This window comes from Hippichthys cyanospilos, chromosome 13, assembly GCF_059441005.1.
Source record: "Hippichthys cyanospilos isolate Australia breed blue-spotted pipefish chromosome 13, RoL_Hcya_1.0, whole genome shotgun sequence".
In the NCBI taxonomy this organism is placed as follows: Eukaryota; Metazoa; Chordata; class Actinopteri; order Syngnathiformes; family Syngnathidae; genus Hippichthys; species Hippichthys cyanospilos.
In genome coordinates this window covers 15,119,329-15,190,621 of record NC_142381.1, presented here as the reverse complement: position 1 = coordinate 15,190,621, position 71,293 = coordinate 15,119,329, and the positions used below count along the sequence as shown (strand labels likewise).

Genomic DNA, 71,293 nt, shown 5'->3' with positions numbered 1-71,293 from the left:
ATTTCAGGCCCTTTGAAGCACTTGGTTCTATCTTTCTGTTTTAGACTAAGCTGTAAGTAGCTATAAGTGCTGTAAAAAATGATTAACAGTTGCGGAAAGTTAATATTACTGCTTTTTTTTAATGTTAAAAAGGATACAGGTTTAGGTATACGTATACAATTTTTACAGAAAATAATGTTTTTTATGCGTTGAGTGGGGGAGGGGGGGTTCTCTTTCCTGGGGGTGGCTTGGCAAAATTAAATTGAGAAACACTGATTTAAAGTGAGGAAAATGATATTCACATTTGAATGACTGAAGAAGATTTGGACTTTTCATATTTGTGAGATTTTTTTTCACTTATTTATCTATTTTGTGTGCAGTTAACTCATCGGCAAGACTCAAGTTTCACCGGATTTTTATGTTGAGTCTCGCTATTGGACATGTTATCGTCATTGTGTTTTTCCTCAACTGCACTTTAGACAGTTTGGTTATTAATTCTTTGGCAACTATAGAGAATCGCAATTAAATGTGAGAATGATGGTCTTTTAGTCATAAAAACTGACTCCTGAACAAATGCACCCCCTCCCCTTCTGAAATGATTTCTTAGCCCCTGCTTGTAAGGATAACGACCCTTTTTCTTCAACAGTTTGAAAGCAGTTATATTTTACCACTGCGCAAACATAAAACTCATTAGAAAAGTCATTGTGATTCATTGTTGCACCAGCACCTCTCATAAGAGTCGCTTGAGGCTAACTCAACAGTGTAAACAGCCTGGAGACTTTGCCCTTATTTGCGTAATGTAGTCTTTCAAATAATTTAAGCTAAAATGATAACGAGGATTCTGCATGTATTGCTTTTACGCCATACATTTCTTTATAATAAACTTCCTATAAGTCAGTAACACATTCAGGATATGGAGAAAGAAGGAGAAACAGGAGGAATTCTAGGAGATTTTCAGTCAACACCTGAGTTGTCAGATGCATTAGTGACACCCTCCCCTTTACGGATGAGATCAGCTTCACACGAGGCAAATGTGAGATAGGAGATTCTAGAGATGCTATGGAGAATATTCTGCTCGAAGCAACATCACAACTGACTGAAGGCCAAATCCCTCCAGGTTCATTTGGAGATCCCTCAGGAGATTATTTAACATTCATTAAAACATTCACAACTGTATAGAAATTACACACACAACCAGGGATGCATTATTTTAACATTCGGATATTTTAAGGGGTGTCCCGAGCCGCTACCGACATTAGATATTTGATCCGATATCAGCCAAAATAACAATATCTGATTATATTGGACTACATTCAAAATGTACGGTTTTAGCACTCATATACAACATTCATTTGAATATTCCATTGAATTTATGTGACCCAAATATTTGGAATAAATGAGTCATATTCTCGCATACCGTCACTGACTATTGTTCTTTGTTTGAATAGAACTAATTACGGACAAAACTTGACCACCGTGTTGATAAAATAAATAGCTAAAATTCAAAGAATTTATCGATGATAGAGTCCCGCATAGACGACTGGCTCCTTATCGGCCCTGCCTTAGAAAGAAAACACAGTGGGGGATGGAATCAAAGCTTCCCACGCAATTGTTTACCCAGCATCCAATTAGAAAACTTCACACACAGTCAGTCCCCTTTAATCAATTCTTTGTAATGAGTGAAGAACTAACGGCCCTCATCTGTCTTGGAAGTTGAGGCTACATCAAGGTCAAGTTTTCTTCTTCTTTTTTTGTTTTTTTTAAAAGTTGCATAAGCAGAAGCCTGATCGACATGTCTACATTTTCTTTCCCTGTCGTTATCCACAACAAATAGAAAGACGGTAAGAACTAACTGAGCTGTGTATGCACATGGTTTTTATGGCTATGTGAAGAGAAGACATTACAGAAGATTACTGCCGTGCACTCAAATCAGTCTCCCCAAGCCTGGACAGTCAGAAACCACGATTAGATGTTTAGTGCAGTGTTCAAGCTCAGTTTGGCTTTACAAGGATTTATACCACCTCTGATATAAAGTATGAGGCAGCCAAAGAAGATTAAAATCAACTTTGAGTGGATTGTTCCGCATGGGCACACTTTAAAACCGAACCGGTGCAATTTCGAGGACTGATAGAGATCACAAAGTTTCTCGCAAGGACATGCATCCTATATTGCAGGTCAAGCTAGGAAATCTGTCAGCTTTGACTGCAAATTCACTCAGTACACATACAGAGAGGTCGAGGGATGACTCCTATAATTGAAAGAATAAATTGAGGTGGAGAGTCATGGTGCCCCAATCAATACGAAGGGCAAATCATGTTGCTGAGACAATCATTACTGTATCATCAAACACCACTTGGATGACACAAAGATCAGCTGGGATGAGGAAAGGAAATGGCACCAGCTCAAATACAGTACAATGCTACCGGGTGACCTGGTTTTCCGCTATAACATTCTCAAGACATCATTTAAATGTTGACAGGCCTCTCAAGCTGGTCAAAGTCCTCCTTTTTCATGTCAAACTTCTATCAATCTATTAACCTCTCTGAATTATCATTGGTTAACGATCTACAGGTCTTGGGTCTCATAAAACCAAGCCACTGTGATTGAATGACTTTCTTTTTTGCATGTTAGGAATGTTAGCTCGTTGGATTCATTTCATTTGGTTTCATCCGTTTAACCCTTGTCCATTTTTTTCCTAATTTTGTAAATGCTTTTAAAGCCGTAATAATTAAAAATATTTAGGATTTTTGTTTTTCCTTCAACCATTCAAATTGTTCAAACATTCAAATTGTTCAGTGGCATCAGTTCTCTCCATACATATGTAGGTTCAATTTATGAACACCCACAAAAATTGAAAAATGCTGTAAAAAAATCTGTAATGATGACACTTTAAGACACAGATGTCAAAGTCAAGGCCTGGGGGCCAGATCCGGCCCGCCACCTCACTTTTTGTGGCCCTTGAAATGCTGATTTGACTTCAGGTTTCTGACTAAAATACCAAAATAGCAAGTTGTCTTTAACTTTTAAAAATTTGGGGGAAGAAAAACAAACATTTTCTTATTCTCTCATTTTTGCAGGCTTCTAATATCAAATCTTGGTAAATGTGTGATCAACACACTTAAAATGTATTTGAATTCACAGTCATTCCGGCCCTCTGACAGAAACTATCACTATAATGCAGCCCAAAATAAAAATTTGTTTGACGCCACTGCTTTAAGACATAGTCACTAACTGGTGTCTACTGCCACCTACTGTCTTGAAGTGAAACACAAGGCATCAAAAAATCTTCTGTTTGCTGACGTAGTTTGACTGTCGCTTAAGGGAATGTTGCAAAAATCGCAGGAAAATCAATGTCATAATTCTGTAAGAATGCATCTCAAAAATTGTAATTATAATGTTTTTATAAGGTCCAAAATTTGGACAATGATTGTTTATGTGCACAAAATCTTGCACGTGCAGCTGTAATCTCATAGAACTTTCAGAATCGTTGCATTTAAAAAATAAATAAATAAAAAAAAGACTTGAATCATGCCATTGACCCATTCATTAAACTTTCAAACAAACTTCATTTGTTTTGGTCCACACAAAAATAATAAACTAAAGTTTTGGATCATAGAAGAGATCTGTTATCAAAAAGAAGTTACTTAATTATCAATAAATATTTGTCCACAAAAATTATCAAAATAAAAGTGTCAAACCTGTTCTCAAAAATAAATAATTATAAATAAATATTTGTCCCTGAAAAAATATTACACTTAATGTGTTCTCTTTTGGGATCATAGTAGAGATGTGTTCGCAAAATTAAATTATTAACTTGACAGGTAACGAGAGGTGGCACATAAAAAGTTGGGTCAAACCATTTTAGTATGGGGGAGAATCTGGCTTTTTGAAATAATTTCATTGAATTACCTATTGAACATAACATTTGTTTTATGAACTTATATTTTTGTGAGACAATTAATTCAATAATTATTTTTTGAGGATTTTTACATGTTTGTTTGATTTATTTAAAATCTCGCATACCCTGTGGAGTTCCTTCAAGTAACCCCAGGGGTAACCATACCCACATTTGAGAACCACTGGTTTAAGGTATGAATACAATAGCCACAGCTCTGTAAATGTCAAAATGACCCCCAACCCCCATTAAAAAGCAATCACTCAGCTCAGTGTTGCTGAGTGTTACATATAAAGGAAATGCCCTCAAGCAAAAAATGTGTTATTATTTCTTCCCAAGTAATGTTGCTTCGCTCATATTTCAAACCCAAAATGTTAAAGTTGTATCTCATAATTCAAAACATAAAAACACATCAGCGTTGGTGAATTTAAACAAAAAGACACCGCATAAAGTTTTAAACAAGTTCACAAGTTTTTCCTGTACTAAAAATACCAATTTGTGTCAATATGTTAGTGATCAGATTTTCAAAGGTACTAAAAACTGGGACGTGACAAGTTTGATAAAAATGAAAAATGCAATGAATTCCTACAAAGAACGATTTAAAAGTAATTTAATCGCTTGTCAGACTTGTGAGTGGTTTTGTTATTATTTTAGTTTAGGGGTTATCAAATCTTTTGGGGTCAGGGACCCCTTTTAAGAAAGCATTTGTTTTTTCCAAGGACGCCAATTGCAAATGTTTGCAGAAATAATAATAAAAAAAAAAAGTAATTTAGGCTAAATATATTCAATTTGACAAAAAGTATATTTGTTACTTTTCGCCAATACAGAAGTTTACAAAATAAAAATTGCAAATCACACACCTTCTCATAACAAAGTGGGTCAATTTCCCGCGAAAAAGTTTGCTGCCAAATATTTACTGACTAAATAATCAAGCTTTGTGATAATGATGAGGACTATTAAATGATTTTCAAAATTATTGCATTTTCAAAAATATATTAAACTGGTTGAATGGATTACATTATTGAAGGCTCATGAATACATTTCCAATTTAAAATGAAATGATTGCAAAATATATCATTTTTCATGAATAACCCTGGCCCGCAGCCCAATCATACCACGGACACTTGGGGGCCCGCGGACCCCACTTTGAGAACCACTGCTTTAGCTAATGTTAAATGGCTGACAATTTGACAGTGTTAAACTGTTTAATGTAATCACCATGATCTAAAATGTTTCCAATACCCCCTGCAACGTGCTCACCGACTACACATTGCTGTTTGGTTCACCGACAGTATTTCTATTGACGTTTGCGATGTCGAACTGTGTTGGAGTTCATTGGATGCATCACCAGTCAACTGCGTAGGCAAGTATAATACAGTGGGCCCCCTGTTTACGAGGTTAATCAGTTCCTCGGTTGGGAACATAACGCGAATTCGCCATATGGTGGGCAATCCAAATCTATGTTAATTAGCTAACGCATGTAAAACCCTGGGTTAAACATAAAAATTGTGAATACATATTAAAAATTGGTGTCAAAATAGTATAGTAAGTACTACTTATATATAATATACATACATTCATAATATTCTACTGATCTATAATATACATGCATTCAATTAAATAACATCATGAATAAAGAATCATAGGGTACTCTCGTAAGGGCCTAGGCCCAGCTAGCTTAGCTTTCTTCGTATTTCTTGATTATTTCCAGCTTCGTTTCCATATAAATCATCTTCTTACTTCTCTCTTTAACATCACTAGCAATCTAGGGACTCATAGATAACCAATTCAAGTTTGAATTAAGCTCTAAAATGCATCATAAATTGGATATTGAAAGCACACTCACACGAGATCAATTCTTTTGGCAGCCATTTTATGACCCCATGCACCGACCAATAGCAGACCAGCATTGTAGTGACCTCATCACACTGACCAAAAGCAGATCAGTATCTTATGGGGAGTTGAGACACCGACCAATAGCAGACCAGTATTGTAGTGACGCGTTGCAGCGGCGGCTGTTTGATGCCAACAGAAAAAAAGGGCAATTACCTAAAAACGCTTCATGAGGGAGGCAAACCAACAAAACACAACCAACCCCACAGGTCATGACAGTTGTTGATGTTAATCGTAAAGCGGGAAAAATGCCTTAAAGAGTGGACGAAAAAGCTCAGTATTCCACATCGTAACTTAAAAAAAAATGTAAGCCAGGGACACCGTAAACTGGGGGTCCACTGTACTTGCTTTCTTTTGTTTCTCCATTTTGCTATGTTGAATGCAAGCCTTTTTGGGGTGAAATCGTGATCATAAAACTAAATAAATGTGTACAATATACCTCACTGTCTCACATTAGGAAGACTGAAGTCGCTGTGGTCTGACTTGCGCAATTCCAACAATAATCAGAATGCCATATTTATGCTTGTAGTGGAAAATATTGTAACTATATTTTTTTCTCTTCTGTTTCCTTCAGGTACGTTTTTGCTGGTTAAGGCTGGATTCAAATTAGCTATCTTCTTTTCCCTATTTATGGCTTTATTCCAGCCTGAACTTGTTATGTGACATCACATTTATGTAGAGGAACTTGAGTTATTTCTTATTTTTGTTTTAAGACCAAACATTGGCTCAAGGGAATTACAATTATTTTACAAAAAGTAATTTTTGGTTCGCCTATGGCATTGTGCACTTTCATTTTGTGAACAAAACAAATGTCTTGCTGGAGGCAGCTATGTTCCCTTTGAGACATTCCAAGTAACATTTTGATGATGACCTGATTACTGAGTTCAGTGTGAAACTGAAATGCATAATAAATATAATAATGAGAAACTATTTGGAATGACTGTTTCCTCTAAATGCGGGACTGTTTTCAGTTAAAAACAATTCAGTCAAGCTTGTCCTTGTTGCCATACGTAAAATGAAAACAGTCTGTATCAATCAATCAGGTATTTATCAAACAACACCAAAACAGTTAAAAAATAAGAATGATAACAAATGTAAAACAAAAATATAATATAAAAAATATGTAATACACATACATGTATTATATTTAACAAAAAATTATTTAAAAAAAAAAGAAAAAGAAAAAAAAAGAAAAAGATAAAAAAAAAAAACAAAGAGTTTCCAGGCCAAAGTTTGGGTTGTATTATTTAACCGAAAAGGCTGAATCAAAAAAATAATCACAAAACAACCCAATTTTTCTGCACAAAAAAAAGAAACAATTTGATGGATTATTTTGTTTGTTATTAATTTAACCAGAATTTTGAGGTTAAAAATATTTGAAAAACAAATAACTAATAAAATGAAATAACTCAAAAAAATTAGTCCTTTGGTCCCACTTTTAAAACTGCTGCGTCAAAAATTAGACTGACCTGCTTCATGGATCAAGTTAGTACTACTTGAATGTCTATCTGCAAGACTTTCTTATGATATTAAAAAAAAGAAAAAAAAATAACTAAATGATAGTATCTGAAATGTATGTATATATATATATATATATATATATATATATATATATATATATATATATATATATATATATATATATATATATATATATATATATATATATATATATATATATATATATATATATATGTGTGTGTGTGTGTGTGTGTGCCATCATAACTCTTTCTGGTCTTTATCCACAGATGAGTTGCTTAATTCTGCAGTAATTTTGAATTACCAATATTTTTTTAGAAAAAGCGGAGAGTAGAGCTTTTCAGTAATCAATGCAGCTTGAGATAAAAGCATGCATTAGCATCATTGGGTTTTCTCGGGAGAGCATGAGCGAGAGAGAATGGAGCAGACTCTGGCTGTGTTCTGAAAGCCAGTTTTCACAATGTTATTGAAGTATACATCACAGTATTTAAGCTTCGTCCAATGTAGTTAGAAAGAAATTTGACATAGATTTCTCCGAGCTCCAACACAATTTTGCGTGTATTTAAGTCTGTTTTGTTGGCAGGCGACTCATTCTGTAATTTTCACTTCATAAACCATATAATATTTCCTGGTATTGAATACAATTAAAAATCTCACTTGGCATCAAAATAATGTTATATGGTGCGTGAAATGTGGGTTTGCTTAAAAGTCTGGAAATAACTTACTTGGATTTAATGTTCTTTTGTAGCTGGAGGTGAAGAGAACAAATGATGTGTAACCTCCTAGCCAGTGACAAATTGTTTACTCTTCAGATAAGGCAGATGTAGAAAGGTTTGTAAAAGCTTTGGGCCCACGCGTCCACTCTTAGTAACCATTAAGAGAAATGTGTCAAGGTAAGGGTTGAAAGCCTGACCGGCTTACTAAACTATCTGCGACGGAAAAGTCCTTGTGAATGACTTAGAAATGCCTCAATAATTGACACGTCATTTATGACAGATGAGGATCAGGCCTTTTCACCATTATAAATTTACATATCATTGGGTTAGCTCAGGCGTCGGCAAACTATGATGGCACAGAATTAAAATTTGGTTTGAATGATTCCATTCATTTCATTTTGACTTGTTATGACAGACTACCAACACCAGGTGTCACAGTAGGCGCAATGACATGATTTCGTAGATCGTCAAGGAAGAATGGGAGCCAGTGAGAAAGAGACCGAATGCAATTATTGCTCAAAACCCATCTGCAGCAATGTCAAAAAAAAAAAAAAATGACTTTGAGTCCCGGGTATTTAAGAAAGAATGTCCGCATATATATATATATATATATATATATATATATATATATATATATATATATATATATATATATATATATATATATATATATATATATATATATATATATATATATATATATATACCATGTAGTCCAGTCCAAGGCTGTATGTCTTATTTGCCAAGAAATCGTTTTAAAAGAATATAATAGCAGCCTTCACTCGTCCACCAAGACATCTAATTATACCAGCAACTATTCCACACAAGAATGTGCAGCTACCACTGACAAAAGCCAGCAAGCCTTTCATCGAAGAGGAGTTACTTAAAGAATGCAAGGTAGAGACCTCAACAGGACAAATTTGACCAAAAAAAAAAAAACCAACTTATCATGCAGGTCATTGACTTGCCGTATTGACTTAACTGACGAGCACTTAACTAGCAAGCTAAACAATAAAGCAGCAGCATTTTCATCCTATTCTTTGGCACTGGAAAAAAGCAATGACTAATATAAAGGACTCTGCTCATTTCAAGACAATGGAGGAGTTTTTGGATATGGAAAAACACAGACCTATTTGACAGCGTATCAACGGTCATACAGAGGCGCAAGTTACCAGATGAATCGCCAAATCTGACAGGACAAACGTTGGGCTGCTCAAAAGGTGAGGTTCCGACACTGCAAAATTCACTAGGAGTGGACTTGGCCATCATCAGTTTATTCTTTTTCTCAAAGAAACTAACGCAGCACCCAATTTATCGTACCATTCTAATGTTTGCTGGTTAAGTTTAGGAAAAGTATGTCAACATGTCTGGGAGCTCAAACAGGAGATGATTTCATTTTTGGAGCTACTTGAAAATACTGACAATTTTCTAGAGCTGAATGACACGGATTGGCTTTGTGTGTTTTATGAGTGTTATGAGTGATAAACGCCTCAGATCTCTACTGAGAATTGCCACAACAAGATTACCTGTAAACTTTGATGCACTGGCTATAATGGGTGATCAACAACACTGTTTGCAATCAAAAGTCTATGTTATTACATTAATATTTTAGTTTATGTTTGATATGTAACTGTTTGAAGTCCATGCAACTGGTTATTTGTTGGTAGTCGTACAAAAATCCATTGGTGTTATGCATGTGATTCACAAGTCTTTCCTCCCTGGATTTAAAGTTAAAGATGAATTACCTTCAAGCTGATCCGGCATTTCATTTATATCCTGTACAATGATGAGGAGATGAGATGGAAAAGTCATCGCAAAAGTGCAATCGCTGCACAAATCTCCCCGTGATGGTTCCTGGAATGATGGAGAGTGCCTAGTAGTAGTAGACCAGATGGGCCTTTTCCATGCTTTATTGTGGACTCAACGTTTTTAACCCTTGTGCAGTATTTTGATCCTTTTTGGGTCCTTTTTTTCCCCACATCATTCTCGCAGTATTTTTGCCAATGGATGGCACACGCCTGGTAGTGTGATAACTAAGTGGTTGCACCATTTTGAAATTTGATATGTTATCACCATCTGGGTGAAATTTCAGCTCCTCAGTGTCTACTTTCAATGCTTTCCCTTTGATGTAAATATTAAAGTATAGGGCAAAAAACTGCACAAACGTTAAAGGGGAAGTTAACCCCTAAATTTTCAAAATAGTAGCCCCTCTAAACATGGCATTCTTATGAAGGGAATACTAAACCTCTTTAGCCATTTTCAGCAGTAAAAATAAAAAGTTATTCAATAGCGCTTTTTGAAATACAATGAATACCTCTAAAACACATTTGTTTTGCATTTCACATCACATGTACTCAAGGCTCACGTAACAACCAGTCACAGCTCAGCTTGTGAACATCACATGACTACCAAGCTGAACCGTGATTGGCCATTACCCAAGCCTTGAGCAAAACGCAGGCGGTTTTCAAATGTATTCATTGTACATGAAAAATAATAACTAGAGACAAAATATTAGCTTTTTACTGATGAATAAGGCTAAATAAATCACAAAATCCACCCATTTTCATCCATCCCACTTGACCGTTTTGCCAATTGCTGTTGACTGAAAGTGACATCACAGCTGGACTCAGGTAGGAACCAATCAGAGTTCACCTGTTTACCGAGTTTGGTTTTGTGGTGTTTGCTAGCTGAGCCATGATTGGTCCGTCAAATTTCTGTTGGCATTCCTGATACCAGTGATTATCTTTGTGTTGAATCAAAACATTTGTGTTTACTTTGTGTTTACTTACATTTTTGACAATCTTGGACTCTGTTACAACCCTAACCAGTAGCTCAAATTTAAAAAAAAAAATTCTGCACAGCTCATTTGAAATATACGTAATTATAAAGGGATTGAAATTAAAACAGTTGTTTGACTCTGACTTATTCATTAATCAAAAAAATAACTGAATTGAATTGTTAGCAAAATAACTCTTACCGCTTTAACTATGAGTGAATTTATGGTGGGACTCCATATAATATTGGAAAGACAATCTTTGAGTTGTCTCTGCTTTTAATTACCTGACTAAGACTGTATTTTATGACATGGATTAATTCAAAGCCTGAAATGACCCATTTGATTATTTCTGTTTTTGAGCTCATACCATTATATGACCTGCCTTACGCTTAATGGATCTTCATCATACTTGATGGTCTTGTCTAATCTACTTGCCTCGCACTTGATACTGAGTACTTGGCTCAAATGTGATGAAACTGTCTCATTCTTGATCATGAAGATAAGTCACATAACTAATAAACCTGCCTCATTATCACAATGCTTTATCACGGTCTCACATGATTTTTCTCTCATATATTTTTCCAACCTGCCTGATACATGACGTTGCATTATGATTTAATGTTTAATTTGGATTTTTAATTTATTATAGTCATTATATTCCCTCAAGGGGAAATTGGACTCACACGCCGAGGTATACTTTATGTAACACACCACACATGCAACCAGATCCCACACATGCAGGTACGCAAGGAGAATCATAGTATGAGAGTGTTGTTCCGCTTGAGCTCGGATAAGGCCTTCTACAGTACATCCTCATGGCAATGTTTAACAGTGTGGAAAATTGATTATGAGGGCCCGCCTTGCTCTTGATTAGGAGGACCTACCTAATACTACTGCATTGACCTGTGTCATGACTGATGGATCTGCCTCATTCTTGTTGGTGCTGACCTCATGCCAGCACTGGCTTGATGGCTCATAGTGGTCTTGATCGTCTTTTCTAATATATGCTTTGGACTAGCCTGATACAGTATACCTCCTGCAGGTAGTTTATAGACCAATCTCATGCGCGATTATATAGCCCAGCCTCATTCTTGATGTTCCAGGCCTCAAGACACTTGTTAAAATTCCTGTAAAGTAAAAATAAAACTGTCTTGTAAATGTGACACACCACAGAGAAGAGTCGTTAACAAGCCTGTCACATTTGAAGGAATAAATTGCCAAGTACATAAAATGAGGCTCCAAGATCTTGAAAAATGGCACCTCCATCCTAATTTTGGGGCGCTGTGGGCATGTCTGCTGAATGCATGAAGGGAAAGGAGAAAATATATCCAAGGAAACTGGGAACTTCAATGGTCCCAAACTGTGACTGCAATTTGGAGTTGTAAATTCAGCAATCGCCAATAGATGGCAGACATGTTTTAGCTGCACTCAGTCTAAGTCCTATCTGCCCTATCGCCTCAACAGCACTTCTCAAACGAGGGTCTGAGTACCCCTGGACCTTTCGAGGTGTACATGAGATTGTAACAGCCTTTGTGTGAGTATTAGCAATTCTAATTTAATGTTCTTTTAACACTATCACATGAACAGTATTTTTTTTTATTAAGAGCAAATGGATTGGAACATGAAATAACTTATTGTTACATTGCAATGTGGTGACTCTTTTGGAAAATGTTGTATTCTTTTATTTTTCAAGTATTATACAGCTGTGCACTGTTGTTAGTTACTCAAATTTCCAGCAGACAAGGCAGAAATTAAACATGGATGTTGCATGGCCAACTATTTCCAGTTTCTGAATAAATGAATGTCTAGGGATACCATTACCAATGTCAGTTACAGAGTTTAAAAAGTCTGATGATTTTAAGTCTCTTTTTCATCAAAAAAAAGTTTTGCACTGATTGGGAAGTACTTGAGTGAAAAATCTTTCACAGGATAAGAATAATTAAAAATGTTGAGAACTATTGGTCTTCAATTTTTGTTTTGTTTTGTACTTTTATTTTCAATCAATCAATCAATCAAATTTTATTTATATAGCCCTAAATCACCGAAGTCTCAAAGGGCTTCACAGAATGAAAAGAGGTCATACAGAGACATCTTTTCAATGTAAGGTACACAACAGCATCCCCTGTCAAAGCTCCCAGAAGGGGAAGGAAAAACTCAAAAACCCCAATTTGGGGAAAATCAGAAACCTCCAGAAGGGACCACAGGTGGGAGGAGCCCCCTTCCAGGCCCACAGGTTGAAGTGGATGCTGCATGTACCGAACACAGACAGAAAACATATTGTGCTATATAGTGCAGTGATGTCTTGACAGCAGGCAAAGCCATTGGGCAGGAACCATCCCGCATTCCAGCCAGGTGGACCGCAGACGGCTAGACTCCTAACCCGTGATGGTCGACCAGCGCAGGACCCAATGGAGGCGGTCAAGTCAACCCTCACCATCTAGCTAGCCCCCTCTCCCGGCCGGAAGAGGGGGGCAGGAAAAAAGAAGAAGGCTGCAGACAGGCTAATTTAACTAAATGCTTTTGAGTATAGATGTGTTTTTAGTCGGGATTTAAAGATTTCTACCGAGGTGGCTGCGCGAACTTCCATAGGTAGGGCATTCCATAGTACTGGCGCGCGAATGGAAAATGCCCTTGATCCCGCAGACTTCTTTTTAGCCCGTGGGGTCGATAGCAAACCGGCATTTTGTGATCGAAGTTGTCGGGACGGAACATAAGGTGATACTAAGTCGACGAGATAGGAAGGAGCTAAACCGTGTAAAATTTTATAAGTAATTAACAACACCTTAAAATCACATCTCACGTGTATTGGAAGCCAATGCAGGTCAGCTAGAATCGGAGTAATATGATCAAACTTTCTCGTCCTTGTCAATAGTCTCGCCGCTGCATTCTGTACACACTGCAGGCTTTTAATGTGAGACATGTGTATTTGTGTATTTGGAATGATATGCAAGACAAAAATGACTCAATGATTTAAAAATCTTGAGTCAGTGAAATGTGAGTGTGTGTGTGTGTGTGTGTGTGTGGGGGAGAGGGGGGTGCACAAAATGAGGTCTTATATTTAATTTTGGTTTCTTCTTCAGCAGTTTTGTTCCACCCTTGAGTGTTATGCAAGTGATCAGTATATGTTGTTGGTTGGTTGTTTGTTTCAAACCATTTGCCGTTGGCTTAGGATCTTTTATTCATGCATTGAAAAATGTATCATAAACAATAAAGTGTATTAAGCACATGTATCCACATAGGTTGTACATATTTAAAATGTCATTTCTGTCATGCATTTGGTTAGGAAGTAGCCTATGTGGTACAATGTGCCCCCCTCACACATACACACCCAGGTAGCACTGATGAAAATTTGTGCCCCGCAAGTCTGTTATAATAGTCTGCTCCTCTTTTATTTATATTGAACTTGCGATGCATATGATGATGAGGAGTACTCACCCCCTAAGTTCTCCTTCGAGATTCGCCCCTGGGTGTGTCTATTTGATTACGAGGACCTGCATCATACCTAATTATGCTGTTCGGTCAGGACTTGCTCCCCATTCGATGGCACGCACTTGACGATGAAGCCCTTTCTCGTTAAGTTCCAGCCAGCCTTATACTTAATGTCGCGGTTCCGCCTCGGGGACGCAGCGACGAGCCACCAAGATGCGCACCAGGCGCTCACAGCTTGGGAGGAGCTTGACATATCCCGGCTTGTTTCTTGCCACTGTCGGCTGAAGACACGCTTCGGAGAGGAGATATAACGCAAAACGTGAGTCCATCGCTCGTGTGCTTTTAAACTTTTGAATGACATCTAGTGGCACGGATCTGTCCGTTTAAAGCGGGGTAAGAAATGTATGGCTTGAATATACTGTCAAACCAATTGTTTGTTGAGGGAGTCCCCAAAAAAAGTCTAAATTAATCACAGGTTGTTACTGTAAATTATATACCTGTCGAAATCGCTCAAGTGGGAAGTAGCGATGATAATCACGTGCATTGAAGGAAATTACGCACGGTTAAATTTGGGATCATTTTAATATCGTTGCAATGAAATAACTGCTTTATTTAAGGGTTTCGCTGCAGCAGGTGCATTGGACAGATTGGCAGCTGTTTGGACATCAAGGTTGATCAGAGAGGGCTGTTTTAACACGTTGTCAGTGCTTTGGAAAGTACTCATCATGTCGCCTGCAGCTTGCACGCTTTGATAAAAGCATCGCAGAGGACACAGCCTGCTGAAGTTGTTATACGTTACAATTCACTGTTCGTTGCAGTACAATTCCTAATTGCCATAACTGAGGGTTGCGTTATGAGTTTTGTTATAAACATGGAGCTATAGTTCCAAATTTGAGACGCGCATGCATGCGTTAACCCAAATGGAAATAGCGGCGCAGTTTACCTTTGCATAACGACAAGGCTTATCAAAGTGTCAACAAAGCTGCATGTTTCTTTCTCTGAAAAAGAAAAAACAGAAATCCTAATGTGGCCTCATAAAAAGAAACTAATGGCAATGTGGCTAATACGTTATGTGGTGTTCATTTTGATAATATGAAATGGTATTTTAATGGCCAAAACGTGAGGGGGTCTAATGGTGTATTGAAATGACTGACATCATCATTATTTCCTGAGGCCAATAAACTAGCACAGGGGTTGGTGTCATAACAAATAAACATTTCAAGGGAGACAATATTACAGAAATTAACAAAGGTAGCACCAGTAAAATCATCAAATGGCGGTGTGAGCATACAAAAACAGCTCATTTACATCTAATTATATCCTGATGAGTACTTTTCACTTGGAGAGAAGTAAAGCTGAAAGAGGCAGGAAGAGCAGCTTTACTGTGAAAATCTAGCTGCTTTTAGGGTAAAAAAAAAAAAAAAAAAAAAAAACTTCAGAGATGGATTTGAACATTTGAAAGAAACTCAGTTTCATTTACTTCCCGTGACAGCTGAACTCTGCTAACTTTGCAGTCAAATTTAAAGGAGATTTACCAGCACAAAAAATACAAAGATGAAAATGTATATTGCCTCCAAAGGGCCATTCAAACGAGCTGCTTGAGTGTAGAGCTGATGGGCAGAATGCAACCTTGAAGAGAGAAGTTTAGAGAATTTACACAAGAAGAATCACATCAAAGGATCAGAGAAAACTTTAATAACAGCTTAAAGGCATTATTCTAATATTTTACTCAAATATGTGATACATTTTTTATATATAACATTTGTTAAAAAATGTGTGATCAAGATTAATTATGGCTCTGTATATATATATATATATATATATATATATATATATATGTGTGTGTGTGTGTGTGTGTGTGTGTGTGTGTGTGTGTGTGTGCGTGTGTGTGCGTGCGTGTGTTTGTGTATGTTAGAGATTCTCATGACATATTTAGGATTAAGTGGTTATGCAATAAAGGGGGTGGGGAGCGAGAAACTATCGTCCTTATTTACCTGGGCACGTCTGGGTCGGAATGCTTCGGGTTGCTTCCTTTTGTTGGTATTTTGCATAATGAAAGAAACAACAACGGGCTTCAATCAGACACAAATGACATGAGAGATGTTTGGGTGACCCAAATTCCAACAAACAGGGCTGCGGTTGACGTTCAGGTTGCAGAGTTGGAATGCGAAAGGCCACTGAGGGATCAGAACTAAAAATTGTCATTCTTTGCTTTACTGTATGTGCCCTGATGATTTGGGTTGCGTGCTGAACATGCGGAATAATGACATTCTGTATGTTGTCAGCTCAGTAAAAATGACGGTAATTGGTACGGAAAAACAAATATTCTTGCATTGACTTTCTTTGTTGCGCTTGACAGAAGCTTGGCGGGCCCGATTCCCTCTCAGGTGTTTGCACAACCTGGAGAAGAAATGAGCCCTCCAGATGCAGCCAACAGCACAGCAGAATGGGAGCCTTATGAAACCGACATGTGGATTCTGCCCAACCGAAGCACGGACTTCAACCATCATGGATTCCACACGGACATCACCAAGCACCTCGGGGTGCAGATCACCCTCATCACTGCCTATTCCCTCATCATTCTGCTGGGACTACTCGGCAACGCCCTGGTCATCTACATGATCATCCGCTACAGGAATATGCGAACGGTCACCAACTTTTTCATCGCCAACTTGGCGCTGGCGGACTTGCTGGTGGACACTTTGTGCCTCCCCTTCACACTGGTCTACACCCTGCTGGACGAGTGGAAGTTTGGGGCGGTGCTGTGCCACATGGTGCCCTTTGCCCAGGCGTTGAGCGTGCACGTGTCCATCCTGACCCTGACAGTCATCGCCCTGGAGCGCTACCGCTGCATTGTCTTCTACCTGGGCCAGCGCCTCACATGGCACTCTAGCTTCCTCATCATGGCTTTAACTTGGACGATCTCCGCCATCCTGGCTGCGCCCCTGGCCATCTTCCGAGAGTACCGCTATGAAGAGATCCCCTCCATTAATCTGCACATTTCCGTATGCTCCGAGAACTGGCCCAACGGGACCGGCAGGGACGGCGTCATCTACAGCCTCTCCATGCTGCTCCTACAGTACATTATACCTCTAGCGATCATCAGCTATGCTTATATTTGCATCTGGGTCAAGCTGAAGAATCACATCAGCCCGTCGACTCGCAACGATGCCATCATGCGCCGCAAAAAGACCACCAAGATGTTGGCTCTGGTGGTGGTGGTCTTCGCCATCTGCTGGCTGCCCTTCCACGTATTTCAGCTGGCGAGCGATCTGGACCTGGTTCTCAGGTTCAAGGAGTATAAACTGATATACACCGTGTTCCATATCGTGGCCATGTGTTCCACTTTTGCCAACCCGCTCCTCTACGGCTGGATGAATAAAAACTACAGAAATGGATTCTTAATGGTCTTCCGCTGCGAGGATAAGCCGGATTCTTTCCACCCCGAGGGCTCCTTCAGGACTCGCTCGATGAGGCGGCTTACGCTCAATGGCCGTAACGGCGGACACCCGCCGACTGCCGTGTGAGATGCCGCGAGACATTTCAATATGTTGCTATTTCGCGCCGCTTGTGGTACAAAGTAGGGATGGGCATTTAACCAAATTTCCTTGATCGTTTTTCAATGGGGCTGGAGTCTCCCTTTGTGAATGTTCTGAACTCCTATTTCCATGTCCATGTTGTACTGCTAAATCATGCTAAACGCAGGGGCAGATTTAGTCATTTGGGGGCCCTCCTTAAATAATTTCGGGGAATATTAGCTAACAAGAGAATCATCTAAATCAGTGCTTCTCAATTATATTTTGTCAAGCCCCCCCTAGAAAAGAGAAAAGTTCTTGCGCCCCCCCCCACTCGATTCGCTGATTATAGATAAGATTATCTTTAAAAATTGTATAAGTCTACTTAAAGCTGTATCCTTTTTAAAATTAGCAAAAGAGAAAAGCATTATAAAAAAAACTTTCAACAACTGTTAAGTTTTACAGCGTTTATACAGGTTGCAGCTTAGTCTAAAACAGACAAAAATAACCAGGTGCATCAAAGTGCTTGAAACTAAAAGCAAAAATTATGAAAATTGTTTTGGTTTTTTTTATTTTGCAAATACACTTCACATGACAAAAACAAAGCCTTTGCCCTGTGCCCCACTATTTCAGACGCACTGATCTAAATCACCATTTACGTAATATGCTGTACTCGTCAAAAGTTTGGAAACACCTTCAAATTCAAATGGCCTCACGCTCATTGAGAAAAAGTTCACACTATTTATTCTAAAACTACATAGGTGTTATCTTAAGCTCTTTCCAGGTAATGAAGAATCTGTAGTGGTATGGGGCAGATCTGGCCTTACTTCAAGGTATCCTACCCATGATGGCAGCCGATGCTATATCTCTAAGAGCAGTTTTACGATCGGAAAGTAGAAATTACATATTAGAAGGATAGAAGATTATCATTAATTTGATTACATTTCAAGGAAGATTAGAATATGTTCTTAACCTAACCCTAACCCGAAAATTTTGTTTGTCTTTTGTTTTATTTTATTTTGTTTTGTTTTGTTTTGTTTTGTTTTGTTTTGTTTTGTTTTGTTTTGTTTTGTTTTGTTTTGTTTTGTTTTGTTTTGTTTTGGGGTTATATATTAAAAACATAGTGGTGCTTAGTATTGATGACTAATCAAGAGATGAGTTCTGATACTGGTATCGATCTGAAAAAATATGGTCTTGAACATCCCTAGTGAATATTGAAAATTGTAGCTATATTTTATCAATAACCAAATATTTTTTTATGCACAACTTATCCCTTTAAAAACACATTCCTCCACTTGCTGTCAATTGAAGATTGACATCTTACGTTCGAAGATCAGATAACGATCAATACCAGCTCATCTTGTGAATTCACATGTTCAAACCCAGAAAACAGATGAGTCGTGATTGGTCATCACCTGAGCCTTGAGTGCATGTGAAGTCAATTTCCATCAACAGCAAGTGGAAAATATGTTTTTAAAGGTATGAATTGTACATCCAAAACAAAAACAAAAAAAAAAACATCTCTGTCAAATGAACTGCAGAAGCATATTAACTTTTACTTCTAAAAAAGAAGTAAATATATTATAAATCATCATAATTGTGAAACACTTTTGATTAACTTTTATTGTGAACCATATTACTCCATCCATATTTCCTCATAATATTGATTAGATAATGAAAAAAAAGCTGATTTAGAGGGTGTTATTCTCCACTTCATCAATCATCTATTCTGTATGCTCCTCAGCTGACACTGAAAACAGTGCTACTACTCCTAGCAAAAGCATATACTGCAGTTCTTGCTATTCATACATTTACTAGTTCTGTTAAAAACTGTTTTTCTCTCACTTATTTCTAAGATAATGACTCCATTTTATTTTCTCCACAATAAACCAGCTATAGATGCAATGCAATAATACAATGGAATAGTCCATCGTATGTGGAACAAGGCCTCCCTTGACGTAATAATATCTATCAATTCATTTCCGCTTATCCTCACAAGGGTCGCAGGCTTGCTGGCGCCTATCCCAGCTGATTATGGACAGTAGACGGGGGACACCCTCAACTGGTTGCCAGCCAATTGCAGGGCACAGAGAGGACAGAGGACGAACAACCCTTCACACACCTACACTGACACACACACACATACATCTGCCATGCAAGTTTTATGGAGTGTGAGATGAAGCCGGAGTGCCCGGAGAGAACATGCAAACTCCACACAGGAAGCCGGGTGCCAGGTCTATTTGAACTCGGGTCCCTTAACTGTGAGGCATATGTGCAAATCACTGCGCCACCAAGTGGCCTGAGTTAATGATAGATTAAGCATTTTAATGACATTCTTAGGCATGTAAATTAGTAGTAAAACAAACTCCTTCAAATTGAAGTTGACTTAATGAATTTCAATGAGATGTGTGAGGGCCCCTAGAAATTTCGGTAAGTCCGCCCCGACTCATGTCACAAATTGAGATTGCATCAAGAGCGCCTCTGCTGGTTGCAGCCAAGCAGTGCACACCATTATGCTTCAGTAATTGATTCCACGTAATAATCTCAAGTCATGACTTTATGATTAGATTAAAATGCCCATCCCTGGTACAACGGTAGCCTTTTGACCTCAACAATTTGGCCTTGAGCTTGCTTTATATAAAGCAATTATTTCATTTGTGAATGTTCATTGTGAATCCTGTGTATCAAATGATGCCTACTTGTGTGTTCATTATTTCTATAACCCGTACAATGTGTTCTGTATCAATGCAAATGGTTTGTCTGTAAATAACGTCCACTTAATTAGGAAGTCAGCTGCGTTTGTTGAATAATGTGTCCCTACTTCCTGGAGGAAGAAGCTGCATTCTTGTAATTACAAAGCCGATTTTATTTTTCTAAACAGTTTATTCGCTGACTTTATTGTGGTGGCGTTTATGGCAAATTGAATGACATTTGAATTGGAGGCGTCCACTAAATGCTGCTGCTGCCGCTTCTCTGCCTCCACAGGAAGTTAATTATGTCGACCTGAGGGCGCTCCAGATCAGATGCAACAGCGTGATTCCTTTTAACGGAAGTGAGAAAAAGGGTCATGTGAATGAAGTGCAATGAGGTGTCTACGAGAAGACAAGAGAGGGCTCTTAAAAAGGGATTTTAATTAAGATTCTTTCTTTGTTTTTCTTTTTTTCTAAACCATCAGCTGCTGAACTGCATGTGCTTTGCCAGTTGTGTTTTATCAATTACGCACCTTAGACTCATGAACTAAACTGGCACTCGGAAAATGTGACACCATGTCAAACAGACGCCTCTTCCCACAACTGTCTCAAGGTACTCAAGAATTGTGTTGGTAAGTAGTGAATACAATAATGGCAATGCCTTGCAGAACCAGGCATTTGTAGAAAAGAGGGTTGTTTGCCCAGCTAAACAACTCCACCCATAAACTTCGAGACTGCTTTCTTAACAATGCAACAAGACTGAACAGCAAATAAAGCATTTGAAAAACAAACAGATTGTTGGCTTATACTAAGTGTGTTTTTATTTTCCTGCAAAGAAAAATGCCTGTAGCCAAAGAAGGGATAGCTAATACACCCACAGGATGGATTTCATGGCTTAGCCTACATATTCCTTTATGTTCCAGAGAGTCACATATACATAGAAGATGCAGTCTTTGACCTAGTATATCATCTGGGGAAAAAAAAAAAAAACTGCCTTGCATTTGATGTTTTATTTGATGCTTTGAGAAATACGGTGAGTATGCAAAATTAATTAGACATATGTTCCCTTGTGGGAAGCACTTAAAGGTGATTATGATTTACATTCCCACTTTTAAATGAACCATGATGCTGCTTTGAGTTTTTTTTCCAGTTACACAACATTTGTCTTGCTGTCCACACTAAACAATCCTTCAATGGGGTAATGTGTGGTTAATTATTAATTAAGAATAAGAGAGCTATTTAATTCCCTAATTTGGTCCATATTCATAATTGTGTTTTTCATATTTGTTCTCATTTGGGCCAGGGGTACAACTACTCACAGTAATATTCACGCCTACTGATTTTATTGGATAATTGGGAGCAAATGTTGACCAATACCAATTCGACCATCCATTCTCTTCAATAACCTAATCAAACATGTACTATGACTTTGTGTTATATAAAAGGTGTATAGTATATGTCAAGCACATTTATTTATAACAACTCAATTTAATTGATAAATATTGTTTTCTTTTTTTTCCAGGTACACTATATACATGAACTAAAATTACTGATACATTTCAATTAACCAAACTCAGTTAGGAACAGTTTCATCTAAATAAATGTATTTAATTTTATTTATTTACCGGTTTCTATTTCTTGTTTACTGAAAGGATATGCTTTACATAAAATATGGTCATAAATATAGTATGTGAAATACAGTCACAACATTTTACGGTTATTATAATAATTTTAAAAAAGCACATTCATCATATCCTGACAAATAAGAAGAACGCATTCTTGCAAAGCTTGTCTAGTTTGTACAGTATAAAGACCAAGTGATATAACGTCAAGACGTTGAAGCGACATAAAATACAGCATAGTGGAGTCTTTTACTCCCCTCAAGTGTTTAAATGAAGATATTACAGTTTCGCATTGGCCGGAATTGACGTCACAGTGTGACCTTCCATTTCGTCCGTGTCTTTTGACAGCAACCGTCACACAAACAACTAAAACCTGGTGGGATTTCGAACAAAATCTGAAAAATGAAAATACGCTTCTTATGAAGATTTCGGCTGTACAGGTAATTGTTTTCACCCCTGAAGCCATTTACTGGTTATGGGACATCAGGTAGTTCCCGAGCCGTTCATTCATCGTCATTTTCCGCATGCTAGGCTAGCACGTGCTAACTATGCTAGTAGAAGAGTGCGGACGTGACACATCACAGCTAGGATGTTCTACTAAATTGATCTAAATAATTGGATGACCATGTCCTTGTGTGGATAACCAGACGTTGTACTCGCTTTAAATTAAAATATTTTGAAGCGAGTGAACAGAGGTGTAATACAGCCTGTTGATTAATTCAAATCGCAGCATAGATGCTCATTGAAACATTTTTTTGAGTTCACGTTTTTTCTCCTCAGGTTGTTTCCATACCAACTGGAGGAAACAATGGTCAAGTATTTCTGCTGCGCAGGTTTGCTGAAAAGCTCCTGGGACCAAGTCTGCGTTGCTTTTTGGCAACGTTATCCAAACCCCTACAGGTGAGGTCAAAGTCAAGGCTCTTGTCCAAATCGATTTTTAGCATTGAAACAACCTACCCCAACAAATAAAGCAACACAAAGCATGCTTTTTAATGCGGTGACAGAAAAAATTTTCATGTTCAAGTTAAGAGCAAATTTATTGAAACTTGGTCGAATTTATTCCTAAATTGTGTTATAGTGACTTTTTGCAAAGCTTTTTATGTTTTTTTTTCTCAAGTTATGTTGATGACCATTGCCATTCATGATTCAGTTTCCCACTAGACAATCCATGAATAAATCTGATGACGTTACACCTCTTTGTTGCTGAATAAATTCTGCTAAGGGGACTTCAACGTTTATTCAAACGGACATGTATGGGACAGCAATCTTTTTGAAGTGCTTTTTTTTTTCCCCACCCCAAACTGCTTTGTGCTTGTTTGAGGGTACTTGGCTAAAAAAAACAAACAAAAAAAAACATTTCACAGCGGGGTACGCCATTGAAAAAAAAAAGTTGAGAACCACTGACTTAAATGTTTAATTATCCAATCAATGAGATTGTTTGTGTTTGCCTTTCAGTAACCATGTCCTAACTGAAGACATCATTTTCCGAGAAGTGACTCCTGGCAACTGCCTCATTTCCAGACGTCTTTTGACCAAAACAAGCCGAGCTCCGCGCTGGATGGAACGCTACCTTCCAAAGCAAATGGCTAGCTGCGCTTACATCGTGGAGGACTCCGTTGTGGACCCTCAGAAAAGAACAATGACCACGCTGACCTGGAACATCAGCCACGCTCGTCTCATGGTATGTTACAATATAAGAAAAAGATTCATATCACTGATGTATGAAGGGACTAAAAACATTGATGTTATCTTATTTATAATATAACTTTCAATAATTTTATTCTGTGAATTATCAGAATCTAAATTGTTCTCAAAAATTCCAAAATGTTATTTTTCTTTGTATTAAATGCACTTAATACAAATTTTTTTTGAAGTTCTGATTTCTGTTGAAATATTAGAAAGAAAAAAAAAACTTGAATCCATTGGCTGTAACATCCTAAAAAGTTGGGGAAAATTGCTGTCATGTATCACTGAATCACAAATGAGGGCTTTTTTACTTGCCAGAAATCGCTGCAACTCTTGTAAAGTTGCTGCAATCCTCTTGCCATTCTCCCTGAGTGATTTTTTTTCGTCAACTTTGTTTTTAAACTATTTTTGCACACTAGATAACCTCAAGTTGTGTATGCTAATTCTGTTTGTCTTCAGTCTGTGAAAGAGCGGTGTGAATACCAAATCAATCCTGAGAATGGCAGCTGGACAGAGATAAAGAGAGAGGCTTGGATCTCGTCCAACGTTTATGGACTTTCGAGGGCTGTTCAGGTCAGTAAAGCAAACCATACCGAGCAAAGAACAAGAGAACAAGTTGTTTTGGGTTCTGAATAAATTAGCACTAATATTGTGTGATGGAGTATGCCAAGATTAGAATGACAAAAATGGAAGACTTCTCTGTTTTCAGTATTTGCTTGTTTCTTTGCAGGAATTCGGCCTGGCGAGGTTTAAGAAGAGTGTTACTAAAACCATGAAGGGTTTTGAATATGTGCTGGCCAAAATGCAAGGTATGATTCACATTTCATGTGCTGCTCAATTACTTGGTTGTTATTCATTGAGGAGAGATGAAGAAAAATGTACTCACAATTCACCATTTAGTCACTGCGCTTCAGTTAGTGCTAAAGTCAAAATGTATTCTCCGAAGTTCTCTCGGTTACCTACCTGTCATTGACTTCTTTTATCTAATAGTGAATGTAAAACATTTGCACAAAGCTCGAGTTGTGTAACAGTGCTCCAAAGTGGGGCATTTTGGTGAGAGGATTTTGAATCGTGTCCGCTGAGTACAGGGGCCTTGCCAATTTTTTTTCCCTGGGGTGGCCATAGACGGCATGCACAGTCCTGGTTTTATGACATTTATTGTATAAATGCATTTATAAACTTGCAGTTAAAACGTTAAACTGACAAAATAAATAGGATAGGATCCAAATAGGATAAATTTGTGTTTTTGATCAAAACAAAGCACTTACGTTTGCCTTTTTTGAAGTTGCATTTTAAGAGCCGTCCAATTATCTCAAATAAGTGGGCGACGTCATCCAAATTCACCATATTTATTGGTTTAGACGCACACAAACATGTCATGTCTTCCAACGTGATGCTTCGGTCCAAAGGGATCAAGACAAAGGCCTCCTCCTTATCCTCCGTGCATGCCAAGAAGATATGTTTATTCCAAAAAAAAACAGTGATTGCCATGTCATATTTTGAGAGTGGCGGCTTGTTGAATCAACTCTGCAAGCAGCCAATCGCATTCTGCTGAATGCTCCTTGGTTAGAATAAGCAAAAAATGAATAGCGCTCATTACCGGTTATAGACGGTATTAGCGGTTATTGAAACCTTGACTTTTTAACACCACGACAAACTGTCAACCTAGTTGTCGGGCCATGCCTATATACAACTATGCTAATTATTTTATATTGTGGCTTAAAAGCATGTTTCAAACATGATGGGACCTTTACAAAGCGAGATCACCCCCGGTCCCCACGCTATATCAAAACTGACAGGAAGTGATGATACTGCCCATTCTCTCGTTTGTTTTGCAGGTGAAACACCGTCAAAGAGTTTAGCAGTAGCAGCCACAGAGCGTGCAAGAGAGACAGCGCTGGCCGCCAAAGAGAAAGCCAAAGACTTGGCCTCACAGGCTCAGAAGAAACAATACGTGTGATGATTCCTTTGCCTCAGATTTCGAGGATACTTTTGTCTTTAATCCCTCCTCAGTGCAGTGATGAGCTTTGCGGAGACTTTACTGATATGCCTCTGTGAGGAAGATACCAGCTGATGTGGCGGGCAGAGCATGCTAAAGCCCCACCCGAGAATATTCCAGCCCGCTCGTACCTGCGTCAGTCATCCCAATCATGTTTTTCTCCACATCAGCTCACAGATACCGGAATGTGATCAAAAACCCGTCCTGTCGCCTTCACGCAACCTCCGTTGTTTGTGTTTACTGTTTTGTACTATGCAGCTTGCTTTGATCAACATTTCAAAATTCTAAGTTGAATGCAGATTTTTACCTCGTCTTTTTTTTTTCTAATGATGTAATTAGCTGGACAGCTAACAGATTGCTCCTGCAAAGACTGATTGTAACGGTGGCTTAGTTATATAATTGAAGTATTGACTGAAAACAAAACTGAAGATTACATTGTGTAAAAAAACAAATGGAATATGCTTTGTGACAGTAAACGGACACCATGTTTTTGCATATCTGTTCCTTTGTGTCAAATAAATGAAGCCAACTTTAAATATAGAAAATATTTATTCATAAAAAGCTTACATCATTAAAAAAATTGCTACATAATTTTACTGGGCAGAGAGAGTCTGAATGCATATGTAAAACAGCTTTAAAAGGTAATAAGGCATTTTGCATATACAAAAGGTGATGGCGAGGCCTTCGGTTGTTAAATATAGAGCAACATAATACAAAGTAATACAGCAAAATCATTACCTAAAGAAGTTAATAGTGATCAAGAAGAACCAAGGCTGCGCAAGAAATTGATGCTTTCCATCCTCTCGGCATCCTAACTCACACTTCCTGGCAGACTCGAGTGTGCAAATACACTAATTGAATCTCAGGTACAGTTAGAGAACTGTGCAAAGATGACCACCAAACCATTGCTGTTACCTGCTGTTTCACTTTCGATGTACTGTACTCACAAGCCCAATGAGACGAGACAAGTGCAATGCGAGGATGTTTATGTGCAACAAAAGAAAACATAAAATGACACAGTGGATATAAACCATAGCGGAGATTAATGTTTAAGTGCGGGCCCCACGCGGCCTTACTGTGATATACTGTAATGCTTAGAAACTTAAAAACAAAACTATAGCACATTTAATTTTTAAGGCTGAAGTCAGTGTAGGCATAGTGAAGTCAAGAAACCGCTCTATTAGGGTTTGTTTGTTTTTGTTTTGGGGTTGTTTTTTTTTTTTTTTTTTGGGGGGGGGGGGGGGTGTTTAAACAAAACCCTTACAAAATTGCGTCTTCATGGCTTTGGATTTGTTTGATACAGCCATCCTAGCCCAGTGATGTGAACTGCTCATCAGTGCAAAATGGACACAGCTCATTCATAACCGAAATCATGATTACGCTTGTGGTGTAACATTCAAACAATGTTAAAAAACTGCCTTTGGAAAAAAGGAATCCATTCACTTTTGCAGTTTCATTGTCCTCACCCTGTTGATTTTTGGAATGTTGTCTCCTCCCCTCCCCCCTCCTATGACGATGATGAGAATAATGATAGCTGCGGTCATAGCCAGGCTTTGTCCATAGTAGAGTAACAGTGATCTGCAGCGCTGCATGCAATGTGCGGCTCGTCAGAGTCCATGCAGTCAAACACGATGCTCTCCACGTCCACCTCTACGTCCTCTGAAAGCAGCAAATAACATGCCGTGTCAAAGAGAAGAAAGGACATTTTAAGTCCTGTGGGATATCTCTGTCTATTCTAGTGGCGTGTTTTGACGAAAACAGGCATATGTCAGGGATAATAGTTGTGAGTTAACCAAATCAAATCAATTGAATCAAAACAAAAATGTGTTTAAGAAAATGTCATCAAAATTTTAAATCAAGTTTCCCATTGCAATAATTTGACATTAAAACCCACACGTGGAGCACCACTTAAACAAGCAAGCTTTGGCAAATAATGCCACAGGAATGAATTTTAAATGTAATCAAAGTTGTTTTGGGGTTGAGGCCAAAGAAGCATTTTAGCCAAAAATTAATCTGTTGAGATGTTAAACTTCCTCAGATTTTAAAGTGTTCAAACTCCAGATGATGTGGACCTGCTATTAGAATTGACTCTCCAGTGGTCATTTAACAGTTTCTGAAAGTTTCAGGTCAATTTCTTTTTCTTAAGGTACTGCTTGCTATGGATTATTGAAAGATTAACTTGTAAACGCATTTTTCTCAAAACTAGGGATTTAAACTTGGCAAGCAAGTGCTGTAACTTATTTGGCCAACCGTCATGTTTTTATATATCAGTTTGTCCAATCCTTTGATCTTTACACAGGCATTTTACACTAATGGGAAAGCATTGAAAAAAAGACACTGAAACTTTATCCACATAAAGGAAAATGCCATCCCTTGGCTAAAATACGGTAGAATGCCGTACGAGTAGAAAAAAAATGGGCACAATACTGCACGAGAATTAAGTGTACAATATCTCATTTTCTGGGCATGAGCCTGGTTTTGTGAAAAAGCATCACATATGTATAAGCATAATGAGTGCAAAGTAACTGACCTCTGTCCGAGTCCGACCTCTCTGACGACATGGTGGAGCCCTGGCTGTTGTTCCTCATCCGCTCTGCGCCTCGCTGCAACTGCTCCAGACGCACCTGGAGCTCCCTCTGCTCCCAGCGCAGACGACCCTTCAGCTGCTCGGCGCGCTCATCCTGCTCCTGCAGCTTCTGTGATGTCAAACACAAAACGGTCAGGAGAGATGTGAGCAAAAGTCAAGGGGCAACGTTATAACCACATGCACTATATAATTATGTCCAATCAAGCGCTTTATCAAATGAAAATGGGTTGAATGTGTCAGAGATGCATTTATTTAACAGAAGCTCCTGCTTGAAATTTGCAGGGATGGAGGTAGAACTCAACTGTACCAAACTGAGAGCCAAGTGTAATGTTGTATTGCAATTGATTATACGCATTCAATCAACATTTGGGGTTAGGAAGAACCTAATTATGGGTGCAAAAAAAGGACCAAGCCAAAATATGGGCCAACATTTGAGATAGTTGTGCACAAAACAAACCCCAAAATGTGTCGTTTTGTACAAGACAACCTCAAGAATAGGTTGTTTTGTATAAACTATCCCAGAAAGTTGGCTCAAATTGACCCAATATTGGGTTGGTGCTTTTTTCATCCTTAATTGGGTCAATTTAGCCCACCTTTTTAGATTGTTTTGCACAAAACAACAAAAATGAGTTATTTTGTATAAGACCTAAAAAAGTTGGTTGTTGTACAGAACAACCCAGGAAGTTAGGTCCAATTGACCCTGATATCATGTTGGTCCTTTTTTGACTCATGTTTTTAGAGTCAAAATATTAAGAGCAGCTTTAGGCATTCGCTGCCCATAGCAGTAGTCTTAATTGTTTCAATGTCACTATAGCTAATTTCCATTTGATTTAGACTTTTTGTTGTTGGTTCTAATTACCGGTAGTGTTCAGCCCATATTCATTCAATTTTGTTTTGCTTTTCCCAAAAATGTGTTTAGTCTTTATCTGCATTTTTTTTTGTTTTTGTTTTTAATATACATTGCATTTTTTGAGTGCAAGATGAAAAAGGTCACTAAGTTATGTTTATTGAAGAACTTCACAATTTCCAGCTGACTGAACTTCCTTCTTTTGAATAGTAAAACAGAAATTAAAAAAAAAAAAAATTAACCCAGAAACTTTATGTATGAAATTAACGTACAAAAAAATGAATGAAGCTTTTGCTATGATTATAGTTTTATGACAGTAAAATATTTTTTCAGAAAAAAACAGCTTTTGCACACTTTTGGCCTAAAATCAATTTTTTCAGGTGGAAATTAGGGCTGAACAATTAAATCAAATAAAGTTGACGTACATGTATGTGATGTACAAAGTGTCATTTTTAAACTGCAAAATTGAGGAAAAAAATCAAATTTCGGTTCGTTAAGGTTATTTTTGTTGATACACAACTATGAGGTCAACCCTCTGAACAACAATCTTCAATTTAGCCTTAAATTTAAAAAGAAAAAAACTTAAATGTTGTAGTTACTATTTTCCTACCTTGATATGCAGCTGGGCTCGCCTGAGCAGGTTGAGCGTAGTGTTCCTCACCGTGTCCGACGAGAGTGGAACTTGCTTCTTGAGCTGCTCCAGGCAATGCCTCAGCTGTGCTCTCCTGCAAAGCATGACAATTTATACCTCAAATTGTGGCTCGTTATTCCAAACACAATTGTATTAGTTACCTGTTTTTCTCCAGCTCGTTGTGCACCGACCTGTAATCATGGCATGAGAAAGGTTTGTTAATTAAAAAAAAAAATGTTAATAACTGCCATGCTGAAGCCAAACAAGCACACCGCACCCTCTTGTCAGCTGTGTGTTATGTAATGCATTCACCTATTGCCACCAGCAGCTATCTTTTTGCTCTTCTGTTTGCTTCTTTTATCAGATAGAGTCGGACTGGGAGGCAGAAGTGAAGCGTAACCGTGTTCTGCCTCTGGAAGACACAGCAAAATTACGTCAAATTCGAGACAATTCTACTTCCGTAGCTGCTGACAGGAGTAAGTCGAAACATGACGTGGCCTTTTGGTATCATACGACAACTGAGCAATCTGCTGAAATTGCATAATGGCCTGCACAATCTAATTTTGCATAAACTGTGCAGTTGGATTTGAAACCAAGTTGTATTGTTTTACATTCACTCACATTGGGATAGTCTCATGTAAAAACTGTGTGTCGTGACCAAAATTCACAAACACATCCACTCATTCGACTACTGAAAATATCAAAACAATTGCTTTTTTTTTTCTTTCATGGGCATTAATCATTTTCTTTATTAAAAAAAATGAAACTGTATTGAGCACTAATAGAGAAGATGTTAATGTCCATAAAATACAAAATAATGGTGCAATCCGTTTGAAATTTTAACAGATTGATGTTGGAACCAGTAGAGATAGACACATTTATTTCTGGTAAAGATTTATTGCAGTTTTCTGTCATTACGATACTTTTATGGAGAGGTAATGCTCATAAAAAATAATAGATTTTTTTTTACGGGTTCAGAGATTGAAGTGAGCACGATTAGAGATGTGCAAGTTTTAAAATGTCTCAATTTTAAATGTAGCCTCTATGAATGAAAGAATGAGGAGTAAACAAAAAAGCATGCAAACGCCAAGCCAAGATTTGAACCCAGAACCTCAGATTGTGGGACAGATATGCTAGCCGCCAACGCATTTGTTACTGAAAGACTTTTTTTCAACCGTTACAGATGTGATATCGACAACTAATTGCATTAAGACGAATGGTGTTACTGTATTGTGATGTATTGGAGGTAGGATTGTCTAAAAAAAAAAGTTGGTTAAAAAAAAAAGTCAGCGGCATCAGCTGAGTTTGATTTTGGCGCCATCACCCGCCACGAAATTTCAACTGTTGTAAAAGCTAACGTCAGAAATCTCAAGTAAAAACTGCTTCAAATGCGATCAACAAATACCGAAAAAAGGATTTTCTAGGCAGTGCTTATTCGCCGTCACAATCGCGGAAAGCTGCTCAGTTTCATTTTGAAAGTGGAGCAAATTGGCGCCTTTGAGTACAATGATGTGAGCGATATGTAGGTCACTGAGTCAAATAGAGAGCTTGTCCAAAATAGCTGGACATGCATATCGATCAGTTCGCATGCTATTCCTCTTCCCTTCGCTTACAATTTATATTTGCAGATCATAGTTGCACTCGCTTCGCTTTACCTTTTGTTATTTATAACGATAAGCAACTTCGCCGCCGACACTGACGTTTGTTGTGCAGAAATAGACACTGACCTCGCTCTCTCCTCTCCAGGAACTCGGCGGCACGAAGAAGAACCTGAATGTTGCAAATTGACCCTTCCATTCTGCGATTTCGTTATTGTGTCCAAAAGAACAAGCAAAAGGAACCAGTAGGCTAAAGTAGAATAAGCCCTTTCAGTCTGACTGACTGCAAGTGTGCAACGTCTTCAATCCAGTCAGAGCTCCAACACTGGCGTTGCATTCAGGGTCCGAGCTAAACTCGGAAATCCGTGTTCTCACACGCCAAAAAATGTCAATCGGGTACAATCTTCGTCACACAGAGCTACAATGTGCAACGTATCAGATTTATTTTACCACACTTGTACACATATAGGCCATTTTTTAAAGTTCGGTGGAAAAAAAAGTAATTGTCTTCTTTTGTATAAATGAAATAGCGTATATCGTAAACGATAGTTCACTGAGCTCCGTTCTATTTTCGAAAACCCTATCTTAGAAATAGTAACTAAAGGCAAGAATGTACAGAAAATCTCATTTTATGATGTGACTTTTCTGTCGTATAATCTGCGACTGCACAATTTCAGAAAAACATGAACGCATTCAGAGACAACGTAAAATTTCGACGTCGCGCCCTCTCACCGCCCCTCTCCTTTTAAACAATAAAGACACTACGTTCGTCTATTGTTTTAGTTTTAATGACTCAAACACAGTGTGACATATTTAAATTAATTTTCTTTTTTTCAGTGTCGTATAAATGTGTGCAAACTAAAAAACTCACTCCAAACGTTGCGCGGGTCAGTTATGTAATGGACAGAGCTATTATTTTACACCGCTTTTGTTAGTTTTTTTGTTTGTTTTTTTCAAATAAAATTTGTTAAACGTTGATAAAAAGTTGAATGAAGTAGCTAAATAATGCTTTAACAAGCTCGTTTATCAACGCAGTTTCCCCCTTCGGAATTTGAATATTGGCATTAACGTATTGAATTTACTAAGTAAATAACACCGCTTTTGTGTAAAATTAAAATTTAGAATTAAAAAAAAAGGTTGGTTGTGTACTTTATATTTTATTTTTCGGTAATGGCAGGAGACGTTTGCCCGTACTAAAAATGGCGGCGATGGCTTCAACGCCCTCGTAGATTTTAGCTGTAGCTGTAGTCATGAAAACGAAGCCGCCTCGCCAGCAGTATCCGTAACCTATGAACTCCCGAGTGTGCCAGACCAGTCCTCCGCCATATTGACTGTTGTCTTGACTGGAGGAGGAGGAGAGAACATTTCGTGGTCCGACAATACGCGAAACTGTGCGCTACGAATCGCCGAAACTGGTGCAAACTTGGCCAAAGCTCTTTGCGGAAGCCGTCGCTATGGCAAGGAAGAAAAGCAAACAGCAAGGCGTCGCTCAGAAGGAGCTTGTACCAGGGCAGCAGACCGCACCGAAGAATCCAGTTTCTCCCGGCGATGCAACTGGCGGCGGCGGCGGTGAAGGAGATGCTGGAGTGGAGAGGCTGACCACCACCACCAGGGCGAACCAGGCAAGCTTCTTAACCAGTTTCACAATGGGCTAATTCGACCAAGGCGAGCCCCTCCTCGCCGAGCTAGTTACCGTACGCTTAACAAAAACAATCCCTCCCAGTAGCTAAATTTAACATGATCAATTGACTCCTTGAAAAGCCATCGTTCTGATATGAACGCAATAATACTAGCAGTAACGTTACAGTCCGACAAGCATCCATGCGATCATGTTTTACATCATGTATCAGTGCAAGCGTGCCTGCTTGGCATCGTGGCCGTGCAAAGCCCATCTCGCACGGCAGACAGGTGACATTGTGCTTCAGACAGGTCGTCCCGTTTGCAACGTTAAACGCTCAACAGTCCAACCGCCCCCGCTCATGTTAGCTTAGCTGAGCTATCGGCGAGCTAGCACGCCAAGCAAACGTGCTTACCACCTTCACTTTGCGCACATTACAGGAAACGGCGGCTAAGCAAGCTAACAGCTAATCAAGCTAGCTGGCGCCTATGCATAACGGCGTTGTAACAGTGGAGGCTAACACGCGACATTTTGGTCGAGTCCCAGGCACCGCCATCCACCCTGGTGGTGCAAAAAAAATGCAGAACTAATGCAAAGTTGATCTGGAAACAAGGAACGTATTGGGAGAAATTTATGATGCATGCTTTAGGCGAGACATCTGTCATGCTCACTCACCTTACTGGGACCTATGAACTTGGCTTCGTGTTCACGAGTAATTACATTCGAACCCACGCAAGGGAAAATCGAATCATATTGTGATTGACCTTACAATGATGTGATGTTAAACGGGTCGATTCTACGTAGGTTTATTAGAGAGCTGAACAAGTAATCAAATTAAAATTGGCATCACTATTTAGCAGAATTCGATTTTCAAATTCTATTTCGCACCTTTGGGAAAAAAACGCTTGATTTTGGTTCATGTACATTATTTTTTATTAGTGTCTATATAAATTCAGTGCTGACAAACTGCAGTTCTTGGAACGTCAAATGTTAAAAAGAGATAAAGCCACAATTTTATATACAGTAAATTTTAGAATATAAGCCGCACAGGTAGATAAGCTGCAGCAGCAAATGTTTGTCACCTAAGCCACACCAGACTATAAACCACAGGACGTAACATCAAATATTTTCACAGAAAGATGCTATATGGAGGTTTTTATTCAACATAACTGCCAGAATACGGCAGTAAATTAGATGTTCAAACTCAAAATCAAATCAGCATAATATATATATATATATATATATATATATATATATATATTTTTTTTTTATTTATTTATATATATATTTTTTTTTTCACACTATATTTTTAAAACTTATTGAAAACAGCCATTGATTCACATCTTTTCAGTGCTGTATTAGATTTGTTCCATAAATGTACATCTTAAACACATACACACATTTGCTTTACCGGTGGATTGCCGCTCTGAACTATAAACCGCATGGCTCAAATCATGAGAAAAGGTTAAGAAATTTACGTCACATTTGTTGACAACACACTTGTTTGTCACTTTCACATCTTTCACACATGCCTTTATTTTAGAGTAGAGCTAACCAATTACACAAAGACGTGGATGTTTAATAAATTTGATATAGTTAATTGTAGTTCAGATGTATTGCTTGTGTTAAAGAAAAAATAAACACTTGAAGAAGTTCTTAGAACAAAAAATTGCCTTTTTAATTGCTATAACCTTCTGTAGTGGACTTTTGTTTTTAGTTTGTATCTTTTTAGTCATTCTGACTACTCGGCTAAATCCAAGTGTGCTAGATTGAGGGCATTGTGGGGGGGGGGAATGAAAATACAAAAAAAAGCATGATCACTTCAAAGATCAGTATAGTGTTTAGCGTAACTGCTTCAAATTTTGGCTCAGGTCTTTCTGTGTAGAATTTGCATGTTCTTGGTATGCTTATGTGTGAGCTTCTTAATACGCACATTGTTTTACTCGATTAAAAAAAAGATGACGACCAATTGCAAGTTACGGTTACATTTGCGCTATTTTTAGTTGTCACCGTCAGGAAGCACACTTTGATCTTTGATGTTATGTCATGTCTTGTTAATTATCCAGCTAAGTGATGGGTCCCGTGCTGCAGTCTGACAGCTCATCATGTGCAATTAATTCACTTCAGTATTGTTTTATGTCCTCAGCCGATGCATACCTGCTGCCTCCTGTGCCACCGCGAATTTAAAGACTGGGGGGCAAACACTGCCAACGGGCTCCCCGGGGGACATGGCACCAAACTTGCCGATGCCGTGCCCGCGTTCTCCCAGGCCTTATTGCGGGAGGCGCCGGGGCGGAAGCTGGCCGAGTCGGTTCCCTCCTTGTCCCAGTCCCTGCTGGGAGAGGTGCCTCTGTGGATATGTCAAAGTTGCTGCAAAAGCGTGGAGGAGGAAGAGAGACGGAGCGCCCAGGAGCAGCCATCTGGGGTAAATACAAGTGTAGGGAACTGCCACCTTTTTTCTTTTTTTAAATTTACAACTTCTCTGACATTTTAAGGAAGCCATATTGGCTGTTTACCTAGGTTATCTTGTCTCCATTGGTCTAGCTTGTGTGTTTATTTTCTCACCTAATACAATAAAACCTGCAAAGTCAAACAAAATCCCTTGTGTGATCGTCGCTGACTTTCGATATGTTCACATTTCATAAAAAAAATAAAATATGAATGAGTAATTACCAGGCGCGTAGCTCAAAAAAATAATATTTCTAGCCTCCCTAACTTAAGAGGAATTGCACTCTAAAATATTATGCGTTAGGGCTGCAAATAATGATTTTTTTAATAATCAATTGTTGTTTGTGTTTAATTGGGTTAAGATCTCATGTGATCATTTTTTCCCAGTAGTGTCTCCTTACTAGCATTGAGATGATGTAGTAAGATTATAGTAATTTATGTTTCTTGAGTCACACGATCTAGTTCAGAAGCTGTTCTGAAGAGTCACATTCCTCCTGGTTTTTTAAAGCAGAGCAAGTTCAAATCTGACTTTATTTTCTCAAGTCGTAGAAGAGTTGCTGAAGTCATAGAAGACGTTTCAACTTCCATTTTCTATTTTATTTCATCCCAAAATGTTTTTTCGTGATCAAATTCCAAATCATACTTGCATGTGAATCTATTGTCTGAGTTTTACTTAATCGTCTCAGTTTACTGCAACCTTTGAACATTTTTGGAAGCTTGTGAATTTTTTTTTTGGTCAGATTTTCTTGGCACTTACAAAACACTAAAAATAGTTGAATGGGATATTTGCAGCCAAATCTGCGGTTGCGTTGTAGAAATGGCTCACATAATCAAGTGGCACATATTGAGTCAGTAAACAGTTACATCTTCTTATATTGTTGCTGCCAGGGATAAAATACAGGAGCTGTGATTGAATATTTGTTTGTGTGTGTGTGTTCTCATTGCAGGTACCATTGTCACACTCTTCCTCTTGTAAGTTCCAGGGCTGTGGTAATGGTTATCCTGAGCAAAGTACTGTTGATTGGGACCCGAGTTCCTTCCTGTCTGCCCACAAACTCTCTGGGCTATGGAACTCGGCCCACGCCAACGGAGGGGAGCACTGCAGTCACAGCGCTCCCTTACATGTACAACAAGGTCTGGCATCTCTTTTGACAGAAAATGTCATCAAACCTTCATCTTAGAATACCTTCATTGTCCTTCATGATATTACATGACAAAGTAATTGACCGCTTTATGTTGTCAAGTACTAAGTAATCAATCACTCTAAGTACTAAAAGGACTAAAGTTAATGCTCACTTTTCAATTACTTTTGGTATTCCAGCACAAAAGCAACCAATTACTTGAGTTCATTTAGTAGGTAATGCAGCACTAAAGTAATTGATTACTAAAGTACATAAGCGATTACGGTTTTACTTTTAGTACCTAAGTATTTACTTTAGTACTAAAAGACAAAAAAATAATCAATCGCTTTAGTAATGCTGTACATTGACTGCTGGACTGCATAGGCGTATAAACACATCTTTGGGATTGAATGAGTTAACTGCTTGACAGTATAAAGACAACAATTAGCTGCGCTGATTTGCCCTCTTCAGATCTTAACTGCATCCAATCAATTTGTTGCTGAAAACAAAGGGGACCATCTAAAAACATTGGAAAACTGGCATGTTAATAGAAATTGAGACAAGAAATGAGCAATTCTCACATCCAATTTTAAAAACGCTATTTACAAGTTATTTCATTTTTACAATATTCATTCAACATTTGGAAGGTTCATGCAATTTTCCCTGACTAAAAAAGCCGAAGTCTGTGTGGAACCACATCTTGCAATGTTCATTGAAATGTGATAAATAAAGTGTAGCCATTTTTAAATATATGCATTGGCCCACACCTCACTCCCACAGTTTTGTGGAGATCTTTTTTTTTTCTTCTTCTTTTTGCTCCTGGCAATATATCCTCCTCGGCAGAGGAAGAACATTTACATAACAATTGTATATGACAAAAGAGAAGTGCATAAAAAAAATCAATATCAAGTGTAAAAAAAAAAAAAAGTACATTCCTTTCTCAGTAATCATTAGCTATTCTTATTGTAATTGTGCTGGGCGTTTACTTTTTATTTCTATTTTTGTCTTTTCGGCATGCAGGTTTAACACCGGGCTCGGCCTGTCTCGAGAAACGAGGACTCCATGAAGCACCTGGAAAATCTGCTAAGACGTCGGTAGCCAAAGTGTGCCCCTACAGTCATCCACTGACCCAGAATTCCGGCGGCTCCACTGCTGGGCCTCCCCTCTCTACCTCAGCTGACATGTGCAAGACCACCCCCAAGCATTTCAAGAACGTGTGCCGTCGACCAACGCCACCAGGTGCGCAGTGCAGGGGTTGCGGATTCAGGGGAGAATCAATATTTTTTTATTTTGTTGTATGATTTGCAAATTAAATAAAATATGAGGGCAAGGTGATTAATTAGTGGCACAAAGGATATAGAATTGCTTGACATTGCAAATAATGAGTATTCATGTTTTTATTCAAATCGTAACGACTATAGCATTACAATGCGCCTTGCTATCAAGTTTAACTCTATACTGGGCACTGTTACTATTTTCAGCCAATAGTCCTAACAGGCAAAACAGCGCAAAGTCTCTGTAACAGCTTTGCTTGAATTCTGACGTACCCCTATTTTTTTCTTAAAAATACTCAGTCAGATATTTTCAGACCTGTTATTGCTCTAATATTAACAAAAAACTTTAAATAAGAGTTTGGGGTTGAATGTCTGGAGTCTGCAAAGACATATAAATACATCTTTGGTATTGAATGAGCATTCATTGTCAGCTATTTTCAAAGCCTTCTTTACCCTCAAAATAAAAAATAATAAAAGGAAAAACTATAAATGGGGTTAAATATCCAGACTCTGGAAAGACATATAAATATGTTTTAGGGATTCATCGAGTTAATAGGTGGTTGTATTGTAATTGTGACCCGATTCATGATTCCTCCAGGTGAAGCCTTCCACACCAGCGACCATCATCAACACACAGACTTGTCGGTACCGCCCAACAGTCCCACAGGTCTTTCTTCCCAGCATTCCTCCCTCCTTCCCCCAAAGCCGAGTTCGGGACAACACAACCACGTAACCTCGTCATCTGCCGCCGGTGTCGCGGGCCACACTCCTTTTTCCCCTCTGGCACCAAACCCCCACGGGTCCACAACGAAAAGAGCTTCTCCCAGTCCAGACAGCCCGACATTAGCTCACAAACCCAGTCCGTGCAAAAACTCCCACATTCCTTCTGTGAACACACCACACGGCAAATCAAGCACGCCGGCGGCCAGCTGTAACCACCCTTGCAACGGACACAGTACGGGAACGGCGGCCTCCACGAATTTGGGAAACTTGTCATCTGGGGCCTGCAGGTCTGTGGCCATTGAGCTAATCATCAAACTTGATTGTAGATTGATGACTAAGATGGTCTTGTTTCTTTGGTTTTCTTGCAGGGACCAGTCATGTAAGGGGCATAAAATGACGAACGGGACGATGTGCGAGCCGTCACTCGAGTTAGAGGAAGTGGAGGATGAAGACAGCAGCTCTGAGAGGAGTTCCTGCGCCTCATCCTCCACTAACCAGAAGGATGGGAAGTACTGCGACTGCTGTTACTGCGAGTTCTTTGGACACAATGCGGTACAATTTATTCTTTGTCACCCTCTTTTTAGTATGGTTTGAGGGATTAATCAGCCCGCTGATTTAATTGTCTCATATAGCTCTGAAATTGGCAAAATGGATTTGTATTCTTTTATTGGGAGGATATTTATTTATTATACTGCTGTCAAAGTTAACACGTTAACGTTGGACACTAATTTAAATTTTATAAAGTGTTTAAAAAATAGCTATCAACTCAGTACTATTTAGTATCTGTATCAGTGGAACGGCTAACTTTGCAAGCAAACTGAGTTAAGAGTCATTGGCATAAAGACAGATGGACAATTTACTTTAAAAAAGTTGCTCAAAGAAAAAATGGAAAATTTGCGCACTTTGTAGACAAATTGGTAGTTTTGTTCAACAAGAATATAATCATAAAAGATCAAAGTAAACTAGTACGACAGTTAAAAACAGTTTTTTCATTCGATCGTTTCATGTTCATTCTAAGACGCTTCTCATGTAAATATCTTCCGTTACAAATTTCACAGAAAATACTTTTTGAAATTGTGAGTAATGGAGATTAATTGGGGAGAGTTTTGTGATTCATTCCTTTTTAATTTAAATTTCTATGCATATTAACAATCTACAGTAAAAGAGAAAGACAATAACCCCCATCTAAAAAAACATATTCCGATTCTCCCCTCTTGTGTTTCTGTTCTAAGTTGAGCTGAAAAGTTAATCAAATTAACATTGTAGTAGAATGCAATTTCCCGTCGCAAAGGCTGCAATTTCATCAAAATCGTTCATTAAAATTAAGTGAGCCAAATTAAATTTCTTTAATCTGTTGCGTATTTTTTTTCCTTCATTAGACAGTTGACCTTCCCTCTGCCAAATATTAGTCTGGCCATACTGTTATGAGTTTTAGATAATTTTTCTTAGCAGTAGTAAAATGCTCATTGTGAAATCCTCATTTGGTCCCAGCCTCCATCCGCTCCAACCAGTCGAAACTACGCTGAGATCAGAGAGAAGCTCCGCTCGCGACTGACCCGACGCAAAGAGGAGCTGCCTCAACGTCAGGACTCGGAACTGACGGTGTCTGGTGCCATTGACAACCGGGATGTAGATGAATTGCTGGACTTCATCAACAGTTCTGAGCCCAAACCTGTAAACAGCGCCAAAGCGGCCAAAAGGGCTCGGCATAAACAAAAGAAAAAGGTATGCCAATTATGAAATTAGGATATGAGGTCCTTTCCTATTACTGAATTTTGTCATTGAAATTTGTTCACTTTCGCAGTCGTTCACAGAAAGAAAAACAGACTGCAAATCCTCAAACCAAAGCACATGTTCAGAGACGCAAGCCGACAAGCGTTTTGTCATGTTTTACTTTAATTCTTTTCAAGATAAATTGTTATACTTATTTTAGGAAATTGCTACTTAATGTTGTTAATAGCGATTCAGTTGACTAAAAACATCAAATTCCTTGACAGGATTGTATTAATTTTCTTGGCAGTTATTAGCTTGACTACTTCTGACTATATGTCATATAAATCAGAATATGCTTGAGAATATATTTTTTGTGGTTGTGATGTTTAATTGGTCGATACTTACAGAAATACATCCCTTGTGGAAAATAAACTAAATAATTACTCATTAGCAAGCAGCCTTTAAACATTTCAGAATGAGTTCAAAATCAGTTTTCTCTCTTTCTTACATTTAATAAGCCAAAGGAAAATGCATGCTGACCATGCTGAAGTCATCATGAGATTAGCTAAGGTCTGGCCTGCTGACATCTAAAGTAACCCTAGGAAATTTTGATGAAACTCTGAATCATACAATATGGGGGGTAAAATGTCTTTATGAGAAACGTCCTAATGTTTTATCTGTAATAAACAAGCCGCCAAATGGATGTCAATTTAAATTTAGATAATTCATTTCAATTGGACACAAAACAAGCAAGATCACGGTTTTGATTAACCTTATAATTTCAAGACTTCAGTGTTACAGATCAGTGGCTCTCAAATTGGAGTATTTCTTAAGTCATGCTTTTTAATGCCGTATTAGGGAAAGGACCGTTTTCTTTTCAAATTAAGAGCAAATTAATTGGAAAATGACACATCATTGCTAAATTCTGCTTTCACAACTTCTTTGCGCTTTGTCATTAGTGACTCAATTTTCCTGAAGACTGACCAGAAATTTTTCATGTAAAAATGTTTTGCAACAATTAGGGGGGGTGGTTGGCTGGATAAAAAAGCATACAGGGCTACAAAAAAAAGGTTGACAATAGCTTTTCTTGATGATGATTTACCATCATGTCATATGTATTTCAGGAAAAGGCTCTGCAGAGCAGCGTGGGCGCCACAAGCAGCGATCCCCCTTCCAATTCATCAGAGTGCATTGACGAGCCCATACCTGACACCGCCGAGACATCACGTCTATTGGATTGGCCCCAGTTGGAACTGGAGCGGGTCAACAGTTTTCTCACCAGTCGGCTGGAAGAAATCAAAAACACCATCAAAGACTCCATCCGGGCCTCGTTCAGCATGTATGACCTCAACCTGGACGTCAACGACTTCCCAAAAAAGGCGGCCACGCTAGAGAGCAACCATTTACTATCCCATCTGAACGGCTCCTCGGATATGCAGCAGATAGATCTGGACCTGGCCCCTCTTTCACTGGGAACCTTTAAGAACCATCTGGACCTGGTTAATGGATGGGAGGACACAAACATGCCCCCGAATACCACTTCCACCGCCACCAACACAACCGCCACAGGGATCTCGAGCAGGTCCAAGGATATCCAGCGCTTGAACACTACACCGAGTCTCTCCAAGCTCATTCGAGTCCGCTCCCCGGAAAAATGCACTTCCTCCGCATCTGACGGTTTGTCGCAAGTGCCGGCCCAAGTTACAGCGAAATCAAAAGAGGACATCTCAGATCCCAAAAACAGCACAGTGGGGAATGGCGCTAACAAGTCAAAGAAGAGTAAAAAGCAGCAGCAGAAACAGGAGCAGCAGTCCGTTTCAGAGCACAACCCCAAAGTCGCCGAGTCAAGGGTGGCGGAAATTATTTGCAATGGCTCCAAAGCCGCCCTCAAACATCTCCAGCAAGCATCGGACAACCCGAAAAACGGGCTGAAGAAAGCCGAGGAGAGCAGGTCATCCCGAAACGCTGCAGTCAATGGAGCAAACGTTGCCCCCCCGAATGCACACAAGGTTAAAAGTGACTCCGAGACGCGAGCGAGGCGATGTGAGCACGACGCCGACAGCAAGGCTCAACTTGCCATTCCGGCAAACGGGCAGCATCAGGCGCAGTCCAAGGGGAAAAATAAGAAGAACAAGAGCAAGGGTGAAAAATCCGCTACTGCTATTGGTGCGGGATAATCTTGATATTTCTGTCTGTCAGTTTGTGTTTGCTCTATTAATGCTTTCAACTTGCAAATTATAATTGTCTTTATTTAATCTTCAGATGATGTCTTTCTTCCAAAAGATGTGGATCCTACGTCAATGGATGAAATCGATCGGGAAGTAGAATACTTTAAAAGGTAAATAGAGCACATCAGCAAATCCTATAAATCATTCTGTGACTAATATTTTGATGAATTGCAATTGAAATGATCTGTTCCTGATGACAAGTATAGTAATCCCTCCCTCCATCGAGTTCTACTCTATACTCTGTAATAAGTAAAAATTGCAATCTGATAATATCTTTTTTAAAACATCTATAGTTACAGTATGACACTATTCACACTATTGTTAAGGTCTTTAAACACATGTTAAAACATAGACAAAATGTAAACTTATACAAGAAAGAGAGGGCTACAACTGATCAATCGAAGAATGAGTTAAAAACAATGTTTATTTCCGTCTCTTAATAAACAGAACTTCTTCTGAGTTGAAAAAAAAGGGATTTCAAGTAGGGTGCTGGGCCATCTGTACCTAATTTATAAAAGTTTGGACCCACATTTGGAACCGTATCCCCAAGCTTTTTTTTTTTTTTTTTTATCAGTAAAAAGAAGATGGATTGTTTAGCATAATCTGTTTCATTTCTGGCTCATCTGCTGGAAAATTGCAACACTGATGACAATTTACATCCCATATAAAGCTTAACAAAATAAAGACATGCAACATTTGGAAAAGGAGTCACTATAATAACACAATTTAGCAACAAGTTACTTCATCCTCCAGTTGGTTTGCTCTTAATTTGAAAATGTAATGATCCTGGTTGTGTCATTGCATCAAAAAGCCTTAAATTACTTGCACAGACTCTGTTAAAATCTAGCGCCCCCTGTCTTACACTTACCCCACTGGTGTAAAAAAAAAAAAATACACTAACATTTTTTTAACATGCTCAAAAATCTTTAAAAAATAGATATAAAAAAAGAAAGATAATTGTGTACCAAATTGAAATCAAATCTGATGTTTTTGTTTTGTCTTTTTAGTAAACACAATGCTAATCAGTTTACTTTTAATGACTTGAAATATTTATCGATCTATTTTATGATTAATCTTTGCACTTCTAATACTAATAATGACAAGGGACCAATTCTTCATTTAGTGTGTACAAATCACTTTTTTTTCCCCAACTAACAAAATATATCTCACGTTATAATAATCATGCTCAAATATGTACTATACATCATAAAATGAACTTACAGCCATTGCTTTTTCTAGCCATTAAAATACTTTTTTGTTCTCAAAGTAGTAAGTGTGTGGCATTACCCCCACTTTAAAAACGTTTTAGATCAAAATAGTTACTAACTGTACAAAAGAGGGGGGAAAAAAACAGTAAATACTTAAAATTCTCACTAAAGCGGGGTATACTTGTATTTTTAGCATTGACGGATTCCATGGCCTGGAATGGTGTGAACTTGCTTAAGGCTTCCTTACCTGTTAGTGCAATTCAAGTCTCAAGAGATTTTTTTTTCATACCAAAGCCATACCATGCGTACTGAAGAGTGCGTCCCTAGTCTTTTTTCTAGAAATTTTAGCTGAACTCCAAATTGCACGACTTAGAAAGCAATCGACCTAAGAGGCTGTACTGCACTTTGAATTCAATATTGAGATCCGTTGAAAATGTTTCCTTTTTGTTTCTCTCCTCCCCTTGTCCAAATGCCTGTCATCTTTCTAGGTTCTGTCTTGATTCTGCAAAACAACCCCGCCGGAAGGTAGCGGTGAATTGGTCCAACTTCAGCCTCAAAAAAGTTCCATCCAATGCAGCTCAATAACTGACGAGGGCCAGGAGATAACGTCACAGCACAGACTCTTTCACTTGAGCTGTGTTTGGCCCGAGGCCTTCTCTCATTCCCTGTTTTCTTCTCATTGAGTAGAGGGACCTTATTCACAACTCATTCAAAAGACTGACTGGCGAGTCAGCCCGGGATCAATACAAGGCCAGCGCTACCTTTTGTTTTTTTTTCTTATTGCAATGTTCACCAAGTGACAGGTTCAAAATGGGAAAACTCGTGTTTGTTCACTGCATTCATATGTTGACGTATGTAGTATGTAAACATTTACCTTACATGAAATAAATGTTTTTCTCAGAAATCTGACTTTTAAACGGCGTTAAACTTCTGGATTTTAATTCTGGTGCTCCCCTATGATGTTGTCACATTCAGCATGTTTAACAGATGGTTGTCTTCGATGTTTACTCACAAGCAGAGCGCAATATTTGGAGACTTTTTTTTCCCAGCAAAAAAAAAAAAATTGCACCGTGTGAAACCTGTACTGTTCTATTAGTATGAAATGAGAGTAAGCAAATATCATTCATACAAAACAAACACTTTCAGTTATCTTTTGTAACATTTGTCACACAAAATGCAGCCCAACACATGCTGGTTTGCAATGTCGTGCCCATCCATGCATGATGTGTTGAAAATGTAGTCGCTCATTCTCGTTTATCGTGTTAGCTGGTATAGTTATATCCCAGAGTGAATGTTGTTTAACATTTGAACCCACGCTCTACTCATTTTGATGCTTGTACATATGAAGTAGATATTTTGGGCCCTTTTGAGCCTTTGGCATGTGTTATAAAGGGTTGTGTGCGTGAGTTTAACAGCTTCAACCGTATAACGCTTTCCTTATCCCCACTGGAATTCCGAGGCTTGATGATTTTTGAAGCAAACATCTTCACACATTTCAAAGAATAGCTGCAACAACAACCAAATTTTAGCCGGTGGTAATCCTTGCGATAGAAGAAGTACATTTTTATTCTGTCGTTTTTTTCCGTAGAGATTTCTCTGATATTCTCCTGGTTTCTTTCAAATAGACAAAGATTCAATGTTTTGAATGTAGATTTATACCAATGACAGCCAAGTGTATGTTGGCTGGTTTTGCTTGTTTAAAAAAAAAACTCACTTTTGATACTGTGAACAATCTTTCATTCTGGAAGATTAAAATGATGCAGTTTTGACAAAATATATTAAGTCTGATTTTTTTTCCTTAATACCGACACCATTGCGTAACCGTGACGTCAGTGAAACCAAAGCTAATTTTGAGCCTTTTAGCTTTCCGTATTTAAGCTATTTTAGCATTGGCCGCCAGCGTGTGTTGTTAACATATATATATTAAAAAATCTGCCTATAATTACTGCGATATTTGCTTACGTTGGCGCATAGTTTTTACTGAGATGGAAGACGAAAATCGACTTAAAAAGGTAAGCGCCATTTAAAAGTCGTTCTTCCAGCAGTAAACGTCCAAGATTAGATGTAGCCGCTTGCTAGCAGTGCAAACTCGCTGCGCTACCGGTTTAATGTTAATTATTTTGACACGAAGTCTGTCCGTATCCACTACATTCGGTGTATGTGTTAGCAAAGAACAACCTTTAACATGGCACACATTATGTCGACAACACTTAAAACGTAGTGGCGACATTTATTTGTGTCTTTTTTTTTTTTTTAATGCATTACTCACCGAAGCGGAAATTCACTTTATACTTTGCAATCTATCGTTAATAAAACAATTAAAACCTTGCATCAATTTTATCAATAACCCAGTTTTTGATTTGAAGGGTAACATTAAGCCATGAAGTAAACTAAATACTAAATACTTGCTTTCTCTTTATGCCGTTTATTTATTTATTTTGTTCTTTTTAATAGAGAGCCCATGGAGAAGATGAAGGTTCTGGACCTGAGGGGTCAGACGATGAAGATTATGTTCCTTACGTTCCCGTCAAAATCCGCAAGCAACAGATGGTATGTGGGTGTAACTTGAATTCTTTTCACATTGAAATCAAACATTATCCTATCAATCATACTATACATCTTTTGCTCACTTCACAGGTGCAGAAGATGTTGCGATTGCGCGGTAAAGCAGTGGATGAGGAGCATAGAGACAGTGGCGAGGAACAGAGGGATGAAGACGAAGGTCTCGGCCCGCGTTCCAACGTCAGTCTCCTTGACCAGCATCAGCATCTCAAGGAGAAAGCAGAAGGTTCACATTTCAAGATATTTAGGAATTAAATTTCACTTTTATTTTTATTTAACACGTTAAATTATTTTTTATTTGGAATTTCCAGCACGCAAAGAGTCTGCAAAGGAGAAGCAACTGAAAGAGGAAGAGAAGATTTTAGAAAGTGTTGCAGAGGGCAGAGGTAAAAAAAAAAAAAAGTACTTTACTGTGATTAAATCAAACCATTCACAAGGCTAATGTTGGGAACTTTTTCTTTTTTTCTTCAGCTTTGATGTCCGTGAAAGAAATGGCCAAGGGTATCATTTATGATGATCCAATCAAAACAAGGTAGGATTATTTTACTATTCTTTAATTGCTTAGAAGTATTTTAATAACATTTCAGGCCCGCGTGACATAACTGTTCTTTGCAGCTGGAAGGCTCCGCGCTATGTCCTCAGTATGCCAGAGACCAGAAATGAACGCGTCAGGAAGAAGTTTCACATCCTGGTTGATGGAGATGGCATCCCTCCTCCCATCAAAAGCTTCAGGGAGATGAAGCTTCCACCGGGTACCACTATATGATTAAATTCTCGACTGTATACACATATACACAGTTTTCTCTATCAATGTAAACATACCTGTCTGCTAACAATTGTTGTTGTTATGCAGCAATTCTTAAAGGCTTGAAAAAGAAGGGAATTGTTCATCCAACGCCAATTCAAATTCAAGGAATTCCAACAGTGTAAGTGAAGTATGCACACACATCCTCCTGAGAGCCAGCCTATCATTTGTGTCCACTGAAATAGACCATGTATCTATGATATCGGTATTCGCCCATCCCCAATACATACAATTTTGCCTGTATTTGTAGTCTGTCAGGTCGCGATATGATTGGCATTGCCTTCACTGGCTCTGGCAAAACCTTGGTCTTCACTTTGCCCATCATCATGTTCGCCTTGGAGCAAGAGAAGCGGCTGCCCTTCTTTAAAAGAGAAGGACCATATGGACTCATCATCTGTCCTTCAGTAAGTAGTAGCTTTAAGTTTTTATTGATTTGTAATCAAGACTATGCACAACTCAACAATCTGTGATTTCTCTTTGCAACAGAGAGAGCTCGCCCGGCAGACCCACGGTATCATCGAATATTACTGCAAATTGCTGGAGGAGGAGGGAGCCCCTCAGATGAGAACGGCCCTCTGTATCGGAGGGATGTCCGTCAAGGAGCAAATGGAAGTTGTGAAACAGTAAGTTAGGGCAATATTGGGAAACCAAAACAGCAGTTTGGAACACACAAATTAAGGTACCAATGTACAAAAGTTTTTTTTTTCCTTGTACCACCAGAGGGAGCTCTCATACCACACTTTGAGTGCTACTTTTCTGTGTTCAAATGCAGATGTAGTTTTTCCTAGCCAGCATGTGTGAAATGCTCGCATTACTGGATAAATAAAATCAAAATTGTTTTCTGCTTGCAGTGGTGTGCACATGATGGTCGCCACTCCTGGGCGGCTCATGGACTTGTTGCAGAAGAAGATGGTGAGTCTGGACATCTGTCGCTACCTGGCCCTGGATGAGGCTGACAGGATGATTGACATGGGCTTTGAGGAGGACATCAGGACCATTTTTTCCTATTTTAAGGTAATTGGTGATTTAACGTGTTTTTTTTTTTCAAGGTCCCATTGAAAAAGAAAAAAGCAAGTGCACCATTAATTAACCATGAATTAATATAGAACAAAATTACTTAATTTAAAGTACTTATTACTGATACTAAGTACTAATTAAAGTACATAATTTAATTTTTCATGTTTTTCGTATTATATGAACAAAATATGAGTATTTTAAATGTCCTATGTGACATTTAAAAATAAAATAAAATCTAGTGACCAAAATAAAACATGTTTTTTCCCTAAAATGCAATCTATGTAGTTTGAAAATTGTGTTTTACTACATTGCGATGTTGATTTAAAATTGATTGATTTGATTGTACACAGTAACCTGACAGTAATGGTTCATTAACAATAAATTCTCCAACTTTAAATAACATATGACTGTCCGCCTCTAGCATTAATGACCTTTTGCATACCTTTGTTTTTGTTTTTTTTTTTGTTTTTTTTGGTGATATTAAAACCATAAAGTTGTGGTCAAATTTGTCAGAAATTGTTTAATCTCTCCTCAAAATTATAATCGCACTATTTAGCTGTTCGTCATCCTCTATGAATCAGGAACAAATGGGTAATCAAATATTTGACTCATAATTTATTTTTCATATTTTGTGTACAGGAGACCCCTCCTAGTTGTAATGTATTATACTTTATATATTGTAGCGATACTAAACCAGTAAATCTGCTAGTGTCAATATTGTGCTAGAAAATGTTGACGAGTTGAATTTACAGTGTAATATGTAGAAGAGGTGTGTATAATCCTATTTTTCCCCTCTAGGGACAAAGGCAAACCCTCCTTTTCAGTGCTACCATGCCCAAGAAGATCCAGAATTTTGCCAAGAGCGCTTTGGTCAAACCCATCACGATTAACGTGGGCCGAGCGGGTGCTGCCAGCTTGGATGTCATCCAGGTACGCTCAAATGTCTACACTCAATGGTCAAAGACATTCCGATGCCCGCATTGTTTTGTGTGCTTGTTGACAGGAAGTGGAATACGTCAAAGAGGAGGCAAAGATGGTGTATCTGCTCGAGTGTCTCCAGAAAACAACACCTCCCGTCAGTACATTTTTTTTAGAATGCTCTGGCACAGGTGCAAAATTCATATCCGTTTATTAAATCTTTAAAAAATCAAATCTCTCCCAAAGGTGTTAATATTTGCTGAGAAAAAGGCTGACGTTGATGCTATTCATGAGTATCTGTTGCTGAAAGGTGTGGAGGCAGTGGCCATTCATGGAGGAAAAGGTACATGCACTATTATGTTCAGTACAGTCATTCAGTGTCTGTCGCAGTTCTATCACAAATGACATGGCCTTTACGCTAGCCAATCACAAAATACATACGTTCTTTTAATTCACTTCCCCAGACTATTGCAGACCGATTGAATTGGCCACTTAGGGCCCTTGAAACATCTCCTATAAATAATCGTCCAAATGGCAGAGATGTGCGTCTTATTTGAAGTTTTTACCTTTATGTAATTGACAAAAAACACACACAAAATACACAAGCAACATAAGTTAAGCATACATTTGTTAAATATGATACCTATTCAACTACTAATAACACAAACACATGTGAGACAATAATTAATGCCTGTAACGTCTTTGAACCAGAATTTTTTTTTCTTTTTTTCCAAACAATAAATGTACTGTTGGTCCCTGCTATTCTCGGGCAACCATTGTTACCAGGCCCGCCTGTGAATACTGAAACTCCACATATAGCTGTACTGTAATTAAACCCGTTGAAATATTTTGGAATTAAACAATGGCTATTTTATTCATTATTATTTTTTTAATTTAATTGCCCGATAAATTCGTAATCTGCATTTTTATTTTACCAAGCCTAAAAAAAAAATCCATAAAGTTGGGGCCCTAGTATTGTATTAACAATTTGTATTTCTGCATTATCTGTAGTTCCTTATCAATATCGCTAGATGTCGCGTTTGTTTCATCAAGAGCACACGTGAAAGACGTGGTTGTTTAATTTCCACTCTTGATTGGTGGGCATGCACTATTGTTTTGTTTAAGTAACATTTCCATACAATAATGCCTTCATTATCTATATGTGTGTGTTTCAGATCAAGAGGAACGAACAAAAGCCATCGAAGCATTTAAGGAAGGAAAGAAGGATGTCCTCGTCGCTACAGATGTGGCCTCTAAGGGTCTAGATTTCCCGGCCATCCAGCACGTGGTCAACTATGACATGCCTGAGGAGATTGAAAACTATGGTGAGACAATAGTCTTGTGTTGTTACGATGGCCCTCGCTTGTTTCTTTAATTAATTATTCAAAGTATCCCTGTTTTGTTCATTCTCCTTTTGAAAAATAACCATCTTGTAACCTTGATCTGAAAGGAGCTTTTTTTCAAGCATATAAAAAAATACAACAACAAACTGTTATTATCAGTACACATGTGAGGAGGTAAAAAAAAAAAAATTGCCGAACAAACATTCATTCCTTTTCAAAACCGCTTATCATTTCCAGATAACACAAAACACTGGAGAAAAATTCCTCTCTTGTGTAGAAGAGTAGAAGCTGTGTCTGTCTGCAAAAGATAGATCAACAACATATCTTCATCCATTTTTCGCCGCACTCTAGGCTATAAATATAATAGAATCAAATAAAAAAAATAGTGTACCTGAGGACTCCTGGTACTGAAGGTCACCAGCTAAAAACAATTCAAGTGGGTTTTGCCATCATATGAAAAGAAAGATCAAATAATGGGCTGAATGTGGATTTCTTTTCTTCCTTTTTTTTTTTTTTTCTTAGATTAACGTACTGGAGAATTCACATAAGATCCAAGTGTTCTTTTTTTTTTTTTTTAAATATTCAGTAAACATGAAAAATGTATGTAAGGTCGGAATCATTAGCTATTGCAGCTGAGCCAGTCTAATAGCACAGTCTCCTGCAGCTTCCGCATAACATAAAAGGACTCCAAAATGTCCTTTTTGAAATTGCTGAGATGTGTATCATCTTTTTGTCAGTCAACAATCAGACCATATTTCACCCTCTATTGCTGTTTTTCCTTTCTGTTTCGTCAGCATTCTCATAAATATTTCCATTGATTGTAAATATGCCCTCCAAAGGTATTTCTCTCTTTGTTCCCCCAGTCCACAGAATTGGAAGAACAGGGCGATCTGGTCAGACGGGTATCGCCACAACGTTCATCAATAAAGGCTGTGGTAAGGCAAAGCACCAGTAATTACAACAACAATTTATAAAACTCATATTTGAAATATAGTCATTATGGTTACATTTGTGGAAAAAATTATAAAAAAAAAAAAAAAAAAATGTTCATAAATCTCACATCTTTTTTCGGGGATGGGGTCCACTTACATCCCAGATGAGTCCGTCTTAATGGATCTGAAAGCTCTCCTCATTGAAGCCAAGCAAAAGGTTCCTCCGGTTCTCCAGGTGCTCCAGTCGGGAGACGAAACCATGCTGGATATCGGAGGTAAGTCATCCCCTAAATATCTATATAAAAATGTCGCATATGTTATTCCTGACAAATGCTTGTTGTGGTCTTTTGTAGGGGAGAGAGGCTGCACATTTTGCGGTGGTCTCGGTCATCGTATTACAGACTGTCCCAAATTGGAGGCAATGCAGACCAAGCAGGTCACCAATATCGGAAGGAAGGACTACCTGGCTCACAGTTCGATGGACTTCTAAAATTTGGGGGGAATGGGAACATTTGCCACAGCTTACTGAGTCTACACATTCCACCTGTGTGTGATATCATTCAAAGCAGAAGGTAGAAACGTGCTGGCCGATTTTAAACGTCCATCACGTTGTAACATTTGTATATGAATTGTAAATAAATGTATGTTGTTTTTGAGAACAGAATGGCATCCTACTATTAGATATGTCTTCTCTCCCGCAACAGTTGGCTTGCCTACCAATCAAAAAAAGCTTGCATTTGACAATCTCGTTTAAGCCCACATTTGAACATTTGGCCTTCATTGTGCAGCAACATCAAAGGTTGATAAGCACGGACGCCATCGGCAAGAAAGGAATGATGTCACCTTTTTGGAAGGTACAGTAAGTGATACATATACAGTAAGTGAGAGGTTTTTACCAATTAGAATGCTGCAAACTTGTGTCGCTATGCTGTGTGAAATCTGCCTTCGACAGAAGCTAGGGCATTGGCATCGAAACGGCGCGAGTTTCTGCGCAAGCGCGGATGGATATGTCAGTGGCCCAAATGCTTAATAGACAGCTGTAAATCAGCTGTGGTCAATCGAGCCATAAGTTCGCCATCTAGAGGCCTCACGTTCAACGTGAGTGACAGGATGCTTACTGCAAGAAGGCGGTGCTATATTGTTCCACCATGTTTAACGTTGGAAGTAGGTAAATAAAGAAAAAAAAGAACAAACAAAAAAAAACCTGTTGCTCATCAAAGGTCTCAAACTCCAGTCCTCGAGGGCCGCAAACCTGCATGTTTTCGATTCTCTCTGAAACACACCTGATTCAATTGATTAGGATCATTTTCAAGCTCCTGCAGCGCTTGCTGATGAGCTAATAATTTGAATTAGGTGTGTTTTAGAGAGCATGCAGGTTTGCGGCCTTCAAGAAGCTAGACCCGCGGACATTTAGCTGAAAATTCAAATCTACTCGCTTTTCTTTTTAAACCCACAAAATAAACCCACTGAATAAGAACAAAACGGAAATTGGATCGGCGCGACTTTCAGCATTGGTGTGTCCATGTCAATACAAAAGGATTTATTTTTGGAAATGAAACGCAGAAACTACAAGCAAGTCATTGAAGTCTTTCTGACGAAAGAAAGAAGAATGGATTTTGAATGGAAAGAAGTGGGAGACACGCGTTTTGGTGTGTCGAGCATTGATTTATTTTTTTCACTTTTAACATGTTTTTGTAATTTTATTATGTTCACATTCAATTAGTGGTAAAAGAAAAATGAAATTATGTTCTTATATAAAAAAGCAATTTTATTCAGCGTACAATCTTGTTTAAGCTTGCCTGCTTTTGGTGTCACGTTCTGTCTGGGGTTTTCCTTTTGTGGCTTTATTTTGTGAAGTTTGACTTATTTTGCTTTTGGGTTGTTGTTTTTTCTTGGCGTAAGTCGTTAGTGTAATTTGTGTCACCTGTCATGAGCGTGTTCCACAATGTGTGGGTGTGTGTGTGCATACGTGTGTATACGTAAGCGTGTGTGTGAATATACATATTCATATATATACCGGTGTATATATATATATATATAGAGAGAGAGAGATACTGTTATGCCTATTAAACAATAATGCTATTGTGGTTCCACTCTAAAAATCTTACAACATTTATCTTTGTGTTTGTAGTTAATATAGATAAGTGTTAGACAAGTACAGCCAGAGGAGAACATCGAGTAGATAGCACATTGCGGAAGCTCTAACTCCCGATTTTTCACTTCTCTAATTCTCATGCTTGCACAAGCGCTGCACTTTCTTGCATCTTATTTTTTCCAAGCCATAAAGCGGTGATAAGAAGGTGGAGTGCCCACTGTCGTATTTACCATGCCACCCTGTTTGCAGAAAGATCCTGGTGAATCACACCGAGGGGGTTTCAAGAGAGGAAACGGAATGACCGTGAAGGATAATGATCTTTAGTAGACGTGGACAGCCAGTAAGAGCTTTCTCATGACAGCTGATAAGTACGGCCATCAAGTAAGTGAGGAGATGGTGACGATGACGTTAACAGTTGAAAATACAACCTAAGTTTCATTTTATGAATGCATCTCACAATCCTCTTGACCACCAACCTCAAAAGTAGTTATCCCTCATGAAAAGGATTCTGTACCGATTGTGTGCTGCAACATCCAGAAGCAAAACTTTGAACTTTCAGTGCATTATAAATTCACACAATCAGCAAAAAACTAAATTTGAGCAAAGAGTAAAGCCGCTAATTAATTCAGTACGGGTTAGCACACATGTATTTATCTTCCTTCCTAATGGATTACACGTCAGCTAGAAAATAAAGACACATGAGGTAATTTTTAGAAAGTAAGCAATTTTCAGCGGGACTTGCCTCAAAATGTATTTATTCCATTTTGCTGATGCACTTGTGCTTTGACCTCCAAAAAGGTCCCACTTAATAGAAATTAGCGGAAAATTAGACTAAAAAGTGAAACTCACTCGGCAAATTTTGTGCATACAAAATTACAACCAAAATGTCATATTTTGGATTAAGCTTTAGTTATCAAGCTTCATTTCTGAAGTAACCCTGAACCCGAATGGATTTATTGTTGATCTTTTGACCATTATTTGCTGACTCATACTTGATATCGCAACAGGGTCCAAATACAATAGCACGTTAATATGAATTGAATTATGCCACAATTTTGGCAGAAGGTCAAACTGCTTACTCATCATATTACAATAAAATTGCGGCCATTTCCATGAGTTTCATTATGTTTTCACATCTGTTTATCTAGGTATCTACCTACCCAGCGAGCTTGTGAGTTGTTTGTTCAGTGGCACCAGTTCTATCCATACATATGTATTGTACTTTAAATTTATTCACACCCATAATACATTTAAAAAATGGTATGGTCAGTCTTTGTAGTCTGTTACGTGATGATGACACTCAAAGACATAGCCATTAACTGGTCTCTACCGCCACCTACTATTCTGAGTTGAAACACAAGTCAAAGAATTCTCTGTTTGCTGACATAGTTTGACCCTCGCTCAAGGGAATGTTAGATAAATCGCAGGAAACTTAATGTCATAAATCCTATTAAAATACTTCTCAAAAATTGTAATTATAATGGTTTTATATGGTCCAACATTTGGACGGTGATTATTTTTTGTATACAAAATCTCGCTCGCCCAGTGGCAGTCACATAGAAATGTCAGAATTGTTGCATTTTGAAATTTTAAATGTTTTAATCCTCTGCTGTAAATTTCAGTTCCCTAGTGTTTTTCCCCAATGATTCTTTTATGATGTCATAAATCAAAGTAATTTCCATAATTTGTAACATAATGCCACAAATGTTAAAAAGCCCTGGTTGTGTGTACAAGAGACAAGGCCTTAGATTATTTTTCAAAACTCTTCAGCCTCATTTTGAGGTCAACCAGTGTCATAAGAACGGCCCGTACTGGACTTAAGTGGTTTTGAAGCAATCCGCCGCAGTGCTAAGAGAATTCATCCTCCAAGCTCAGTATTTCCAACCAAGGCTATGTTGAAAAACAATTCCCATATCCTGCAGCCTGCTACTAGGCTCCCACAGAAGGTCATTACCTGACTATATTCCATTTCTTCTACTGATCACAACCAGCCGACCTGTTGATGGCGGCTCAGGAAGGTCCACTTTAATGACCTCTCTGTAGTATTTGTGAAGCGGCTTTCTCTTGTTAAGGCAAACAGCGCGAGGTAAAGATGAAGGGATACATTCTTCAGAGGCCGTATAATGTCACGGACGACAGGCTTTATTATGAACATCTTAAAAAAAGATAGTGAAAAATAGAGAACCCGTGGCCATGGTTGCGTCTCCCTTGGATCATGGTGTCAGCAAGTTTCTCGCCAGAAGGAACAACATCCAGCTTGTAAATGACATAAAGAAGATGGAGCGGGAAGATGAGGAGGTCATCAGCTCCATCGCTGATGCCCTCACCCCCACTCCCCACCACACGCGCGCACACACACACACACATAAACAGTGTTCTCGGCCAATTTGACACACAGGCTGGCAGAAAGCACTTTGAAGGCACTGGAAAAGTTCCAAGCACCTCTCTCCTTCAGTAAAGCCGTTTCCATTTGTTCTCCCAAGAGGCTATTAGCGGAGTAGGAAGAGCCACTTTAACTGTGACAGATAACCATGCAGCATCATTAGCTTTATTAGAGTCTCTCGCTTTATTTGTTTTCTTTTACTTGGAGAGGGCGCTACTAGCAAGGCTTTGCGTGTGCAATCATTTACAGATTAAACTATCTAAAAATACAGAAGCGTGGCTGCCAAATTGGAGAGAACTTTTTTCCTAACTTGCAAACTCTTTAAAAGTACTTGCCAATAGGTTTGAATGTGTATATATAAGTATGTTTGAACGTACAGTACATACTTGCAAATACAGTACGTTCAAACGTACTTGTAGACTAAACCTAAAAATATGTTTTTTTCCCACAAGGTATTGAATTGTTCATGCACAAGTAAAACAACTTGAACATTTTACCATCTAGCCTACAGTATACCAATTAGTTAAATAAAAATGTCAGCAAACCTTCATTTCATTTGTAGTTTTTATGGTTTTATTGCTATATTATTATTTCTCACTATGCCATGAGGAATTGTTCATGCACAAGTAACATAACAAAAAAAAATATCACGCAAGCCTACATTATGGGGAAAACATACTGGTTGTAAAGCATTTAGCCTACAAGTATGCTTGAATTAAAAAAAAAATAAATAAATATATATATTAGTACTAAGATAATTGCAAAATTTTCCAAAATGAATTATAATTAAATGCATTTTTTTTTAGATATTGTCTTGCCAATATTGATTTGCAGCAGCTTGAGTAAATTTAAGGATTAACATAAAAACATAGTATTATAAGTATTTTTCCTTTGAAAGACAGTTTCTTCGTTTTCAAAGATAATAATAATAAGACATTTAACCTTGGCCTTGGAGTGCACAATCCTTTTAATTTTCCAATGAGTTGTTGAGCACCTTTTAAAAGTAAATGTTCATCTTTATATTCTTCAGTATTTGGTTAAAAGGTTTGCAGTTTTGCTGGAGGTAAATAGAACTGATGTATTTGAAGATTTAAATTAAGCTCTAAAGTTAAAGATTTAACCTTAATCCTAATACAACACACACACAAAATCTATGCAACGTCCCCATTCTACTTTTTATCACCTTAAAACAATTTGTCCCCAGTAAATCAATACACTTGTGGAAATTGTTATTCAGGAATTGTTCCTCTATAGTCTCTTTATTGTAGTAAACGACTTTATAAATCCTCTATACACGTAATAACAAAATAACTCTTCACCAAAGGTAGAAAAGAATCACAGTAATGATGCTTTAGGCTCATGTAAAGTATAAAGTGCAAAAAAAAAAAAAACAGCCTTAGAGTTCATTTTGCCCATAAGAAAACATCTTCAATCATTTTCTAAATCTTCTATGAATCTGTCAGTTAAAACTTTTTCTAGTTGCTCGACCAATCAGCACATAAAAACAGACATCTTTACCAAAGCAGCTTAAACCACATGTTTTTAAAGGAATAATTTAACAATTTATAATGGGTCTTAAAAGTTAATTTATTGTCAAACTCAAATAAAGGTATCCTGTTGACCCCTATAACGAAGCAAACGTCTATTTCAGCAACATTTGCATGTAATCAAAAAACAAGAACCCCAAAAATCCTGTGAGCTGTATTTTTTTTCCATTTGTGACAACCATTTGATAGGCTCCTATTTTATATTCCATAGAAGGAAGTTTACGACGCAAACTTTAGTCTGTGATGCTTCCGGTGAGCAGATTTAACGTCCTCCACTTTGACAGTCCTCCGCGTCACTGAGATGAGACGATTCCCCATCACTGCAGTGGCACGAGCCGCTTTTATGGAGCTCGCTTTTAGGCCCGATTCTGACGAGATGCGAGGCGGAAGAATCCCTCCGCTCCGTTCTCGGGTTCTGCTCCGGCACGTGTGCGTGGTTCATGCTCCTCCTACCGGAGTTGGAATGATGCTGCTGCACCACGCCGGCCAGGAGCTCCGACAGCTCCGTGATGTAAATCTGCGCCATTTGGAGCGTGTCGTACTTGGAGAGTTTCTTCTCGTTCTCCAGCGACGGGATGACGCTCCTCAGCTCGTCGAAGGCTTGGTTAAGGCCATGCATCCTTCTCCTCTCGCGAGCGTTGGCCGCGACCCGTCGGTGTCTGTGAGGGCCGCAGTGGGGCGGGGCGGCGCCAGCCTCCGCCTCGGGGGTCTCCGCGGAGGTCTCCGGGGCGGCCGTCCTGGGGGAAAAGACGCGTAGAGAGTTGGGGCAAATCCAGTTTTTGGACTCCTCCGCGTGCGGAGCCCAGATTGTAAGATCTGTTTTGGCGCTCATAGCGAAGAGCTCACAAGTTGGCTGCACTGCAAAGTGCTTGCAACAATTTATACAACTCCCGAGTTGACCCCCGCCCCCTCCCCTCCAGTGTCACTTACTGACTCTTGACGGGTCGGCTGCAGCCAACCCCCTCCAAGCCTGTCAAAGCAATTTAACAAAGCGTTTTCTATTGTGCATTGTAACTCAATCACTACCTTATTATTTACTCCGCACAGAAGGTAGGCTAGTGTATGAATCATTCAAAAGAGACTAAAATGTCTTCTGTCAATCAACGAACTCACCAATTATTTTTCAGCTTTATTTTGCAATTCTCGTTGGAATTGTTATATTCGCTTCGGGGAAAAAGTTGTGATTGGTTTTTGGACTTAAAATGTACTGATTTTTTTTTTTTTTTTTTTTTGGATATACGTTTTTTTTTTTTCCTATTTCGGGGGCCTTTTCTCGTTTTCATAGATATTTCTTGATATTTTCACCAAGATTTTTCCCCTTGTTTCTAATACTCATGTATGTTTTTTTTTTTTTTTTTTTTTTTGGAAGAATTGTTTTTCAGAATCTTTGTTTGTTTGATGCAATCCGGCTCCCTTTTTTTCCTCAAAATAATCTTTGCATTCCTTTTTCCAAAGATTTTTTTTTCTACCCCTTGTTTTCTGATTTGGGGAGGAGGAAAAAAGTATTGTTTTGAACCCCCCCCCCAAAAAAAAAAATAAAAAAATTTTAAAAATCATGAAAAGCAGAAAAAATATTCTAAAAACAGAAAAAAAATTCTGAAGGAAAACATAAAAAACCCCAAATCACAAATAAAATCAAAAGAATAATAAACAAAAAAAACTGCCCAAATGAAATGGAAAAAAAAAATCTTCCCCCTATGTGAATGCAATATGCTTCTTGAACAAGCTCACTTTTTTTTCCTATTTAAGGAAGGCAAAAGGGAATAAAATACGAAGAATATACAAAACTGATAACATATTTCCTAATTTTTCTGGAAAACAAACAAATCCCAGAAACCCAGAGAAAAAAATCTGAAAAAAAATCATGAAGGAAACTATAAATATATACATTTTTTAAGTCAAAACTAAATGACTTCCAAATGTTTTTTTTGAACCTCCAAGTGAATGCAATACACTTCTGTAATTGTCAAGCCATCTCCCTGCAGTTATAAAAGGCTTCACTGGCACATTCCTATGAGCTTAGTTTCTACCTACTGATGAAAGTCATCAGCAGGTTAAAACAAAGATACAAAAACACTGGAATAGTTACACAGTTAGGAATAAAACTGACACTGGTGCACATCTTTATGGATCCAACTTGTTGGGAATTTAAAGTGAAACTTTGACCCTTTGGACATGTGCACTTGAAAGTTTAGAAAGCTTCACCCGGAGTTTTTCACCCTGAAATGTCATCTGAAATAGCTCTGTCCTTTAAAAAGATTCAGAAGTAGAAGCTTGTTAGTTAAATTGCAAAGTATTTCTTATGGCAGTTTGTGGAAAATAGATTGGGATGTAATTCCCATGCTTGTTAATTGGCCTTGAAGGCGGGTTCGTCCTCAAACAAATTGTAAAGACTATTTGCAGAAGGCTAATAAAAGGAACAGGTGGAAAGCCAAGCGCCTAGACACACCTGTCTGTGGCGAAGCCAAGATAACTGATAAGTAAAGACATTTATGGATCATTAAATGCATCATATGTACACCCATGGCATACTGTACAGAAAAAAAAGACCTATTACATTTGAATATCTGGACATATTTCTAGTTTTTTTTTCTTCTTATGAGCAGTGCCTGATGTATCTTTTTAATTGCAGTTAAAAAAAAGAGAGAGAGAGAGAGAGAGAGAGAGAGAGAGAGAGAGATACTGAATATATACTGCATATGTGCTTTTTTTGAGACGATTTAAATTTTTATGCCACTTTTGGCCCCTAGAGCTGTATCAAACCTGAATTGTAAACTAGTATTTTTAGCTTGATGATTTGAATTTTATCTATTTTCAACATTTTGGCAAAGTTTCGGGTGGAAAACACACTTGTAGAATTTTTGAAGTGTGTTTCTTTTTAGATTAAAAAAAAAATGCCATCCCAAACACATTCATAATGTTGTCCAACAACTCTGTAACAAATCTTATGCGGCTTATTGTAAAACTAAATTATTCATTAGTAATGTTAATAAATGAATAGGAATACCCTCTCAAAAAAACAATATTTGGGTTAATTTGAACTAACTTTCTTGGTTGTTTTGCACAAAACAACCCACAAAATGTATGGAAAAAGGCTACCACAATTGTTTTGACCCAAATTGGGTCAAATGTACCCAAATATTTGGATGTCCTTTTTTGACCCATAATTGTGTTATTTTTGACCCAAATGTTTTTAGTGTGGAGAAAATCAATTGCGTGTTAAATAACAATCACAATAGTTGAAAAACAACAAAAAAAGAAATGCCATTCACATTATTTGTCAAAATCATTCTGCCCAGCAACATGAACTGAACTTTATGCGATGTAATTTCTCAGTGGGCCGTATTATCAAACAGAGAGGACCATATTTGGCCCATGGGCCTTATTTTTCCAACCCCCTGTTTCATGCGATCCTTTCCAGATTACAAAGTGAACTTTAAGTAACTAGATGTGAAATCAAACAAACAAACAAAAAAAACAACTTTCTTTTAGCTCGAGCTAAGCTTTGAGCCTTGGCCTTCAGTTTCGATCTGATTAAATACAAATCAGAGATAAACACCAATAGGCCGATTTGGTCGCGGGGCCGGCGTGCTTGTCATCTGCTGTCCCCTGGCACCTCAACACAAGACGAGTCGCCCACGTCTCCCATATGCCGCTCGCCGCGGCAACTCGGCTTTCACGCCGACGCGCCGTCGTCCGACACAGGAGCTAATGCCTCATTAGGTCATCAATTACAAGGCGGGAACCTCCTCGGCACCGGCGCACCGCATCGGACGCGTTCGCCACCACGCGCGCCCCAACAAACCAACAATCCCTCCTTCTCGTCTGCTGTTTGTGTGACAAGCATGACTGAGCACCAGTAGTGAAAATCACCGTGACCTGCCTGGCCGCCAGCAGTCTAATGAGGCCTGCTTTTACTTGAATAAATTGGCACACTCCATCCCGGGGTGTCCATTCAATTCGGGGCCCGCATGAATATTTCATCCCTTCGGCCCCACCGGCGGAGCAACAGCCTGCAGCCCTGCTCGCTGCCTTTAAAAAAACGCAGCCACACTTCCCATCTGGTGCGGGGCCGGCCGGGGAGGTGTGAGGAACATTTTGAAGGTCAACGCCTTGCGACCTCCCGCGGGGAAGACACTGATGCCTCGCAGCAGGGACCGGCCGAGGGAGGGGACTCACGCTGATATCGTTGCAGGTCTCCGGTCTCAAGAGGAGCAGGACGGAGGGGAGAAGGCACGCAGACGTTAAAAGTTGAATCTTCAAAAGAATTAACTTGCTGGTAAGGTGTTAATGCCCAACTTGAAGAGTTTCTTTGAAAAATTCTGAAAAGAAAGACCATAACACTCTCGGGAAATGTTGAACAAATGAATCAGTACACTCTGAAAACTTTTTGAATAACCCAATAACAGAGCTTCTTTTGTTTTTTCTTGTAATACAGACTAAACCACCCCCTGTAATTTAAAAAAAAAAAAAAAAAAAAAAAGCATGGGAATGGGGTAAAAGTAAGCCAAATATGTGTCAAAAAAGGACTGACCCAATACTTCAGTCATTTTGACCCAACTTTCTGGGTTAATTTGCACCAACCAAACCCCTAATAAACAAACAAAGGTTGGCTGAAAAATAGCCCAATTACAGTTTTCTCGTTTGTTTAATTAAAAACTAACCAAATTTTGCACTCCCAAAAAGTTTTGGCAGTAAAATTAACGGTTAGAAAATGCCTGACCCAATATTTGCATCAATTTGACAAAACATCCCAGAAAGTTGGGTCAGATTGATCCAAGTATTGTGTCAGTTGTTTTTTGACCAATAATTGGGTTACATTCAACCTAATTTTGTTTTCAAAGTGCAACCTCACAAATGAGGTTAAATCGACTTGTGTTGACCTAACTTTCTGCGTCAATTAGAACCAAAAAAATCCTCAAAATTGACAGTTTCTTACTATACACAAAAAAGTTGGCTGAAAAATAGCCCAATTATAGTTTTCTGGTTTGTTTGATACATAACAACCCAATATTTTGACACCCACTCAATAAAGAGTTTTGGTAATAAAATCATCAAATTAACGATAAGAAAATGACTGACACAATATTGGGATTAATCTGACAAAACAACCCAGAAAGTTAGGTCAAATTGATCCAAATATTGTGTCAGTCCTTTTTTTTTTTTTTTTGACCCATAATTGGGTTACCTTCCAACCCAATTTTGTTTTGAGAGTACAACATCAAAAATCAGGTCAAATTGACCCAAATAGTAGGTCAGACACTTTTCAGCCCATAATTGGCTTATTTTTAGAGTGCATCTGGATTATATCAGCCTTATTTTTAAATATCAAATAAGGCCCGACTGATTATTTGACCGGCCGATTCAGCCAGCCAATTAAGTCCTTTCAAACTTTGGCCAAATGGCCAACATTTGGATCATCTTACCCAATTTACAAAATAACCCAGTTTTTGAGAAAACAACCCAAAAGCACCAAACCTTAAAATATATATTCTGTTAATAAACCTAGAAAATTGGGTCAAATTAAACCAAGTATTGGGTCGGTCCATTTTTGACCCATAATTGGGTTGTTCTGGACATCATAGTGTGTCAGGCTTATCGGTATTATGTAAGGACCGACTAAATCGGCCCAAAATAAGCTGACAAATGGATGTTATTTGCCTATTATTTTAACGTTTAACCTTCATGTAGACTCTATAAACAGTTGTGTCAAAAAAATGTTAGTACCCTTAGTGTTTTCTCGGGTGTTGTTGTAGGGTAGAGGTTATAAAGATGACTTCAATTTAGCTTTTCCTGTTACTTTTTTTCAGTTACTAAAGTTAATTCTCTGCATAAAAATCAGTTCAACTTTCCCCTCTAAAATGAGTTGTTGGAAATTAAAACAGCAGTATTTTTGTGCACACTTCTTTTGCTTTTGAGTTAACAGTAATTGTATGGAGGAATTGTTCTTACCTGCTGTGTTTTATAGTTGGCTAAAACGAGAGACTCACACATGAAAACAAACAAACTGCGCAAATATGTCATTGTTATTACACAGCAGCATTACATTTTTAATCTCGAGGACCCCCACTGTTGAAAGCACAGTACCAGCACAGTTTTTGCTTTATTTAAATTGACTCCAAGCTTTTGATATCAACCGGCTGATTTGTTCCACAATTGTTATTACATTTCCACTACATACGTTATAAGAAGAACAAAAACAATCTTGTGATGTTTGTAAAGTCTAGCAACAAATGCAGGCACCAAAACACAGAACAAATGAGAAGAGTTTAAAGCTGAGGGTTTTATGATAAGCGTGAAAAGGTGCTGGTAATGATCCAGACGGTTTTATTCCTACCTGTGTTGCATTTACTTGACGCTAACACACATTCAGGGTGCGCGGTTTTACATACGTTTGTAAATGGATGGCAGCCAGATGAGCTGTTGTGTTGCTACAAGTTTGTGCTTCATCTCTCCGCTTACAGGCTTCTAATGAAGAGAAATCGCACAATTACGAGTGATAATAAGAATGGATAATGGTTGAAAGGTAGCGTTGCCTAATGCAAGTGAGCCAGTCCTGTACGTTCTGCTAGCAGCTAGCCACTTCAGTGAAAATGCTATTGGTGGGGCTTCACTAGCGCTTCTGAATTTTACAACTGTGAAGCCCCCACAAAGATTGCAAGGCATTGCTCCTCCAAGAGGCAGGACCAGACACACAAATTAATTTAACCAGTGCTACCAAAGAAGCTAACACTTTTAGCAAACGCTAATCAGTCCAACTAAACAAAACAAAACTACATTACTGGCTAAGTTTACTACCTTGCTAATTAAAATGCCAGTGTTCCATAATTGTTTTTTCTTAAGCAGTATTCTTGTTATTGTTGGTCATGATTTGCAATATTTACACATGCATTAATGCCCCACTATTTGCGGTATTTAAATAAAATTCTTTGTGAAGATTAAGAGACAAAACAGTGTTTTGTCCTGTTTGCACCATGAATGCTAATAATGATCAAAATACTACAAGCTAGTAATAACGACTAATATCACAGATAATTAATATATATGATAACTGTTTTTTTGTAGTTTTCATGTACCTTGTTAGCTACTGCTAATCAGTCTGTCCAACAGAACTAAACAACTCTGCTTATCTTTTTGACTTTGATTGTGTGACGCTATCACTGGCTAATTTTACTCGCTGGCAAATAAACATTAAAATATCAATGGTCCATAAATTGTCTCCTTTAACATTGACATTAATATTAAACAACATGTTTAATATTGTTAGTTGTTGCTTAAAGTAATTCCACATTCAGCATTTTACTGCTATTGTAGTATGTAGTATTAAAACATGATTATTTGTGGAACATTTATAGACAAAACAGTTTTTAGTTAATATAAATTACTATAATTTTGTAATAAAGACATAAAATAAGAGTGATTATTAGATAAACAATATTCATTGTGGTTATGTACTGATATGCCTTATCTTACATCATGTGGAAGGGCTCATGTAACAACCAATCAGGACTCAACTTGCAACTGACATATGATCAATCCGAGGTGTGTCAAGATCGGTTGTTACCTGAGCACATGTGATGTCATTTTCAGCCGACATCAAGTGGCAAAATACGTTTTTAAAATTATTAAATGAATGTGAAAAATAATGGTTATCAAATTACTTAAAGGCAATATATTTACTTATTTTACTACTGAAAATTCAAGATTTAAGAGATTCATGTTTTGTATAGCATGGAGCTATGTAATTGTGTAACAGTTTGCTATGTAACCGTATAGCATGTAGCTATATATCCATGTAGCATGTAGCTATGTAACCGTGTAGCATGTAGCTATGTAACCGTATAGCATGTAGCTATATATCCATGTAGCATGTAGCTATGTAACCGTGTAGCATGTAGCTATGTAATCGTATACCATCTAGCCATGTAACTGTGTAGCATGTAGCTATGAAACTTTACATATAGCATATAACAATATACTTGTATGTATATGAATGTAGTGGCACAATTGTGCGTATAGCATGTAGTGTTAGTATTGTATGTATAGCATGCCGCTATACTACAATTGTACCTCTAGCATGTCGCTAAATGAACAGCTGCATGAACAGCATGTCGCTAGACTTACAATTGTACGTCTAGCATGTTGCTATACAATTGTACATATGGCAGGTAGCTATACAATTGTGCGTAGCTATACAACTGTACTTTTGTAGATATACAACAGTAGTGCATATTGCTATACATATGCATATGCTATACATAGCATGTTGCTATACAATTGTACATATGGCATGTAGATATACAATTGTGCGTACGGCATGTAGCTATACAATTATGTAGTATATAACTAAAACGCCCCAACACTATTACTACAACTACTACTACTACTACTACTACTAATTCTCTGTGCACTTCTGTTCTATGCCTTCAAACTTTGTTGCATTAAGATAAACATTAACAAAGGTGATATGTTAAGCATGACTTTATTAGCCCGTCTCATTTTCTTACAATCAAGAAAGAGCGGTGAGGTCAGCAACGTAGTCTGTAATTAGCCTCGCTCACACACACACACACGCACTCTCGCACACACACACACACACACACACACACACAAGCACCCATTCACACACAAATCTGCTCAAGCCATGGAGGTGCTTCTTTTTTTGTTGGCACATACATTACACATTTTAATGCAGGGGATTTATTTCGCGCGCAAATTGGTACAATTAGCAGCCCCATTAATTTGGTTCTAGGAAAGTCCTATTTTAAATGCAGTAATGGCTCATTAAGTCAGTCGAGCTAATTGATGTAGTGTGTTAAAGTACTCTATGGTCCAGACAAACCCATTTTTAGTATTATTGTGAAACATTTTGCCGATGCTAGAAAGGCTGCACCAGCTTGTTGATGGTGGGAGCCCTAAGTGGTAGGTTTACATCGTCAAAGTCATGCATAGGGGTGCTTAATAATTGTGGCATGCATGATTCGATATAGTTATTTCTTAAATTGTATTTTTTTTCTTAAATTGTATTTATTTTTTCCACCGGCTTAAAGGTTTAGCTCTTTTTTCTTACTTAAATTATTTAGGACCAACCAAAAGAATTTATTAGAAATTAATGAAAACAACATAACCATGCATCCCAATAATTATGGAGTACAAAACAACAGTCAACTTAAGGAGAAAGGAAAAGACTATCTGATACTCGCTGGGCTATTGCTTGGCTTCATTTTCTGGGGTCTTACAAATTTTATTTTTAAACGAGCAACAACAGACGAGCTATTTTAGCATTTCCTGGAAAAAGTTCTGACCTAATAATTAGAACAGAATGGCATTTTGGCCTGCTCCTCATTAATCAAGCCCACAGAGCATTTAAATCACAGGTGTCAAACTCAAGGCCCAGGAGCCTTGAGGCAATTTCCTTGATCCTTTGCTAAACTCATTTCCAGAATTTTAACTTAAATAATATAGTTAAGATTTTGCAATATATTTTATTGCCTACTCTATTATTTGCTCAATTTTGTGGAAGGTAAGTGCTCTGGGAAGTGAACAGAAATAGAATTTCATTGTGTAGTGTTGCTATGCATATGACAATAAAACTCTTGAATCTTGTTTTAGTTAGTTTTGTTACAGTGACGTCAACAATACATCAACAACCTCTTATCCTTTTCTTCTGATTTCGAAACCTACTTAGTCATCAATTTGTTTAAACCAAGATCATTTTTAAAAATTGCACTTGGTTTCCTCATCACATTGGCCCAATGAAGGAAGTTGTACTGTAGTTACAAACTGGCACTGATTGAACATGAGTCCAATGAAATGTAGTCATGAAATATTTAATTTAGTCTGCATCTATAAACGATTTATAAATATAAAATATGAATCATTTTGTGTGCTAAGTTTCTTTAATGTAAATATAAAGTACTAGTAAACATTTACTCAGAATATTTAGACGTGCATGGATTAGTCAATTGACAACTAATATACTGTCAAATCTATTGATAAATATTTGCAAATTAATGTTTTAGCGACCAAAAGTTGTCCAAATCCTCAGAATTTCATTTTATAAGCCTTCGTTGTCCCAGCCTCTTCATTTGTGTCCACAGTAGTGGACTTTGGTTTTTGGTCTATATCTTTTGACTAAGATGGGTTATCCAACTAAGTCCTAGTGTGCGCTGTAGAGAACATCCTGGCATTTGTAATCATGTCTCATAGGTTTGCATGGGAGGCAATTAACTTTGCTGCGTTGTTGAGACAAAATGGACACCATGGTGGACGTGAAATAGGGTGATAACGATTGTGGTGAATCAAAATGAAAAAGGCCTTTTTTTTAACCTATTATCGCACATGTCATTGACCAAACAAATCACTGAATCTTAGAAAAAAAAGCATTTTCTGCACTCTATTTGGAAAAAAAAATCCTTTGAATAAACTGATGGAAAATAAAACTTTTTTTTCAATGAATGAATAGAACTAATCAAATCTTAAAAATCATGAGCTGCAGCCCCAAGCAGACTACATTTAATAATCGAGCAAATAATAGGGTAGGCAAAAAAAACCTTATCGCCATAGTCGTAGGTTCATGGCTCTATTTGTATGTAAATCTAGACCAATGTTGTTGATATTTTTAGTTCCCACATGTGTGCATCAAAACAATACATCCACATGTCAGGACAAACAATAGGCCGAGCATCCATTAAGCTTTGTTAAATAGTAATCCACCGGTGGCAGCTCTCAGCAGCGTGTCTCGAGCCTTTCTTCTTCTTTTGATGGACTGCGTCCTTCGAGCCTACTCGACGCTCCCCTATCTGCCATATGGTGCGCCACTGCAAAGAAAAGACTCAAGTCCAACATGTAGAGGCTGTCATATGCGACATTAATTAAGAATTTTGAAGGATGAAGCCACTAATGAGCAGTGAGTAGGTTTAATGCAAAATAGAGGAAATACCGTAAGTGGGGGGGTTTTGGGATTTGAAGCACATGCAGATGGATTTAGGTATTATTCAATAGACATTTGAATAATGCTGTCAACAGTGAGCACAATACAATCCAATACAAGGTTTGCATGAAAAATCATGTCATTACAAAGTAAAGTTATGGCGGTGTTTATTCTTCAACTATTGAGAGCCAGCATATTCATTTGTGGTCACTGTAGTGGACTTTTGTTTTTGGTCTATATTTTTTGACTCATTCCAGTTACCCTATTAAGTCCTAAAGTGCTCAGCAGGGGACATCTTGACCTTTCCAATGTCTCGTGTGTTTGGGTGGGATGGAATTAACGTTGTCGTCTTGCCAGGGGCGGAGCTACATGGTGGCCATGGAAACTGCTTGTTGGTCTGTGGCCACCCCCACACTTCGGGAAATTTTTGATAAAAGATTTATATGACGTTTTTACATTCATTAGTATTCTTACACCCCTCGGCATCGGCCAGTTATTTATACTAACTACATATTTGCTTCAAGTTGAAACAATAAGGAACAGTAATTCCATGGAGCTCTGACTTCATATGCCTTTGTTGATTCCTCACTGTGGGTGTGTATATATATATATATATATATATATATATATATATATATATATATATATATATATATATTACTGTATACATATACCTTATTCCAGTCTTTAGTAATAGTTGCCGTATTTTTTATTTTTTTCTCATGATGTGAGCCCTGCAGCTCTGCTAGATGGGATGTTATTCATTGATAAATAAATCGTTATCATTAACATAAAAAAAAAAAACGAGAATTGTCATCATTGGCACGCGACTTAAGACGAGTTCTTGTCCGTGGCACTGAAAGGATTATTGTTGCATTTGTGAAATGTGATTTGATCAACAAAACACATTTTTAATCCAACTCATGGGTCAGGCTTTCTGTCTCTCGCCAAAAGCTAAAAAGACCTCAAGTAATGTCCAATCAGGATTCAGCTTGCAAATGTCACATGACTAAACTCAGAAAAACAAGTGAGCAGTGATAGGTCATTACTGAGCAACTGGAATGTCATTTGTTGCCGAAGACCAGTCACAAAATGGCCACCCCCTGACATGGATAAATACAGGTGGATTTTGCTGCTTAATGAATATTCCACAAACGAATCAGAATGCCACATTTAGACTAGTGAGGGTGCATTGAACATATTGTAAAGAAAATATTTGGGTTGACTTCTGCTTTAAAGGTGAGAAAACACGAAATCAATGATAAACTGTAATACGGTTGCACAAGTTTGCACACCCCTTGCCACAAGAACGTGGCAGTGTTGATAGCGATTCACCTTCAAACAAAATAAAATGGGAGTCAGATGTAGCTGTTTTAGTAGGCTTTTCCTGACATATTTCCCACTTTCCGTGTGAAGCCTGAAGCTTTTGTGCTGACGGTGACTGTTATTTTGAACTCTTGCTGATTTCTTCCAGACCCCAGTTCCCACTGAGGAAAACAGCCCTGAAGCATGCTGCTGCTACCACCGCAATGCTTCACTCTGGGTACGTACTCCTTCTAGTGATGAGTAGAGTTGTTTGTGCCAAATGTATCTTTTGTTCAAAAGGTTCAACCTTGGTGACTTTGGATCATTTTTGATTACTTTAGTGCCAGCACAGTGGGAGAGGGGTTAGGATGTTTGCCTCTCAGGAACTTGAAAGTTAATTTAGCTTCTCACCTATTAACTGCATGCCGATTTAACTGTCCATAAGTGTGAAAATGACTGTGATGTGCCATTTTTCTACATCTATACCCGTGCTTCTCAAATGGTAGAGCGCACCCCCCAGTGACAAAAAATAGTCACAAAAGTAAAACATATTTGAGTGACATTCAAAGCGCCCATACTACTGCCTGCCACTAGATGGCAACAGCACAACACCCTTGCTGCAGAATTCCCTGCAGTCTGTCAACAAACATTATGAGATGCATTCACAAAAAAACTAATAGAACATCTTGATGCTTCTTAAAAAAAAAGAAGCACAGCTGCACGCTTGATACTGTGAAATCATATAAATACTGTAAGTTTACTTACTTCCCAATTTCCAGACATGAATCCAATATTAACATTGGAGAGCAGAAACCTCCAGGGAGATCAAGGGTGGTCAGTTATCAGACACCCATTAACCGAAAGGCTAAAGATCTTCTCATAACGGGCTCACTGGACTTCCCCAGGGGGATTACAAGATCCGTGCCAACCTGTTCGGATTCTATCCCTAAGACTCCAACCCGTTGGAATGTTTTCCCAACACGCATTTCACTCATTTTTCACACAAGTCATTGAGCGGTCAGTAGGGAGCAGCAGCACTCTGCTCTGGATCCTCTTTACTGTGATGAACACTTTGCCCATTGACTTCATTGACCTTGTGAATTAAAGGTGCAATATAAAGTGAGGACTCTTGTCAAACCATCACGCTTTTTTTTCTTTTAAAAAGCGCATGACCTTCTTGACTTGAATACAAACGGAGGCAGTAAAATGCCTTAATAAGGACTCCTCTGACTTTCTTGTCTATTAGGTCTTTGTAACGTTTGACTGACACCCGGCACTGAGTTTATTCAGGAGAAGAAAAAATCAAATAGTCTGATAATTCGGTCTGTCACAATTGGCGGTCAGAAGGTTATTTCGACAAGATTATTTCATTTGACACATAGTGACAAGCACAACCAACTTTAATTAGAATCAGCCAATCCATGAAATTTGCTGCGAAGGATTGTTCATCAAGTTTCCGTATGGATTTTCTATGGTTGATTAATGTAATTGGATTGGAAATCAGCAATGTCTCAGTCTGAGCCGTCGCATTACTGGTGGGATATTTTTATTTCGGAGTCTCCAAGTCCAAGTTGTAATTTTGTATTTCACAAGGGAAACAAACCAGACGGAACATATAAATAAAGGTTTTTTTTTTTTGGCACCTGACTGCTAACTACTGCTACGCTAACACTTCACATTGGTGCGATCGCTCCTTTGAAAGTAGCTTTGAAATGAAAAAGATGTGACAAAGGGAGAGAAATAATGTGATTTGGCGGATGAAACCTCTGCTTTGGAAT

At 38.2% G+C, this 71,293-nt stretch overlaps 6 protein-coding genes across 7 annotated transcripts; 4 read left to right on the top strand and 2 right to left on the bottom strand.

Annotated features, from left to right (window-relative positions):
• The first annotated feature begins 14,267 nt into the window (after positions 1-14,267).
• Positions 14,268-21,163, top strand: npy7r (neuropeptide Y receptor Y7). Its single transcript, XM_088432176.1, has 2 exons — positions 14,268-14,486; positions 16,527-21,163. The coding sequence occupies exon 2, from the start codon at positions 16,579-16,581 to the stop codon at positions 17,692-17,694; it is 1,116 nt and encodes a 371-aa protein (XP_088288302.1). The 5' UTR covers positions 14,268-14,486; positions 16,527-16,578; the 3' UTR covers positions 17,695-21,163.
• Positions 21,164-22,303: 1,140 nt separating this feature from the next.
• Positions 22,304-26,174, top strand: prelid1a (PRELI domain containing 1a). The gene is made up of 6 exons (XM_088431132.1): positions 22,304-22,434; positions 22,775-22,894; positions 23,450-23,675; positions 24,140-24,253; positions 24,411-24,489; positions 25,519-26,174. The coding sequence occupies exons 2-6, from the start codon at positions 22,803-22,805 to the stop codon at positions 25,638-25,640; spliced, it is 633 nt and encodes a 210-aa protein (XP_088287258.1). The 5' UTR covers positions 22,304-22,434; positions 22,775-22,802; the 3' UTR covers positions 25,641-26,174.
• A 35-nt stretch (positions 26,175-26,209) lies between these two features.
• mxd3 (MAX dimerization protein 3) lies at positions 26,210-31,653 on the bottom strand. Its single transcript, XM_088431133.1, has 6 exons — positions 31,472-31,653; positions 30,057-30,156; positions 29,906-29,935; positions 29,724-29,838; positions 28,210-28,375; positions 26,210-27,338 (listed from the first exon to the last, which is right to left on the bottom strand). The coding sequence occupies exons 1-6, from the start codon at positions 31,539-31,541 to the stop codon at positions 27,220-27,222; spliced, it is 600 nt and encodes a 199-aa protein (XP_088287259.1). The 5' UTR covers positions 31,542-31,653; the 3' UTR covers positions 26,210-27,219.
• Positions 31,654-32,512: 859 nt separating this feature from the next.
• On the top strand, positions 32,513-44,592 carry fam193b (family with sequence similarity 193 member B). 2 transcript variants are annotated; one of them, XM_088431130.1, is made up of 10 exons: positions 32,513-32,964; positions 35,107-35,385; positions 36,356-36,542; positions 37,550-37,768; positions 38,402-38,813; positions 38,895-39,078; positions 40,018-40,251; positions 41,364-42,381; positions 42,502-42,577; positions 44,164-44,592. In XM_088431130.1, the coding sequence occupies exons 1-10, from the start codon at positions 32,797-32,799 to the stop codon at positions 44,258-44,260; spliced, it is 2,874 nt and encodes a 957-aa protein (XP_088287256.1). In that variant the 5' UTR covers positions 32,513-32,796; the 3' UTR covers positions 44,261-44,592. The 2 variants fall into 2 exon arrangements, with proteins under 2 accessions (XP_088287256.1, XP_088287254.1); XM_088431128.1 differs by having other exon boundaries at positions 32,580-32,964; positions 41,364-42,405.
• A 931-nt stretch (positions 44,593-45,523) lies between these two features.
• Positions 45,524-51,916, top strand: ddx41 (DEAD (Asp-Glu-Ala-Asp) box polypeptide 41). Its single transcript, XM_088431131.1, has 17 exons — positions 45,524-45,687; positions 46,130-46,225; positions 46,313-46,463; positions 46,549-46,623; positions 46,709-46,769; positions 46,853-46,989; positions 47,091-47,163; positions 47,293-47,446; positions 47,529-47,665; positions 47,894-48,056; positions 48,858-48,989; positions 49,063-49,134; positions 49,224-49,320; positions 50,153-50,302; positions 51,184-51,255; positions 51,417-51,527; positions 51,606-51,916. The coding sequence occupies exons 1-17, from the start codon at positions 45,661-45,663 to the stop codon at positions 51,740-51,742; spliced, it is 1,845 nt and encodes a 614-aa protein (XP_088287257.1). The 5' UTR covers positions 45,524-45,660; the 3' UTR covers positions 51,743-51,916.
• Positions 51,917-56,982: 5,066 nt separating this feature from the next.
• atoh1b (atonal bHLH transcription factor 1b) lies at positions 56,983-58,133 on the bottom strand. The gene has a single exon (XM_088431809.1). It carries the CDS (start codon positions 58,107-58,109, stop codon positions 57,540-57,542), a length of 570 nt encoding a protein of 189 aa, XP_088287935.1. The 5' UTR covers positions 58,110-58,133; the 3' UTR covers positions 56,983-57,539.
• Between the last annotated feature and the right edge of the window lie 13,160 nt (positions 58,134-71,293).

Coding starts and splice junctions, on each gene's coding strand:
- npy7r (XM_088432176.1), top strand. CDS start 16,579: ATGAGCCCTCCAGATGCAGCCAACAGCACAGCAGAATGGGAGCCTTAT.
- prelid1a (XM_088431132.1), top strand. CDS start 22,803: ATGGTCAAGTATTTCTGCTGCGCAGGTTTGCTGAAAAGCTCCTGGGAC. Junction 24,254..24,410: donor GACTTTCGAGGGCTGTTCAG/GTCAGTAAAGCA, acceptor GTTTCTTTGCAG/GAATTCGGCCTGGCGAGGTT. Junction 24,490..25,518: donor TGTGCTGGCCAAAATGCAAG/GTATGATTCACA, acceptor TTTGTTTTGCAG/GTGAAACACCGTCAAAGAGT.
- mxd3 (XM_088431133.1), bottom strand. CDS start 31,541: ATGGAAGGGTCAATTTGCAACATTCAGGTTCTTCTTCGTGCCGCCGAG. Junction 29,936..30,056: donor ATAGCTGCTGGTGGCAATAG/GTGAATGCATTA, acceptor CCATGATTACAG/GTCGGTGCACAACGAGCTGG. Junction 29,839..29,905: donor AACGAGCTGGAGAAAAACAG/GTAACTAATACA, acceptor CATGCTTTGCAG/GAGAGCACAGCTGAGGCATT.
- fam193b (XM_088431128.1), top strand. CDS start 32,797: ATGGCAAGGAAGAAAAGCAAACAGCAAGGCGTCGCTCAGAAGGAGCTT. Junction 37,769..38,401: donor CCGTCGACCAACGCCACCAG/GTGCGCAGTGCA, acceptor TGATTCCTCCAG/GTGAAGCCTTCCACACCAGC. Junction 38,814..38,894: donor TTGTCATCTGGGGCCTGCAG/GTCTGTGGCCAT, acceptor GTTTTCTTGCAG/GGACCAGTCATGTAAGGGGC.
- ddx41 (XM_088431131.1), top strand. CDS start 45,661: ATGGAAGACGAAAATCGACTTAAAAAG. Junction 46,990..47,090: donor GGAGATGAAGCTTCCACCGG/GTACCACTATAT, acceptor GTTGTTATGCAG/CAATTCTTAAAGGCTTGAAA. Junction 47,666..47,893: donor CAAATGGAAGTTGTGAAACA/GTAAGTTAGGGC, acceptor TTCTGCTTGCAG/TGGTGTGCACATGATGGTCG.
- atoh1b (XM_088431809.1), bottom strand. CDS start 58,109: ATGAGCGCCAAAACAGATCTTACAATCTGGGCTCCGCACGCGGAGGAG.